Raw genomic sequence first — 58121 nt, 5'->3', positions numbered from 1 at the left:
AAAGAATGACATTTAAATTTGTTTGGTTTTTAAAAACAAGACATACTGTATTACTTACGGTTTTATTCAAATTGCCAAGCTGACCTGGTAGCAACCAAACCAAACAGATGTTCTGTGCGGCATTTCAAATGCCGACGTAAATCCAACATTGCAAGCACTGTCACTAGCTGTCCCGCAGCGAGGAATGTCAGAGTACTTCTGAAACTGAAAAATGTGTCTCCCCTATGGTCTAGCGGTTAGGATTCCTGGCGGCTCCGGTTCGACTCCCGGTATGGGAAGTGCAGCTTTTCTTAATATTACCCTCAGGGGATTAATGAAATACTATTTCATCTTTCAAAATCTATTCAATTCCAGAGAGGCACCCTCCTGTTGTACGCGTTGGTATTATCCTGATATGAAACCCTGTAGTATTCTGTTTTATAAATAAAACAGTCCCCAGGTTACAAACGAGGTCTGTTCCCTAGGTCTATATTTAAGTCCAATTCTTGTGTACTTTGGAAAAATAATAATGTAACACATAATCATTATTATACAGTAATAATAAACATAACTATATTGTACTGTACCTCGAGCCATTATCATAATTCATTTTATTTAGCCTGAAATTTTAATACAGACACCCCTCATTTAACGCCCTACCTGTTTACCGACAGCCCTGACCAGCTCTCCTACCAGTCAGTATTGTTAACTGTCTCATCTGACGTCACCCTTCTCAGTCTCAGTCTGTCTGTTTCCTTCCCGCAGTATTCAGTACATTAGCCCAAGACTACATAGCATCTATAAATTTGTACTTTATTCTGTTTATTACAGTAGGCTATACAGTACACTGTATAAACATTTATTGCACATAACTGGTACGCAAGTACGCATTCACCTTTAAAAGCGAAGCGAATCGATAGTTATAACAGCATTAATGCGAACTAATGAGCATTTGAGCAGTGGCAAGAAATCGTCTATTTCAACATATACGTATATGATTATTCGTACTTCATGTGCTTTTTACGGTTAAATGCGCTGTAATTTCTTGTTATATCACCGCAGATACACATAAAATACGCACAACTTGGGGGCAAATAGCCAAATACAAGAGCAATCGCATCCTATATTGGTTAAAAATGGAACACCGCTTTTTTTCCACGACGCTACCAGCAATGTCAAAGCGGTCCCCCGAAACAAGTAGCGCCCCAGAGAAAAAAGGAATAAACCACACTGTCCGCCTTTTTTAGTGTCGCACCCAGCCACCAACAAAGTTTATTTTTGTATGATTTATTCTTTAAAATATATTTCAGTTTGCCGTCCATTCAAAATGTTATGCCCTGAAGCTGTTTAAGGGGAATCCTCGGGGCATTTTAAGCAAGTACTGTAGAATATTATATTGTGGTAATTATAGATATCGACTTATATAAAAACCACACATATATACTGTGAAAAAATATTTTGACCAGTCCTAAAGCAGAGCATAGACGGATCGATATATTAATGCAATGTAGTGCGAACAAAGAGTTGTTTTCAAGACTTCTTTTTATTACGCATGTTAATACGCGTTTCTGTATCATGTACAGTGGTGCCTGCGGTTCACGAACACAATCCGTTTCAGGAAAGTGGTCGTGAAACAAGGCAATTTTCCCCATAAGAAAGCATTAAAATTCGATTAATTCGTTCACAAGCCTACCAAATATTAATTTTTGTTAATTAATTTTCTTTATATAAATTTCTTTATAATAAAAACTTTAAAGAAAAACAGAAAACAGTGTGGCGACGGGCGGAGACGATGCATCGCGGGAGCAGAGAGAGACATGGAGACTTGTTTGCCGGAGAAATCACTTTCTTTATTAACAGTCCTTAACCATTATTATTTGTTGTTAATGTTAATGGTTGCATTTCCCTGTTGTCGCGCGTGTTTGCTTGTGTCTTATATGTACCCGGTCCGATCCTCGCGTGTATTTAGAGTGTGTGAATCTTCCACCGTGTGTGCATCTTGCAGTTCGGCGTCTGACAACCTTGTGTTTCCCGTCTGTGTATGTGGGTTCGATGCTCGTTGGGTGCCTGTTGCGGTCCTTCTATTTACAGTTGCACGCGGGGAATACTGGGACATGCGCCCCGCCGGTGCTACACTATATAAAAACTGGAATCTGGCCGAGTAATCTTCGTTAACCAAATTTTGTACGCGAACCAATGCATTATTTTAACGAAATTTTTAGTCGTGAACCGAATTGTTCACAGACCACAGCGTTTGTGAACCGCAGGCACCACTGTACTGTATGTCCGCTACATTCGGCTGGCTGACCTACACAACGCTGTTGGCGGCTTCGTCACACAACCCATCCTCAGCACGTGACTCCTACTGCGGTCCAGCCCCGTTGTTCTTCTAGGAGAGAAAGCATCTGCCTTTGACTGAGCCTTAGCCAGCTGATTATTCCCCTCCCAAATAGTAATGAATAGGACAACCTGCTGGGGGAGGGTTGTCCTCAGGTGATATTTCCCATTCGCAATTAGCCCCCTCCCCCCCCCCCCCACACACACACACACACACACACACACACACATACCTGTCCCTAAGTCCACAAGTGGGGCTCTCTCCACTCACGTTACTGAGGGTTTATAAATGAAGGGATGATGAAATGAGGGGACCGTGATGGTGCCCAGTGTCTGTCCACAGCCCACGGGCCAGGGAGGGGCCCTGGGAATGGTTGGTCCATTCTAGCTGGGATTTGTCAGCTATAGCCCAAGGTACAGAAGGGTGATGATAGGGACATTCCTGATGATCTGATCACATTCCCTCCCCAGTGAGAGAGGTGCTGGGGGGTCAGCTTTGGGCCGAAGGTTAAACTCATCTCTGTGCCCTGGGAGCCTCACCTTATCATCAGGGAGAATGATGCAGCAGTACACACAACCACACCCCCCTCCCAGGCCAGGGAGAGTCACTCCACCTCATGAAAATTTCAAAACACACTTAAATTCCCACTGCATGATAGGCTTGGGTATAATCATCCTTGGGCACCATCTATTACAGCTTTTTTTTGGTAGTGATTAGTGGTCATAGTTGACATACCACAGCACAACTACAAAGTGTGTCCCCTGCATTTAACCCATATGTGACACGTTGCAACATAGCAGGGGACAGCTAATTCAGCACCCAACAAGCAGAGCTTTGGGGTAGTACCTTGCTGATCAGGGATTCAAACCAACAATCCTTCACTTATAAGCATGCTTCCCAAACCATTTAGCCACCACAGCCACAAGTACCACACCAGAGCATGCTTTACTCCCAAAGTCCAGTTTGTTTGACAATTGTGATCACTCCATACCATAACTATCTTGTTATAGATGCAGCATAAATAAGTAAAAATCACTGTGATGCCACACAGTGGTAAACACGCCCGTCCCAACTTTTTCGAAATGTGTTGCTGATAAATCTATAGGACATTAATCATGAATTCCTTACTGCTGTGCAATAGCGCTCTGTAAAATGCAAATAAAACAGAATGCAATGATTTGAAAAATCATATAAAACCATATTTAATTTAAAATAGAACAAAGAGAACCCATTGACAACATTTGATGTATCAAGAAACAAAAAATACAAGGGAGACCCCGACCTGTTGAGCAGTTGAAATCCTATATCAGGCAAAAATGGGACAACATTTCACGCTCAAAACCCCAGCAACTGGTCTCCTCAGTTCCCAAACATTTACAGCATGTTGTTAAATGAAGAGGTGATGCCACACAGTTGGAAACACGCCCCTGTCCCAACTTTTTCGAAATGTGTTGCTGGCATCAAATTCAAATAGAGCATATATTTTTCATAAAATAATACAACTTCTCAGTTTCATCATTTGAAATATTGCCTTTTTCAATTAAATATGAGTTTAAGGACACAAGCAGGGGGAATGGCTATGAAAATCATTGCATTCTGCTTTTATTTATATTTTACACAGCGTCCCAACTTTTTTGGAAATGTGGTTGTATGTTTTCTTCAACACAAAAAAGTTGCAAAAAGCATGCTTCGGACAGGATCGTTAAGTGCGATGTGAGTGCAGACCGTTGGGGTGGGGGGCAAATGTGCTCCGGCACGGTACAAGGCAACCAGACCAAGTGTGAGTACACCCTAAACCCTCCCCTTTTAAGTCCACCCTGACCAGCACATAAGATATCTAACTTAGCTTTAGCTAAAGAATGACCACTGGGGTCATCGCATTTAGCTGGATCTGACCATCAGTTACAGAAAACAAACAAATGGAGCCCATCGCTGTCATCAGGTGGAAATTCTGCTCAGTCCTGTGCAAACAAAATAATCTCTAGCTTGGAATCATAACTCATCCTGCTTTCCAGCAACAAACACACATTGAATGTTTAAATTAATTTCGAAGGCCCCTCAGACCTGGTCTCTGAGGTGGGGAGGAGATCCAGTCATATATCTCATCCAAGCATGATGTCTCTGGGGAAGATTCTGGAAGAAGGGAACAGTTGAGTAATACAGCTTAGTGTGAGGAACTCACCCGTCCCACCTTCTCTGGCGCCCCCCCCCCCCCCCCATCGACTCATGGGACTCATCAGTCAAAAAGGCCAGACCAGGCAGGGTGGGGGCCTGGTTTAGTTCAAGACAGAATCAGGAACACATTCCATGAGCCGGGGTCAACACGGAAACAAGGAAAGTCATTCGTCAAACGACTGGCAGGTAGGTTCACCTCTGTGCACATGCACTCCAACACGATTTGTCTGATTTATACATACATGCCAGTATGTCAGCTAGTGACAGGGAATAAAATCAATTACACTCTTTATGAGATATAAATTCCGAAAGAAATCACGCTGATGATCGGTATCACAATATTATTCTTCGGGAAACTCGTCAATTCCACATCAGGGGTGAGCTTGTAAGGCGGTCATTTAGCAAACGGCATTTCAAATATAACATATAAATGGTACCATCAGCAGTGACGAGGTTGTGTTCACAAACATTTCAAAGCAGGGGGGCCTCGGATGTGGGGGGGTACCGTAATTATCACCGTGCCCAGTAAAATGTGAGCAGGACCCTTTCAAAGCATTAAATTCCATTTTCTCTCGAAAACAACGGGAGGCTTCGGCTGGCCGTCCTTCAAAGCGCCGCTCATCGGCAGCAAGTGTGGGGCAGACGGCCCCATTTGGTAGCCATTATGGGAGGGGGGGAAGGAAGCAGTGTAGGAAACACATGTGAGCAATTATACTGCCATCATGCAGAGGGTCTGGAATCACATCCCAGCGAATAGTGGAAAGATTTATGTCGACATCTGAACACGTGTGTGTATGTTTGATGATGGGATTGTATCATAGCATCACAATGTGCTGAGGAAGCTGACTTAACCTCGGCTTCCTGCTAAAACCTTAAATAATGGCTGTGTATTTTGAAAGGTTCAATATTGTTTTAGAGGGGTGCTAAAATTAGGAGAAACACCTGGACCAGATGCATTTAGTCAGAGAGCAGAGGTGCCCCGAGCTACATTGATAATGAATGTCTTCATAAGCAGTGTCATTGGTGCCTAGGAGGACAGGAGGGGATTTACAGGGCTGTTACCCAGACAAATTACACTGTGCCTTGGTTAGATATCTGTTATTTTTACCGTTATTTGCTTTTACCTGTTGGTTAAATCCCATCATTAAAATTTAAATCCAATCTTAAAGACCATATCCCTGAACTAAACCACGTTCAGCAGAGCTATGGCCTTAACACAGACCCTGACTGTGGCTTTAACGTCATTGATCCCCATGATTGTGGCCTTAACACCACCATTCCCTCCACCTGTGTCCTTAACATTATAGTTCACCCCACCTGTCGCCTTAACACAGCCATTCCCCAAGCCTGTGGCCTTAACATAGCCATTCCCCCTGCTTGTGTCCTTAACATCGCCATTCCCCTGCCTGTGGCCTTAACACAGCTGTTCCCTCTGACTGTGGCCTTAACGTCGTCATTCTCCAACCTGTGTGCTTAATGCCACCCCCCCCACACATGTGTCCTTAACATTATGGTTTATCCACCTGTCACCTTAATGCAGCCATTCCCTGCCCGTGACCTTAACACAGCCATTCCCCCAGGCTATAGCCTTAACACCGCAGTTCCCTCTGACTGTGGCCTTAATGCCATCATTCCCCCCATCCTGTGTCCTTAACACTGTGGTTCCCCCACCTGTAGCCTTAATGCAGCCATTCCTCCTGGCTGTGGCCTTAACACAGCTGTTCCCTCTGACTGTGGACTTAACACCATCCTTCCCCTTGACTGTGGCCTTAACGCCGCCGTTCCCCACAACTCTAACTTTAATGCTGCCATTCCTCTTGACTGTGGCCTTAGCATTGTTGTTCCCCCCACCTATGGCCTTAACACTGTGATTCCCCTCACCGGTGTCCTCAACACCTCCACCCCTCCCATCTGTGTCCTTAACACTACGGTTCCCCCAACTTGTTACCTTAACACTGCCATTCCTGCCTGCTGTGGCCTTAACACAGTTGTTCCCTGTGACCATGGCCTTAACGCCATTGTCCCCCTCAACTGTGGCCTGAACAACACCATTCCCCCAACTGTGGCTTTTAAATTGTTGTTCCTAGAGACTATGTTCTTAATATCACCATTCCTCCCAACTGTGGTCTTAATGCTAGTACTTCCCCCAGACAATGACCTTAACATAGTCTTTCCACCGACTGTGGCCTTAACACATTCCAGTCATCCCCCCCACAAGGCTTTGCAACCACCCTGCTCTCTTGCCCAGCATTGATTGGCTGATCGATCTCCAGGCAGTGCAGGGAGGAAAAGCAGCCTCTCCTCAGCTCATAATGTGCTCTGCCTCGCCCCCTAGAGTAAGCTGGTGATCTCACAGGCCCACACAGAATGGTTACCAGCATGCACTTAGAGAACCCTAATTTCCAAACATGAAAAAGCTGTTATGTATCCGGTAGTTAAATGTACCGGATGCATAAATGTGGCAAAACACCCTTTGGAAAATTCAAGGCAAGGGGCTGTTTTTTGGAATTCCAGGTCCAGAACAATTCTCTAGCTAAGATTATGCAGGTATTCAGGTGGGAGCGCTAACTTTCATGAATTGGCATCTAGGCTCTCGGCAACTGCATTTAGTGCAGTGAATTCATTAAAGTGTGTGGGCCAAGCTCTGCGCCGTAACTATCAAAGGAAATTACATACCTTTAATTGGTTATATGCTAAAGACACGCAGCTTGACCCCTGGCCGGAAAGTCCCGGAAAGCTGATGCCATGTTTAGTCTGTGCTGGGAGGGAACGCTTGTGCGGCATGGTGTGGCAACAAAGAGCCGGCTGATCTGTGCATTAACGATGTCCATCGCTCATTTCGCTCTGCGACTGTGACTGAGACTATTGAGTGAGAATGAGGCCCATTTAAATGACGCGTGCTGCTTTGTGGAGGCACCCATATGTTTTTCAGCTGAAGGTGGGATTATCGAGTAACTGCCTGTTTAGCAGTAAAGGGCAATACGTCACTATTCCAGAAGCTTCTCTGAGTAGTTCCTCTCCCAGTCAAACATCATAGCGGTTAAATCAGCCAACATCCTATACAGCCTGCAGCACATGGTTTTATTTTTCTGTTTTTAGCACATGATCTGCTCTAACGATGGAGATGCAAATTCACAGATGGATGTGCTCACATGGGCTGCAGATCATCTCCGTCTTTATGATGCACTCTCCTCACAGCATACAGAGTAATGATACGAGTCTAGAGCTTCAGGGAATCATGAGCTCTCAAGGACTTTAGCTACAAACACATGCATCATGTACCACAAATGGGACAGCAGGTCGGCAGTGAGGCATATTTATAGTATGATTTATTTTTGTTGTGCAGAAAATGTAAAAACACACAATGCCTTTATCACACAACAACATTTAGTTTGAGGTGGCTGTTGAAATTCAGTTTTTCAAGATGTCTCATAGTATCAAAGACGTTTAAGGCCTAACAGTGAGATACACAGAGATTTGTTGTCATACTTCTTCTACCAAACAAGCCCATTGAATATTTTGATAAAAAGGCTTCGGTACAGAAAAAGCCTGATACGGCTCAGATGTGTTATTCTGCAGTCATGCTTGACATGAATTTCATTTTGAAGACCGTCACCCAGCACACAGATCGCAGCCCCTCGCCCTTTTCCCTGTTCTGAGGGCCGTGATCAGATCTAAATAGTGTTCTCTTCATGAGACCCATTAGCGAGAGCCCTGCACTCCCCAGTGACCAGTGAAGTCACTGTTTATACAGATCTCAAATCAGTAAAACGCTCAATATACCGACTCCCACAAATAAACCAATTCGTCAATATGTGAGCGTGTCAGTAGCCTCCCCCCCCACCCCAACCCCGAGCAGCATACGACTGTCTTGGGACCGGTAACATTGACGGCCAGGCATGACGGGGGCCGGGCGATTCAGAACCTCGCAGGCCAGGATGTCAAACAGTATTCGCCCTAACTGGAGCTCAGACCGAACACCGGCAGCCCAGATATGACTGAACTCCCCGCCGTGAACATGATGACCCAAAGCAGAGTTCAGATGTTCCCATAAATAGCAGGAAGACATTCCAAAAGCTCTGAAATTGTTGCAAAATGAGCCGTGGACAGATTTTTTATTTTGTTTTGACAGAAAATCTGGCACCATGGAAAGTTTCAGAGTCATTTTTGTGTTATTGTCTTCCATGCACCATCAACTATATGGCATCAATCATGGCAACAATAAACATTATCCCGCTATCAAGAGCATATGTTTTGTTTGACTACAGTCGGGTGAAAGTGGCGTCTTTTAAAAGAGCCCATTGAGCAGTTTAATCATTCTGAATGTGTGGGTTTGTACCTTCATAAGTACAACTTCCCTTATCCATAACAAGAACTTTTCAGTTAGCGGAAGACAGTATCTCTGGACTGACAACTCGGGCAAAACATGAGAGCACAACTGACAGACAGTAACAGTGATTTTCTGAGGCCAATCCTCTCCAGTCTCTAAATGTGATTTCAGCCTGTGTGTGCATGCAGTTGGTCTCACTGGATTCCTCTGGATTCCTAAATCAAAGGGAAAGCCTTTGGTCTTGCAGTTTTGTATGCTGACCTAACTGCAATGCATTATGGGCTGCATATATTACCACGATCACACATGATGGAGCGACTGAGATGGGGCCAGGGTGTTAAGTGAGTCCTATCATCATTAGGGTTGAGCAATATTCAGTTTTCAGCCCAATCCCAAACTATCCCCTCAACACTCCTCCTTCATTACAAGTTGCACTTAAACTGAATTTTTGCAAGAAAGAATTGAGACAGACTCACCCTCGCCGCGCCTTGTTCAGTCTGCTATTCTATAAAGAGGATGTGCGTTATGGTGCGATGTGACAATATGGCTCCCTGAAGAAGCTGTATTGTTGATTCTTCAATAATATATGAGTTGTTATGAAAATCAAAAAGTGTGTCTGCTGTGAAAAGACAACAGTTACGTGGTCTTATCATACTGAGCAAAGTTTGTAAACGTTTTAAGGATTTATAGATGTACCTTGTGTGACACATTTGCACAGGATATGTACCTTTTCTGTTCTTCATCACTCCTCACGTATCAGTGTGAAAAGGCTAAATAACTGACAAACTACACTGTTACTTTTTAATTTTACTTTATTCACTAACATGCTAAGATATATGAAGAAAAATCTACATAGAATACAGAACCACCAAATAATGCAGACTATCCAAATATATTACATGGGGTCCTCATGGTCTTCAGTGGTGTTCCACACTTCCTCCTCTAGGTGTTGTGGGTCCTGGAAGATGCTCTTGTCCTTCAAGAAGACTTCATCTAAGAAAGCTAACATCTGGTCCTGAGGACACAACACAGCATTTTTACAACCAAATATGAGGACGTACGTACAAACAGAACTTCGCTGTCAGGTGTGGCAGTGTGATCTTACCATGGCTATCTCCTAGTAGTCCACGGGTTGCCCCTCCCAACCAGTGAGTGGGCTGAAAGACTCCAGAACTCTGGAAAAATAGTCCACAAATCCACCGGACTCCTTAAGGAGAAGAGATTTTGAGATTTTATCAAATAACAATAAGTCTGAATCTTGATAAAATTTCATTGTCATTCTGCAACTTGGAGTTACTTACCATTTTCAGGACATTGCAATCCCCCATTAACCTAAACACAATGAACTGCAAAGCAACATCCACAAATCCAAAGTGGCAGATCTAAAAAAATATTGGAACATCCAGTGAGTCATTTTACTACAATTTTTTTACAGGGTCTACAGACAATGACCAAGGCATTAGCTGATGACATTGACTTACCCCTGCCTCGGCCAGTTCCCTCTGCATGATGTCTCTTTTCCCCGGGTCGCCAGGGAAGGCCAGGAACTGGTCAAATGCCCTTTCAAAGTCCTGGATGTCCTTTGTCACAACAAAGAACAGATGAATTGGTTAAAATCAAGACAGGGAATAAGACCATTGTCATTGTAGTTAATGACAGTTACCTTGTTGTTGATCTGGGCCAGTCCACCAAGAATCATTTTACCAGCTGGGATCAGATCTTTCTGGTAAAATCCTCGGCTCATGAGGGTCTGTGGAGAGAAAGCAAAATTTATAAATCTGACACTGAGTAATTGGAACATTACAGTATCATGCAAAATGCTGACTAAGAAGATTTTCCTGATTGTAAAAGCCTGCAACAAACCAAAGATTGATGCGTTAATGTTAACAGTAACTGAGGTGTTAATGTACTCACTGAGAAAGCCTGGCGAAGGGCTGCTAGTTTGAATGAATAATCTTCAACCCCTCATGGTGAAATATGTGCTGCAAAACAACGCAATGTGGAAAAAAATCATATTTTTAAATCGTATAATAATCCTTTTTATTTTTTACAAATTTTATGATTAGTTTCCTACCCCCCCCCCCCCCCCAGAAAGTATGAGAAGACATTGGTACTCACTATAAGTAGGGCATCTCCCTGGCCACAGGTGGCACTTCCTCATCAGCAGCCTGCAACAGGACTCAGTCATCAGGGACTCACTGCAAAAGCCACTGGCGTCACTGTATGATACCAATGTCGTCACTGCAGCCTCCTGCACGTCCTTAAAGACTGAGCCAACCAAGGCACTCAGAATGTCAGTATGGGTGGATGTTCAGGACACTATCAGTATCTTACCTCCTGGTCAGACTGGTGAGGCTCCGTTGGCTGGTTTTGATCCTCGCTGTCTTTCCATTCATACGTCAACAGCAATCCATCCAGCCGCAGGATCATGCTGAAATATTTCCCCAGCCAGACTGTTTGCTGCTTAAAAGGTAACATTGACACCCATGAATGCTGCAGTAGAAGGAGCTGGCCGTCCTACTAAATCCTATGCTCTAGTATACCGCTATTCACCAATGTCTTAAAAGTTACTTTTTGAGCTGTTCAGCATGATGGCAGAATAGAGGAGCACATAACATAATGGAAGAAGTGACTATTTACCAAATGGTCGCTGTATCTGGTGAGCTGGTTAGCGTCCAGAATGCAGAAGGACAAGTACATCAGGACCTTCTGAGCTGCAGACACAAGAAGACAAACACCAAGTTTTCACTTAATCTCAGGAGCTCAGTAAATGCACAGGAAGAACAAACAGTGGTACTATACTTTCTGATACCAACTTGTAATGCTGAAGGCTGCCAAAACTGACATGAACCAAGCACAAGTGAACAATCTGAGCCTAGTAAAAAACCTGTGTGAGCAGCACTGAACCCTCACCTTGAAAGCCTGTGACTGACTGCAGTGTCACGGTGTACAGGGACAAGCCCTTCAGAACAGAAAAAAGATTGTGGTGCTGAGCGAATGGACAGAATAGTTTTAACATCAGTCTTAAAGAGCACAGATGAGACAGCACTCACATCTGGACTCAGCTCAGTTGTTTCTCTGGTATTCTTCACCCAGAAATCAACTTCATTGCCACAAATGCTGGTACAATGTTCTAGCATTAATAACCTAATAAGACACAATAAAACAAAAAAACCTGCTTAGAACTGGGAAAGCCACAATTCAATTTTAATATCACTAGATGACAGGCATATCTCAGTGCAGTGTCTATTATGAGATTTAAAGGAATACTGTACCAGCATGTCAAAGCTCCGTTCATAATGACAGTGGAAGGTCGTGCTCCCCGTTGTTGACGGACATTCGGCAGACTGGATCTGATACTGATCAGTAGATCAAATACTGATATATAATTATAGTAAAAAAATTACAGCATAAATAAATTAAGAAATTAAACATTTTGAACCATGCAGAAGAGGAGAGATGACTGTCTGGCAGATCTTACTTTCACTGCAGCAACGAGTTAACAATCTTCAAAGACAAAACCCAGCTAAAAGTAATATTTTGATGTATTATTTTCCTTCAGCATGGAAAAGCATTAATAGCTAATAAATTAGAGTGTAAGTACTTGTACCTCATCCAAGGTGAGGTCCAGGTCTGCACTGGCCTCAGAGTCCTCTAATGCCACCAGGTGCTTTTGGTCTGAAACAGAATATTTAATGTCAGGACTCTGCTGTCTCCTGGCTTTTCTTACCACTTAGCCTTTAGTATTGCCTAATGACATCAGATGTGATGTCAGTTCATGATGCTGTTGCTAAGTCTCCACAGAAGTGATTTGGGTGTAAGTTTTTGGGACCTAAATAAAATGAAGTTTAACTGAATTGGACAAATACTGCTACTCGAATGTTAGTACGTTGTGTTCCCTGAGATGAAAAATGTACATATATACAGACATATTTAATCATAACACATGAAGATAATTTTAAACTTCCGGGCGTAAGCATTTTCTTATTCTTCCATGTATTTCACACATACTAAGCTGATGGCTGTTGGCACACCTTCCTACAGCTCCGCCCTTCTCCAGAGTCGGCGAGCGAGGTACACTGTCCCGGTGGGCGCAACCACCAGTCCAGCGAGAAGGGTCCAGCTGCAGACGCCTGTAGAGTGGAGCTCCACCGGAAATACGTCACCTCCACAGGAAACACATGGCCTCAACTCTGTGTCACAGCGAATAAACCCTAACCTTAACCCTAACCCTAACCGGAGCTCCACTTTACGTCCTTAAAGATCACGTGTTTCCTGTGGAGGTGACATATTTCCGGTGGAGCTCCACTCTACAGGCGTCTGCAGCTAGACCCTCTTGGAGTCCAGCGGCACACTGTTGCCAACTCCTCAGCAAGGAAAGTAGCTGTTGGTTCTCCGAAATGTTGCTAAATGACGCCATCGCCTCATTTGCATAATGTGCATGTAATTATAATGGACGCTGTAGGAGAGAGGAATAATGTCGTGGGAGAGACAAAAGGTAGTTAAAAAACAGCCTAAATACGTTTAGAACTACAAATGAGCTTCTGTTGATTCTTGTTTTTTTTTTATTTTTTAATATCACAATTCCAACCCTCCTCCTTTATCCGGGCTTGGGACCGGCAAAAGTGACCCCAAAGAGACACTCTGGCGGAGTTACTTATTTTTTACTAAACCAGGGCAGGATCAGTCAGCGGCGGCTTTGCGCATTCGCAATTCATTTGCAGTCCCGACGTGGAGGGGTGAACATCTCCTGCTCTGACTGCAGCTGGGCGGGGCTGCTGCGCGATGACTGTCCGCCTGTGAATGCTTTGGGACGGGAGAGGAGCCTATGGCAGAACCCGCTGCTCAGTGAGAGGAGTAGGAACGATACGTGCTTCCACGTCAGTCTCCAAAAGTCTCCAATAATACTAGAAAAAGTCGTTAGATTTGTCGCTAGTCACTATTTTGAAATCGAGTCACTAGAGGGGTCTAAAAACTCGTTAAATATAGTGACAAAAGTCGCTAAGTTGGCGACACTATTCACACTGTGCTTGAGTGACGTGTATGAGTGACAATGGTGGTGTAGTGGTGATTAACTATTAATCGTATGTCATCTAGCCAATCAGAGATTGTTATGGGCAGGACTTTAAATGAAGCAGCGTGGTTCCTCAGGCACAGAGGGGGAGACGGTAGCAAAGCCGCATTAGCACACTTTGTAGTAATATCGGTTATCAAATAAAACACAGATATCAATAATCGGCAAAATCCTAATATCGGCCACCGATTATCAGCCAGGCCAATAATCAGTCGATTCCTAGTTAGGTGAGTGCAATATGTAAGCTCTGGCATATATGGCTATGGGAGCATAAGTAGGAGGGAGAGGCAGGTCGGAATGCAGACATGGGGAGTCCCTGAATGTCAGTACTCCAATTCCACAAGGGAGTGTGAAGCTAAAGTGACAGCACTGACAGCTCAGCTCATCCAAAGCCAATGGCACCGATCCACCACATGAAGGACAGAGTCAGACGGCACTGACCCAGACATGATGCTTGCAGTAACAAGTAACAGGGCTAAAATGCGCCAAAGCTCTTTGAGAACACGCCTACCTGTAATGTAATATCTGCCTTCCAAACCAAACCATGACCATGGTTTTTTACTAGTCACAATATGAATTGTGGATATCTGAAATGACAATTGTGGATAGGAAGAATGTCATTGTGGATATCTGAAATGCTCTTTTTGACTAGGAAGAACTGAATTACGGATATCTGCAATACATATCTAGTCTAGCGATTAAATGTCAAAATGGCCACTTATACTTTGTAAAGATTTAAAGATATCTTAAATAGAATTGTGACTAGGAGAAATAGTTTTAGATATCTTGAAATACATTTTCTACTAGTAAGAATGTAATTGTGGATATCTGTAATTGCCATTCTGACTAGTAAGAATATCATTTTGACTAGAAGAAATGATATTGTGTATATCTAAAATGTAACTACAGATAGGAGTGTGAATTGATTAAATGTTAAAAGGGCTAGCCATAGATCATTCGCTCTCGCGTGACAGTGGTTTGGTTTTGAAAAGACCGATGTTGCTCAAAAGACGGCAATCTGCAAAACTACGTGGTAAATCGGTTGTTCACCGCGGTTTCAGTATCGCCCTCTAGTGGCAAGGGAAAATCTATTACACTGGGGGCAGCAGTGGGATTTTGTAAACTTGATCTAAATTAACTATATTCATAATGGAACACCCTGGAAATGCTAGTTCTAATCAGGTAGTGGGTGCTCAGGCACCAGCTGAAGGGGGCACTAATAATGGCATTGCCAGTAGCAGTTACAACAGTTACTCATCCCGTGTTTATGCCCGAAACATTTACTGGTCAGGGCCGTGTTTGGTCAGACTGGTCTCAACAGTTTGCATTGGCAGCGGACGTTAATAACTGGAATGACGATCTTACGCTAAAATTTGTCTCTCTTGTTATCTGGGAGAGCTAGGGATGTTTATTGTGGATTGACTGCAGAGGATATGAGCAACTATTTGAATCTAAGAGCAGCCCTAAATTAATGCTTTGATCCCTGTGAAAGTGAAGATTGGAATCGAGCTAGCTTCTCCTCTAGGAGGACGTTACGCACAGAATCGGCGTGAGAATTTGGTAATGTCCTGAGGCGATTAATCTCAAAAGCATATCCATCTGCTAATAGCACCACACAAGATCTGCTGGCATGGGAGTGTTTTGTAGCTCATGTTGGGGTGGGGGAACTGTGCATACAGCTTCGTAGTGCTAAACCAACTACCCTAGAAGCTGCCATAAATTTGGCTTTGCAGTTAGAGCTTATACGAGATTTGGAACAAAGTCAAACAGCAACTGATGCTAAAATAGGTGGGGTATCGAGTAGGTCCCCAGATCCTCAGATGACTATTTTATTACAGACAGTGGAAAGCCTACGCCAAGAGGTGAAAACACTCAAAGTTACTGTTGATAAACTTTCAGCTTCTCAAGCTAGTAACACTCCTGCTGTCAGAGCTCCTAGGGCACCTAGTCAGGCTCCGAAGGAGCGTTCTGAGGCATGCTGGGAATGCAGATTTAATCAATACTTGAAGAAAAACTGCCCCTACTTGGCAGGAAACTCAAGGGAGTGAGTGGTGAGGGCCAATGGCTCACTCCCCCGAGTTACTCATAGGGCCTACATATTAGTGTTTCATGTTAATTTTATGCAGAAAGGGCCGTTAGGCATGCAGCTTTTCGCTGCAACTCCTTACTTAAAGTAGTACGCAGAGGACTGATCGACTGAAGAGTTCGCACACCTGGATTTGAACAAAAACTGCAAACACACCAACCCTTTCTAGATAAGATTGCCTACCCTTCTAATAGCATATGCAGTTAGTGTGTATTGCTTGGTAAAGGATGTTGTGTACCCAGTGGTCATTGTGCCATATGGTACACTTCGCCACAAAGTAAGAAATAGAGAAATAAAAAGAAAAGAATAAAACCCAATAATAATAAATCATGATAGAATGAAACATGGGGGAAGCAGATTATACAACAGGGAATTTAATGGCAAAAAAAAATGGGGAAACTATTGGGGAGGGAAAAAGAAAAGGGCCAGTGGGGGAGAAAGGTGGGGAGGGGCATTAGGGGCCAAACATATTTTCTGTTAACCACTGTCCTACTTAGGGCTTCATGATGCGGTCCATCATCCTCTATGGAGGGAAATCCCGGACATTTTTCAAAAGGAATTGCAAATTGCATTTGCAATTGCATTTTCCATATGTGGACGCATAAAGTGTGACATAATTCAAATGCAATTGCAAATTTTGCATTAACTTTTGCTTTTTCGCTTTCGCGAACGAACACTGACTGCCACATTTCAAATGAAAAAGCAAAGTCCATTTGCAATTGCATTTCCCATGTCTTACAAGGGTCAGGGGTGGGTCTATACTGTGGGGCGTGATTGTATGGGGAGTGACGTCACTCGCAGTCGACGACCAAGAGGGGTGTGGAAGAAATTTAATGACAAAAGTCGTTGATGAAAAAAACACGTTGAATTACACTTATCGAATAATAATAACTTATTGCGCCCCCCAACTAATAGGTTTTTATGTAAGTAATTCGCTAGCTGCATTAATTATCACCAAACTTATCTTGCTAACGTAAGATGCCTGCGGGCAACTACAAGCTGCAAGCTGGCCAGCTAGGTAGTTGGGATGGGATAGTAGTCGACTTGGGGACTGACAGGTCCGTGATGTCGGCGATGACACCAGAAGGGACCTTAATAGCACTTTGAAAGTATGATTATGCCTAATTAATTAAGGAAAAGACGAAAGATGAAACCGGCGTCCTGTTTATGAACATCAATGTATAATATCGTGCTAAACATTTGTTTTCTTACATAATTTATAGTTATAATGCACTATTTATACAAATTACATCAAGTCATGAGTCAGTTGCTGGTGCCCTTATCATTATACATGTTGCCAGCAGCTTTCATAACTGACTGTCGTTATAAATTTATCACGCTGATTTAAACTTTTGGTGTGTAAACCTTGTAGTTGCCTGAAGGCATCTTACGTTAGCAAGATAAGTTTGGTGATAATTAATGCAGCTAGCGAATTACTTACATAAAAAGCTATTAGTTGGGGGGCGCAATAAGTTAACGTAGATAACTATTAGAGGTGTAACGATACACGTATTCGTATTGAACCGTTCGGTACGAGGCTTTCGGTTCGGTACGCATTACAAACCGAATGATTCAGAAAAATACTTTTATCGCTCTGGAGTCGACGGCATCGTCAGCGATGCCGAGTATCTTTGTTGTCTATTTCAGTTCATAACTCGCTGAAATCTTATTATAGAAACATGAAAAAACGCTGACTAAATCCGTAATCGGTCTTCTTTTCAAAACGTCCATTGTCGGAAGTATTAAAGTTTTTTAAATTAGGTGAAATCGGCAAGAAAGTAAACCATGTCATCTTTGTTTTACCTACATCGGGGCGTGTAGTACCGCTCTCACCCGAAGATCGCTATTCACATTCTAAATAGCTGCATTAGCGCGTATTTACGGAGCCCCTAAGGTGACAAGGGAACAGAAAAAAAAACAGCAGAAGAAAAAAAAAAACCGTCATGTTTTGCGTTATAACCCAAAACTTTTGCGATATAACCCAAAACCTTTGCGTTATAACCCAAAACGTTTGCGATATAACCCAAAACCTTTGCGTTATAACCCAAAATCTTTGCGTTATAACCCAAAACTTTTGCGTTATAACCCAAAACTTTTGCGATATAACCCAAAACTTTTCCGTAGTAATGCAACAATAAAATCAGGTGACTAGTGCACTTTTGGTCATTCAAGTGCAACTTCCAAAGCCGCTGTTTGCATAATGTGGTTGATCCCCGCTTCGCTTATTAATCTAATTTAACGGTTAAAAAAATTCAGTTCAGTGTGGTAAGATTTGATTGTTTAATTCATAATTAGTCATTTGTAAAGCAAGCCTTGGTAAAGTACGTTTCAGTAACATTGCTAATTAATGCTAATCTGTTGAGGTTGATTTAAGCCTAAAGAATTGTTCGTTTTTTGTTGTTGTTTCATGTTTATAATGAATTAATATAAATCAAATGCACACTCTTTTCTCACATGAAGTCCATTTATTCTGCATTTTGCATACATCCATCGATAACCATGAAGCTGCCCAGAGTGCAAAAGCTGCTCACAAATTAAAGTTAATTACATCATCCAAGTCAGAGTAGTTTTTCCATTGGAATAATCCCCTTTCACATAAAATCCTATTAATCTGCCTCAGACTTATGTGAACATCATGCATAGATCCGAGAACAAACTGAATGTCCATATATTGTAGACCAAGATCAAAGTAAAATTGGATTAAACGCTCCATGTTTTCCTATCAATTGTGTTTCTTACACTGCCTGATTACTCATATTTCCAGTTCAAAGTCACAACAGTTTTGCCTTATGTCGCAAAAGTTTTGGGTTATAACGCAAAGGTTTTGGGTTATAACACAAAAGTTTTGGGTTATAACGCAAAGGTTTTGGGTAATATCGCAAAAGTTTTGGGTTATAATGCAAAGGTTTTGGGTTATATCGCAAAGGTTTTGGGTTATAATGCAAAAGTTTTGGGTTAAAACGCAAAAAATGACTTCCTTTTTTTTTTTCTTCTGGCATTTTTTTTTCTCCTCCTTTGTCCCCTTAGGGGCTCCGTACGTATTCAAATCGCATTGGCATGGTAATTTTATTAACAGCGCAACGGTGAAACACGATCCAGAAACGTTCCAGTCAGAGCCATAAAAGGGGGGGAGGGACGTGGCCAGGTGACAATGGCTCATTCATACACATGAAAGTTGCTACATATTCAATGAAAGGAGCCAGAAATAGTGACATGAGTTCGGTTTTTCTTATTTATTTATCCAACTGAATGTTGCAAATACACCATTTAGTCATCTTCATGTAGCCAAGACTTTGTTGATCAGATATCTTGGATCAAAATAAACTGCCAGCATTGCTTACTATATGTACTTTTATTATGTGTCTGCAATTATTCCAAGCTGCATTTTGCAATGTCTATACTTTGATGTCAAATTACAAACTTAACACAAATCTGACATATTTACAAAGTACACTAAGATAAAGATGAGTTAAATGCCAAAACAAATATATAAGAAATAATTTATTTGCCATGAATTAAGTTTATGATATTGAATGAAATGTGTGATCATGCCCCAATCAGCGAAAGTGTGTTCCCTACCCCTAGACTCCAGATGGTTATATTTGAAAAAAATAAAAGAGAATAAAGTGTGTAAAATATAATGTTTTCAGTGCTGCTACGCTCAACAAGGCAGCCCAAACGACGTGACAGGCAACGTGTTGACTGCCCCTCCCACCCCCAAACACTACTCCAGTCAGTCAGGCATTTGCTGCACTAGCTCGTTGCAAAATGGCTAGTAACGTTAATGCAATTATCAGACCAGAAATAGAGGATCCTCCTATAACCAACAGGTCTGGAGTTTGGGAGCACTTTGGTTTCCCTGTAAGTTATGAGGGTGATGGCAAGAGAGTGGTGGATAAAATGTGGACACACTCATCTTTCTGGAAAAAAACTTAAAAATTGATTGAAACTGAGTTCCATATAAAAACAAAATTGTTCTTTTCTTTCTATTAGTTTATAACTACTACAAAATTAAATTAATTTTTTTTATCATGAGCTTTTTGGTTTTGGTTATAAAGGAGTTTTGTTTTATTTGCTGCTAAAAAGAAACGTCAGAAGACGGGTGAAGAATAGCTTCATCATTGTTTAAAGTAAAAGAAAAAACAAGATCATACTTTTTTGATGTTTTAATAAATAAAAAAGTGAAAAAAATCAAAGAAATTATCTGCCATTTTTTTTTATTTTTGCTGTATCGGAAACATACCGAACCGTGACACCACTGTGTCGTATTGAACCGAACCGTGATTTTTGTGAACCGTTACACCCCTAATAACTATATCGAAGAGAACTCTATCGGCAGTCTATCGCTCATCCTGCTAGTCCCCGATGTAGAGGGTTGAATTTCGGACCGTATTTTAAACCACTGAAATTGTGGCAGCGTATTTGAAACAGCGAAAATATTGGGACTGAATATTGTAAAGCAGAAATAAGAGGACTGAATGTTACTGCTTGAATAAAACACATGGAATATTTTCAACTGAATTTGTTCTTTTGAAATTTATTTTGAGGCGAAATTAAATGAACTGAATTCATGTGGTTGAATTATAAACATGCACTTTAAAATACGTATGTTTTGGAACTTAATTTTGGATTATTCGATAAGTGTAATTCAACGTGTTTTTTTCATCAACGACTTTTGTCATTAAATTACTTCCACACCCCTCTTGGTCGTCGACTGCGTCACTCCCCATACAATCACGCCCCACAGTATAGACCCACCCCTGACCCTTGTAAGACATGGGAAATGCAATTGCAAATGGACTTAGCTTTTTCATTTGAAACGTGGCAGTCAGTGTTCGTTCGCGAAAGCGAAAAAGCAAACGGTAATGCAAAATTTGCAATTGCATTTGAATTATGTCACACTTTATGCGTCCACATATGGAAAATGCAATTGCAAATGCAATTTGCAATTCCTTTCGAAAAATGTCCAGGATTTTCCTCCTTAATCCTCAACCACTATTTGCATTAAAGCACAAGGACGAGGGGTTGGACTTTGGGAGGCATGTAGGCCTGATATCCAGGCCTATTGCTCACAATAAAAACAAAAAAAGGAGGTGAAGGGATGGGGGTCACGGCAGCATGATCACTCAGGGTCTGTTAAAGGAAAATAGAAGCAGTCATTGGGCAACCAGCACATTGTATAATGCTAATAAGTAGTAATATGAACTTACTGTCAGAGGTTGGGTGGTGCAGTGTGATGCTGGTTCTGCTGACCTGTTGGGCCAGTAAGACAAATTTCTCCCTCCGGTAGGCCATCACCTCCTAATGGTGTCTTTCCTTCTGTTCCCTCAGGGCTGCCAGTTCCTCCCTGATGTCCCTCAGAATAGATATTTTCTCACTCTCGGACCTGAGAGTGAGAATGTGGTTATTACCTAAATTTTCCTCATTTATACAACAACCATCTGAGTTAACAGCAAAATTAGGAATGAGAACGTAATTAGATATACATCCTTTTCATGCTAAGCCTTTACAACATACACATGGCGAACACCAAATGAACTCACCGGGGAAAAGAAAACAATATCCCCGTCCGACTTCCTACCCATACTATGCTTAGTGCTTATAAAAAAAGAAAAAGTTCCCTATTAAACCTTTTTGAGCTACTTATTAATCTTCACATTAGCTAAACCTCACTATAACGCTCGGCGGCTCGCGGTCTCACGTTTCCTTCTTCTTTCCTGCTCGCTCGTAACCGCAAACTACCCTCCTCCCACAGAATGACACACTGCCATCTACCGGACAGGAAGATTTGAACAAACCTAAAAGTAACATAGAATTCAGATACAAAGCCAACATGAATTAACCATTTGAGTGGGTTACATCAATATTTACTGTGTTTTAGTGTCTTTAAAATATATATATATGTGAAATATCTGGGAAAACGAAAAGGGTTGTCACCATCTGCAAATATTTTACAAAAATGCAATGACAAACCTTCACAGTCCAGAAGATAATCTGACCAAAATCCAAGTATTTTGCCTTCTTTCTGCCGCCTGTTGCTTCCCGCTGGACTGAGGTCTGGCCTGAACATGCTTTCCAAATCTGCAGCAATCAGCTTCTTAGCAGAGTGGCACAAGACAGGGACTAACACACTTGAATGCTGTTGCAGCACGGTCAAAAACTGCAAAAACTGTGTTTAATAGGTATTTTGTTCAAAAGCAATACTAGAATTGCTATTCCACTGTGTACCGCCAGAGGGGGCTATAGTCTAACGGAACATTAGTTGAAGTTTGGCGGGATTTTCTATAGACAAAGAAACCCCTGGAATCCAAACACCGCTGATGTCTCCCGTCTGTTCTTTTAATTCTAAAACAGGTTAGTACAGTAAATAACTACTGTTTCATGTTTCAGATGTTACAAACAGGTGTTTAACTGTGTGATCGAAATAGTAAAGTAGTGCAAGATTCTACTAGCGTAAGTAAACCGAACATTAATGTGGTTCGTGAAAAGGGCGCCTGTGCTAGTCATCTTTTTTTATTATTATTATTAACATGTGAAATTTTTAATTGTTTCTTTATGCTCCCTGGTATCTTGTCCTGGCATTTATTCAACGGTTGATTAGAAGTTATTTTCACTGTTAGACTGAACCGGAATGTGAAAATATTTGTTATTGTACGATGTTTCTCGCACTATGTCGGCTATTTCCAGGCCACAGTTAAGCACGGACCTACATGTTATTCCTGCATTTGTTAAGGCAGTAAATTAAATGGACAGCTTTATAGTTTTTTTGCTCTGAGTGAATTGAGATTTATATAACAGATATTGTTAAATGATAGGATGTATAGAGTACGTCTGTAACAATTCATCGAGTAACTCGAATAATTCGATTACAAAAAAATCCTCGATGCAAATTCTTTGCTTCGGTGCTTCGTGTAATCCGCACGGCTATGTACCGCTTAGTGATCAGCGTGTTTCACACGGAGGATTATTACTGTCGCACAGTGTGCTTACGCTGCATTACGTGTAGCAGGTTTGATTCGTTGGCGCGTTGGAGGAAGACAAAGGAAATTGTGAGGAAAGTCTGAGAGAAAGAAGAAAAATGTCTAAATTTTGGGACCATTTCAAACAGAAGAAAAGCGAAAATACTGTACAGCGTGTCCATTGTAAAAAAGAATTAGCTTACCACAATAGCACAACGTCAATGATTCAACATCTCAACAGAAAGCACCCAGTCTATGCATCCATTCCACAGAGCGGAGCCAGTACAAGGTAAGCGCGAGCGTTTCACTCACATTTACGGTTAAACGAAGACCTGCGATAGAAACGTATTCATGGGCATATGTGTGAATAAAAAAGTATACCAAGATTCAGCCCAAGCAGCCCCTATTTTTCTTCAACAAAAACACTGATAATACAACAGCAGTGAAAATGATGCTGTCGTAGTTTAATTAACATGGAGCTGGGGCCTGTCTATACACTAACAGCAAAGAGACGGTTCCGTTACACGGGTGGAGTGAAGGAAAACAACAGCAGTGCTTGTAATCGCTACTAAAGCTGTACTGGTAAAGAGCTGGCGAGGAGTCCTTAATCAAACCAGCTGTTCAACAAGCTGAAAGGTGAAGAAAAACAATGCTTTCAGCTGCTCATATTCACCACCGTTCTACAGCAGCAATGCTACAGTTAAAATAGAAGCCTATACAAGTTAAAATAGAAGCTCTTTGTATGCAGATAGACTGTTAGCTTAGTTTGACACAATATTTAAATTTGGCAACTTGCAGCAGGCTGACAGCAGCCGTCACACTTTGTCGCAGTGATACCTGCAGCATGCAGGAGTGAGTCTAAAGGGGAGCATGGGGTGTACTCAACTAGATCCATTTCAAGGCTTTAGTAATATTAGTGTGCAGATTTAGATTAATATGAATAATATTACATAATTATAATGTTATAAATATTATATTAAAATTACCCACCGCTCCTCCCCCAACAGCCTTGGGTCAGTAAAACTCTGAGACACTGAATTATCCAACTGCCACATGCTCCTTTAAAGGCTTACACACACACACTCACTCTGTAGCACACTTAAACACACACACACTGTCACTCACCTTCACTTACACACACACACTCATTCTGTAACACACTTAAACACACACACACTGTCACTCACATTCACTTACACACACATGAACATACACACACCATTCCTACCTCATCCAGGAGATACAATCCAGTCAGAACTTTTTTTTTATGCCTCCTATAAATGTACAAGAATACAGAGAGTAAAGGCCATTTTAATTTATGCCTTAGTTTAGGATATATATATATATATATTAGGGCTGGACAATAATTCGATATCAATATATATCGCGATAGAATTTTTTTCAATAACGGTGATACGATTTTTAAACACATTTCCGATATTTCGATATACATTTGAATATACCAAATGTATAGAGGGAACCGCCAAATTCCCCTTTGTCTTAGCATTTTCTCATCGGTTATGTCGATTCTTTTATGTCTCCGAACCCTAATATCTTGAGCACAAAAGAGGGCCAAAATCGCCACTTAACATCGGTTATCTCCATCCCCGTGACGATTCGCCGGCTTTTAAAAATGTATCACAAGTGCTAAACAGCGCGTATTCAAATCGCATTTGCATGGTAATTTGCTGAACACTGCAGCTGTGAAACGCGATCCAGGTAAAACTTTTTTAGACAGCATAAATAATATTGAAGCATTTGTTTTCAAGCAGACTGTTAAAGGCAAAAGCAACAAAGCATTTTAGACTTTGTAAAGAAACCATAGTATCCGCGTGTATGATACTTTTCAGAGCTGTGTCAGAGGGAAATGACTCGTGAATTTAATTTTGACACTGGTTAGCTTTTTGTAAAAACGAACTACAGTACACCCCGCAGGTTTTTTGTGATTTTGTGAGCGATCTTTGTATTTTCAATGTTAGAGAATATAATTAAAGGTTTGTATCTAGAAACAACGGTGGTTTTTATTGTATACTGGTAAATCTCTGCTGTTAGTTGGTGCACATATGCCTTTTGTTAAGCAATATGTATGTCGGGGCCGGCTCTACACTGGGGCAAGAGGGGGCAACGCCCCCTTAAGCAAACGTCCTGCCCCCTTAAATCAAACTTTTAGAAGTTGAGGAAGAAAATAATAATTACCCACAAACTGAATATGGACAAGATTTACTACAGTAGCTGAAAAATCCATTGAAAAAGGCACAAACGAGATAATAAGTTTCACTTCTTGTTCGCTCTTTCCCTCCGCGTTCTGTTTGTGCACGGGCTCACACGGCACTCGGCAGAGATCCCCCACTCACCCTCCCCCCAGCTAAACATCCAATCACTGTTAGTATGCAAATGAGCCAGTTTCTCAGTAGGCAGGGCAGAGCGAAATGAGCTGCGCGATTGCGGGAGGTTTAGAGGAAGCAGCAATCTCTCTCGTCAAAATCATCATTTTGTCTATTTGGGGGGGGGGTCTTGATCGGGGGGTACTGTACCCCCCGATCAAGAACCCCACAAATAGACAAAAATAGCAGTTTGGGGGGGGGAGAGGTCTTAACAATTTTCTTTTTTTTTTTTTTAAAGAAAGATAACCTCACTTTGTAGGAAAATTTTATGTAAAACGATTTCAGACACCCCTAGTGTGGACCGTACCATTTTAACCACCTCGGTGCTAGAAGCAGCTTAGCCAGTCGGTTACGTCATTCATTCTCATTGAGCGACTTGTTCGTTGTGATTTCAAGATTCTTTATTCGTCACATACATAGTTATAACAAGTACAACATGTAGTGAAATGAACCCTGACCGATCCTATTTTTCAGTTTTATATTTCAAGACTCGGTGAATTGATTTTTTCTTTTTCATAACTTAGCCTACCCTTTTTAGTTTTGGTAATATTGGCAATAGTGAAAAGTGTTTTGTTGGGTTCAAATATGTTTGATATAGGCCATCCAATTAAGGTAAACATCATGTTTTTACTTGTTTTAATCTGATGAGGAATATTTTATTTTATTTTTTGTTGTTTTACTTTTCAGTTTTCCCCCTGAGGGATTGCCACCTTACTGTGGTTAGGGGCTTTGCGTGCCTCAGTGACCCTAAGAGCTACACCAGCAGAAGCTTAGCCTTCAGGTGGGACACCCAAGTTGGACAGGTCTTAGGGCAGAGGCCTGACAAAGTGCAATTCAATTACATGACAAAAACAGTTATCCAGAGCACCACCCCACCCCTTTCCCGCCTTTGTCGCCACCATGTGCCCCCTTCACATTTCTGTCTGCCCCCTCATATATGCATGTCTAGAACCGGCCCTGATGTATGTACATATTTATAGCATGCCGATCGCGTCAAACAAATTGCGGCAATGCCAAAAACACCAAAAACCCGTGCATGTACATCCTCAGTTATTAACGCACATAAATAAATTTCAAGCACATGTTAATATATTGCTGCCATATTGGTTTTCGGTTATCTCGATCATCGGTTATCTCGACACTTTTTGGCAACCCCCTAGGCCGGCGACATAACCGGGTTTGACTGTATATGAATAATCAGCCTGTTCTAGTTTAAATGGAAATATATTATTGTTAATAAGCTGAGTCTGAGAGTTTTATTTATCTGATAGTTTATTTCACATTTCTTGTTTGTAAAGGCTAAATACAAATAAAAAGTGAACCTTATTTTTTTTAGTACTGTTTTTATTTAAAAAAAAAAAATGATATAATTTTAATAGGAGGAGACTGGAGGTATTATAGACTTTGCAAATTCAGTTTGCAGACATCCATTGTGTGTGTCCTCGGCAGTTTTTTCCTGAGGCTTTTTAATATTGTCCATATCGATATCGGAATTATATCGTATCGACCAAAATTAAGAAATATATCGTGATATACATTTTTGCCATATCGTCCAGTCCTAGGATAGCACAGTTGCAGACACTTCACTATTAACTTTAAATAGCATGAATTTATATTTCTTTACCACATGCCTATCCCGAACATGGCCTTTTAATTCAGTATTATCATTAGTTTGCCTATTAGATGCTGCAGTCAGAGTAAGTTCGGGTTCAGAATCAAAACGGGTACAGTATTGAATCAATTTGGGTATAAGTTTGCTTTTCAAACGTTCAGCGACATTTTTTTTTATCAATCAAAGAATCAATTGTTGCATTTATTTGTTTAATCTATAAGTCCAGGACAGTGTTCACATCTGTTCTTGCAGTAAGCCTTATTAAAGAGAATTACATGGCTTTCTTATGTGTAATTTTCATTCTCTATCAAAAGGCAATTATCTTTTACTAAAAACCTTTGTGGGGATCGCCTATGGAAGTAAATTAATGACAAAAGTCATTGATGAAAAAAACATCAACGTTTTCAGTTGAAATGTTTAAATGTATGCACATATTACATTACAGTCCCCAAAAATTCAAAGCGTCATTAATGTAATGCGTTTTTATTCGATAAGTGTAATTCAACGTGTGTTTTTTTTCATCAATGACTTTTGTCATTAATTTACTTCCATAATCGCCGGTGTTATGCCGAAAAAGGCATCCCTGCTGTAGAATGCATGCCTGTCTTGGGAGCACGCACCACTGAAAACAGTGAAAGGAAAGCTCTCTTTTGTAACTTGTAAACTCATAAAATGTATGTAACACATCATATGATATTGTATTTTGTTAAAATACAGATATATAACATAAAACAAATAAAACAGGTCGCTGATCTGAAAACGGTTTGTTACGTAATAGGCTGTCACGTGCCTGTTAATATCGATTCAAAAGTTCAAAACAGCAGACATGAACGTGGCAATATAAGGCTTGTTACATTATAAGTGTGTATCAGATGCACAGTAACACTTTTGTTCTTTTCACTAAAAAAAATAATTTGTTGCTCAATCTTTATTAATAGCAAGGTGTAAAGACAATTTCCCCATGGGGATCAATAAAATATCTATTATTATTATGTAATTGATGATGGGAGCTGCCGAAATGCAAAATCCAAGGGGATGCCTTTTTCAGCAACCACCTGCCGGAAGTGGCATCCCCTGGTTAATCTAAATCTACTTCAGCTGCACTGCTGAAAATTGCACAGGTTAGTTAACACTCTCTCAAATACAAACTAGCTTGTTACACACTTACTGTAAGCTAACAAGATAAACCGTTCATACTCACTTAAACGTACAAATTATACCATTTTTAAACAAAACACAAAGACAATTATTATTTTATCATTTCTCATACTTATGGACAAATCTCGTCCAAAGCAACAACATTTTAAGGTCCATATCAGCTTAGAACAATAATACTTCGGCATTACGTTCAGCCATCTTGGATTTTTTTTTTTTTTTTTTTGATTGCTCTATTTTTCTTTTTCCAACGAAACCAAAACAATATTACAAAGCAGCCACTAGAGGAAGCTTTAGGGCAGTTTACGAAACTGTATAATCTAGCGTAACTTATAAAAGGCAGAACACTCCCCGCCTGGTACAATACAATTGTGCCACTACAAACCAACTTTTCTATGAAACATTTTGAACAGGTTACGGCTATAACATTTTTATCACTTGATAAAAGCAAAACCATATCAGCGATGGGTCTCAAAAACACTTTTTCATTTCCATCTTTCACGGTTTTTACTTCTGCTTTTCGAACCTTATTGTCCTTACTCTGAAATGTTCTTACAACCTTTCCCATGGACCAGTCATTTCTGTGTGCGAGAGCATCTTTCAATAACACAACATCACCAACTTTTATGTTCGGTTTATCACCAGTCCATTTTCTCCTTTGTTGTAGTTTTGAAAGATATTCACTTTTCCACTGTTTCCAAAATGAGTCTGCCAATCACTGTACTTGCTTCCATTGCTTTGAGTAGAGTTCTGGAGGTGCAAAGCTTCCTGTTGGTGCAGATAATGCATTGACCTTTTGGGTGAGGAGCATTGCTGGAGTAAGAAGGTTTGATTTGCCTGGATCGGTTGAGACTGGTACAAGTGGTCTTGCATTCATTATGGCCATTACTTCTGCCATGAATGTACTTAACACTTCATGTGTGAGTTGGACATGCACGGCTTTCAACAGAATACCATCTAGGATGCGCCTCGCAACTCCAATAAGTCTTTCCCACGATCCACCCGTGTGTGAGGAGTGTGGGGAATTGAACAGCCACGTGCATCCTTTCTCCTGTAGGTAAGAGTTCAGTTCTGTGTATTTGTGATCAATTTGCAACTCCTTGCATGCTCCCATAAAATTTGTTCCTCTATCAGAGCAGAGTATTTGAGCAGGTCCACGGATGCAGAAAAATCTCCTTAGCGCATTGATGAAGCTAGATGTTGACATTAGTCCTCTGGTGCGACGTGGAATCTTGTGGAGATGGAATCTCTCTTCTGTCGTCTGGAATCATGTCACATTCATTCAGGTTTGGGAGTGGGAGCTTTACCATCCATTGACTCGATCATGAAGTTTAATGTTGTTCTGCCGACATTATCTGAAAGTCCTGAGCATGTTCTGAGCTTGTAAGTGCCTGAGCGTGTCTTAATATAAAAGAGCTTGGTTTCAGAGAAAGAAAATAAAGCTGCTAGAATGGCCCAGTCAATCACAAGACTTGAATCCAGTTGAAAATCTATGGAAAGAACCAAAGATCAGAGTTCATAGGAGAGGCCCTATAAACATCAAGATTTGAAGACAGTTTGTGTGGAAGAATAGGCCAAAATCACACTTGAGCAATGCATGCAACTAGTTTCTCTATACAGGAGGCGTCTTAAAGCTGTCATTACCAACAAAGGCTTTTCTACTAAGTATTAAATAAGTTTCAGTAAGCGTGTTCAATACTTATTCCCTGTGTCATTTCACTTTATTTCACATAACTTAATCTATGCACTTATTTGTTTTGATTTCTTTGTATGTGTGGATTACTTGGGTTGTTACCGACATCTGGTGTAAATTTCATGTCAATAGATCCTTTAGAAATATATTTACTGAGAAAAATGTTGACGCGTTCAATACTTATTTTCAGCAGTTGCATTTTCCACCACTTCAGGGGACCCATAACATTCCTCGAGTCTTTGCCACACAAGGTTGAGAGCTGCAGCTGGATTAAAGACATGGACTGAGCGGATTCTTTTGGTCTGCTGACCAGACTCAGCTCCAAGCCATTTGATCATTAAATCTAGCTCTTCTTGAGCTGTAACATGCAAGTCTTTAATAGCATTTTGAAATGACACTTTCCACGCATAGTAGTTCTCTGGGTGGTCGTCAAGAGTCCTATACTGAACATTTCTCTCCGTGTCAGGTACTCTGTAATATCCTGGACACCCTGTGTCTCTGTTGACATTTGAAGAGTGTTGAATGGATGAAGTTTGGGGGAATTCAGTCTCTCTCTCTCTCTGCTGTGGTTGGAGCTCCACTTTAACATTAGCCTTTTGAGCACTGTGTGAGCTGTCATTGTCTATCTCTGCATTCATAGCCTTTTCACATTGTTCACGTGCAGCTTTGTGACAGGCGAGTGGATCTACTTTTAATGTGAATCCTTCAAGGAAAATATCTGAGTGTTTTTGTACGTACTCTGCTGTGCGTTTTGGACTGGCGGGTGGTCCCACCAACGGAAAGCTCAGATCACTTTTTGAGAGTCCCTCCTTTTCATAAACTGCAACTTCTACAACTGCAACAGTCTTTTGACAACTCAAAATATGTAAATTAGCCTCAAGTTCAGTTTTTTGTTTCATTATAGCTGCTTCTCTTTCTGAGTATGCCAGCTGTGCACGTGCAGTCTCAGCTTTTGCTCGTGCTTTAAGTGTTGCAGAACTTGTGGATGAACACTTGAATGTACGAGTCTATAGACTCGGCCTGTGTGTCTGCGTTGCTTGCATTATCATTGTTCTCCATGTCGTCTTCGTTGCGTACTTGTACTGTTTCTCTTTGGTCTGGTGTTTCTTCCTCTTCTGGAAGATCTGGTAGATATCGCTTTCCTGACCGTAGGCTCATAGTTGGTGCGCTTAATATCAGAGGTGTGACTAGAACATCATGTGTGGGTGGGCATTTGGCTTGGCTGGGGGGGCAAAAAATATCCATCCATCCCCATTTTTGTAGGGGGGTCAAATAATAATAACTTCATTTTATATAACATATAAAAGCAAAAATTATGGCATAAATCATAACCCATTGTTCAATAAAAAATTAACAGAGACCATGGAACTTTTATTATTTTTGTGATTGTGTAATCGAATAACTTAAGGAAAAGTCCCTCCTCCCCACCTTCGTGATTGTGACCATGTAGAGCCAGTCCATTGACTGCAAGGAACTGAACGGCCTCCCCAATGCTTTTCACATAATATCTATTCTTTTCTATCTGGGTTGTACCCAGTGCTTGAAGTGGGAAAAAATTAGTGCAGGAACTCTAATTTTCCAACATTTGACATTTGTTGGGGAAGATGGTGGCGCAGGAGGTAGTGCTATCGTTCAGCAACTGGAGGGTTGCAGGTTCAAGCCCTGGTTCCTTCTGACCCCATCAAAGTGTCCTTGAGCAAGACACTGAACCCCAAATTGCTCCCGGTGTGCAGGTTGGCGCCTTGCATGGCAGCCTCCGCCACTGGTGTGTGAATGTGAGTGTGGATGGGTGAATGTGAGGCATGTATTGTAAAGCGCTTTGAGTACTCATAAGAGTAGAAAAGCGCTATATAAATGCAGTCCATTTACCATTTGAAAAAAAAATCAAGTCTTTAGGAGGTGTTGGTTCAAAAACTATTTTAATTCAATCATTCTTCCAAGCAATAACCTATAGGCATAGGCTACTTTTTTCTAATTCACAAATGGAATACTGAAAAACCATTAAAACAACATGTAGTCTTTTATCGGTCTTGTGATATTGTCTATTCTCGGGCCACTGTCGCTGCGTCGGATCAGTTTCAGTAAGTACCGGACACAGAAAAAAGTGGCGGAACCCAAAAGACGAAAATACAGAAGTTCCGGAACTGCGTTCCGGCCCACTTCAAGCACTGGTTGTACCCAGTAGTTGAACTATGCTTTCACCCGTCTCTGCCCGGCGCCGATAACAGCCAGACATGGCTCTGACGTGCAGGATACTAGATGCGTGTTTTTGGAAGCCACCGTCTCTTTCTAGAGCTTTTTTCCAATTAGTGTAGCCATGTTTGGTGAATATGTCCTCGCGGTCCGAATTGGAAACACTAAATTTGCGGCAGGCAAACCAAAAGCTGGCATCACGGACAACAGAATATTCAAGCCATGATCGAGACTGATACCAGCTTGCACTAAAACAGGGGTGTCCAATCTTATCCGCAAAGGGCCGGGGTGTATGCAGGTTTTTGGGATAACCTGTAGGTCAGCTGTTCAAACCCAGGTGTGAGGACACTTCAGCCAATCAGTCCTCTAATTAGTAATCTAATTAGGGAGTTGCAGCGAAAACCCGCATACACACCGGCCCTTTGCGGATAAGATTGGACACCCCTGCACTAAAACATCCGAGTGTCTTTCCGAATGCGCGCTTGGGATAATGAATTAAAATTGGCTGGGATGGGCTATCCATATTTAAATCAGGCAGACCGGACTGTATATTTTGTTGAAGGCAGAGGTTTGGAGTAGCCGACGGGCGCAGAGCTGGAGGATTGTGTAGGAGTTTCAGTTCCCGACGTGGGTGCGCTATGCTCCGTGTTGGTAGCAGCGGTGCTGGGCTCAACCGTGGAGCCAGCAGCTTGCGGAGGGACAGAGGTTGAAGGTACGGACTTTTTAATAAGCCACCTAAGCATAGCTTTTGCTATTACCAACCAGAATATAAAAGAAGAATGGAGCGTATACGCTGTTTTAATTAAAGATTGCGGTCAACAGTTTCAAAACGTGCTGCAAAATGCGTAGCGAAGTGAACCGTGAGCAGCACATGCATGTCTAGTGGAGGAGGCATTGACGGATACGCCCCTAATTCAAACGGGCCAATTGGAAAGCAACTCAGTTTTGAAAATCAAATGTTTTCATTGGACAGACAGAGTATTTCGCAGGGTGGGCACGGCTTGTCTCTGGGGGGGCAGTGCCCACCCCAGCCTCCCCGTGGTCACGCCTCCGCTTAATATATCTCCCCGTGGTTGTGCCTGCTGCACAAATGTCCTTTTACTGTGCTGTCCTCACGCTGAGTTCCCTAGTTTTCACCAGCTAGACAGTGTGATGACGATGCTCAAATAACCAGACTTATTTTCCTTTTTTGTGCTGATTTATTGAAGAATGGCCTCTGACCATTGCCTTCTCTTTGACCATAGTAAAACTGAAAACATACACTCACCTAAAGGATTATTAGGAACACCATACTAATACGGTGTTTGACCCCCTTTCGCCTTCAGAGCTGCCTTAATTCTACGTGGCATTGATTCAACAAGGTGCTGAAAGCATTCTTTAGAAATGTTGGCCCATATTGATAGGATAGCATCTTGCAGTTGATGGAGATTTGTGGGATGCACATCCAGGGCACGAAGCTCCCGTTCCACCACATCCCAAAGATGCTTTATTGGGTTGAGATCTGGTGACTGTGGGGGCCATTTTAGTACAGTGAACTCATTGTCATGTTCAAGAAACCAATTCGAAATGATTCGAGCTTTGTGACATGGTGCATTATCCTGCTGGAAGTAGACATCAGAGGATGGGTACATGGTAATCATAAAGGGATGGACAATGCTCAGGTAGGCCGTGGCATTTAAACGATGCCCAATTGGCACTAAGGGGCCTAAAGTGTGCCAAGAAAACATCCCCCACACCATTACACCACCACCACCATCCTGCACAGTGGTAACAAGGCATGATGGATCCATGTTCTCATTCTGTTTACGCCAAATTCTGACTCTACCATTTGAATGTCTCAACAGAAATCGAGACTCATCAGACCAGGCAACATTTTTCCAGTCTTCAACTGTCCAATTTTGGTGAGCTCGTGCAAATTGTAGCCTCTTTTTCCTATTTGTAGTGGAGATGAGTGGTACCCGGTGGGGTCTTCTGCTGTTGTAGCCCATCCGCCTCAAGGTTGTGCGTGTTGTGGCTTAACAAATGCTTTGCTGCATACCTCGGTTGTAACGAGTGGTTATTTCAGTCAAAGTTGCTCTTCTATCAGCTTGAATCAGTCGGCCCATTCTCCTCTGACCTCTAGCATCAACAAGGCATTTTCGCCCACAGGACTGCCGCATACTGGATGTTTTTCCCTTTGCACACCATTCCTTGTAAACCCTAGAAATGGTTGTGCGTGAAAATCCCAGTAACTGAGCAGATTGTGAAATACTCAGACCGGCCCGTCTGGCACCAACAACCATGCCACGCTCAAAATTGCTTAAATCACCTTTCTTTCCCATTCTGACATTCAGTTTGGAGTTCAGGAGATTGTCTTGACCAGGACCACACCCCTAAATGCATTGAAGCAACTGCCATGTGATTGGTTGATTAGATAATTGCATTAATGAGAAATTGAACAGGTGTTCCTAATAATCCTTTAGGTGAGTGTACACAATATTGCATTAGCTAACTAATATCGCAAACTAGCTTGTTACACGCTTACTGCAAGCTAACAAGATAAACCGTTCATACTCACTTAAACGTACAAATTATACCATTTTTAAACAAAACAAAAAGACTATTATTATTTTATCATCTCTCATACTTACGGACAAATCTCGTCCAAAGCAACAATATTTTAAAGTTCATATCAGCAATAATACTTCGGCATTACGTTCAGCCATCTTGGATTTTTTTTTGCTTCCTCTATTTTTCTTTTTCCTACGGAGCCCGCAGCGTCACCTGCAGGAGAAAAAAAAACAATCCGTGGCGACGGATTTGCAATTCGTTCCCTCAGTTTATAAACCGTACCCACGAATTCTTAAACTGTTCCCTCGGTTTAACAAATCGTGCCCACGGATTAATAAACCGTACCCACGAATTTCCAATCCGTGCGCTCAAATTTTGTAAACCGAACGTTCGGTTTTTGAATCCGTACCCACAGATTCATAATCCGTGCGCACGCTTTCGCAATCTGTTCCCACGGGACTGTAAACTGTAGCCTACTCATTGGATTCATTTTAGAACAATAGCAAACTCCCAGGTACGTGTTAATGAATCTAATTGTATATTGTTTTATTGTGTATTATTAAGTGGAAAACATCACATTGTTTTAACTGTATGCTTACAGTGATTCTAGCGGGTACATGGTGGAATACAGAAATTTAATAAGAATGATGTGTGTCAAAATCTTGTTTATTTGTCATGATCTTAGCTCTTTATTATTATATGACAAACAGTTTATACTAATTGCTTTGTTTCTCTTTGTAAGGATAAAAGTTTATTCGAAATGCCTAAATGTAATAATAAAAATAGTAATAATTAAATAACAACCACAACAATAATACAAATAATAGTATTTATTATTATTTTTATCAACATTATTATTTTTTTTATAATTCTAAGTGAGTGCACTTAAGACAGTATGTTTTTCATAAAATAATTCATGAATGCTTTATTTTAGATAACCTATTAAATAACCTTGACTCTCTCTCTCTCTGTCTGTCTACCCTTAGGCTTCCATCCACTTTAAGCTCACATCATTTATTCCTTACCCTATAGGATGGATAGATTTGGACTAATTCAACATTACTTTGACCTGGGTCTAAAGTATGAAGAAATCCCATGGACCTCTTCAAACAGTCCCATTTGGAAACTTCGTTCAGTTTTCTGGGCATTTGTGTTTCCACTGAGTTTTTCTGAACGATTATCACAATGCTTCCTCTTTCTGTCCCGTTTTCCTTGCAATTTTGACATGAGGTTTTCTGTGGCTTTAGATACTGCGGTGTTATCTTGTAATGCAGCTACTTCTCTTTTGGAGTACTGTCTAATCGCTATCCGGTCTCCAAATCTTGGGACGTATGCCAGTAGATGTTCATCTGACATACTGTTGATTGCATAGCAGTCAATCTAAAAGAAAAGTGGAAAAAATGTAAAAGACAATCTGTTTTGACTAACCTTTTAATTAAATAAAATTAAATGTACTACTCATTTTATTGTCCCTTTCATTAGCCTATTTTTTTACCAACAGCAATTTCACTTTGATTCATTTTGTTTTAAGCTTTCTTATGGATATTATCATAAATTATTAAACTATATTTTCTGCCACTAAAACATTTTTCTGAATGTATTTACTATATGTGAAGCTGAACTGTCTTGTGTAAGTAGATGATCTTTAATCACAAGAAATGAGTAGCATGGGTATATTTGAAGCAATAGCCAACTATACATTGTATGCAGGGGCGGATTAACGCACAGGCTAGATATGGCTTAAGCCTAGGGGCCCCGCGTGTGCCAGCCTGCAAGTTCAGGAGATTGTCTTGATCAGGACCACACCCCTAAATGCATTGAAGCAACTGCCATGTGATTGGTTGATTAGATAATTGCATTAATGAGAAATTGAACAGGTGTTCCTAATAATCCTTTAGGTGAGTGTATATACTCAATTGAAATTTAATTACGTCAAACTAAAACTACGTCAGTCTAATCCAACAATCCTGCAATAAATCCTTAATGAAGGTGTTAATATTCTTTTTGTTGATTCAATGATCATTGAATCAACACCTTATTATGATCTTATTATGGCTGTAGTTTGCTCTACTGTTAAACTGACAGGTGATTCTGTTTTGTCTATCTAGTTTATATCAGCCACACAAACTACAGCCGCCAAAATTATGAGTTGACAAGGTCTGAGCAAAAACTGATTATTCTGACTTTCATGAAGGGGTATTTATTGCAAGACTGCTGGATTAGACTAACTAAATTTTAACTAGGTGCAGCTAGTAAACTGACAACTGAGTGTATACAACTTAAAACACTGGAGGAGTACATATTAAATGATCTCCTCGGGAGTCTATTGACGCATCGGTGCCTCAAGGATCACGCGCCTGCCGCCATCTAGTGGCCAAATTATAGTATACATCATGAAAGTAAAATCTGTTATATTGTTATTTGAGTTTTCCTTTAGTCTGGGTCACTGTTCTGGTGCCTGAATTGTGTTGTAAAAGAGGCGCACATAGTTTAATTTTTGCTTGTTTTAGAATATATTTTATTTCTAGTATAATATCATTTACTAAGATTAGGGTTAGGGTTATGGGCGACCCTAACCTACTAAATCATGTTTATTGAACGTGTTTGTGGTTTTCACCATGAAAAATACACCTTTTTACTATTCTGACTTTATTTTGCTTGTGTTGTATGGGTCCAATGTGTTGATACAGTATGTCAAAATTAGACTTAATTATTAATAATTACGGCAAATTCACATATCTGGTTGTGCTGAAAAAAATGATAACCAGACACTGGCATGGAAAGTTTTTGCAAGTTTTTATGTTGAAATGTCAAGGAAAAAACAAAACTAGTAAAATACCATAGACTTCTAAGTGTTAAGTAACTGCTTCTCCTTAATGTTAGGCCTCTGATGTCATAGCAGTTCAGACGGCTGTCCTGCACTGTCTTTCAATTCTTCTCGGCGATGATGGCAGCGATTTCTTCAAAGTGTGTTTTGTAAGTATTGCAGCTATTATATAGCAGGGATTTATCAAGTGACGCTTTTTGCGTTGGAAATTTTCACCTTATTGTCTCAACCCTCCTCTATGTTTGCAGGAATCAGATGTCACTGCAGATCATACACAGGTTCCTGTTGGGGTATTGACAGTTATACCCGACAACAGCAAGCAGCCGGGCCCAAATGCCCTGCACCCCCAACCATCAGGCACTGATATAATACTGGAAGGTGGTAACATCATAATGGGCGGTATTGAAAACCAACGCGCAATTTTGTCCCGGCCACTGCAATGGACTCTGTGGTCTCCTCCGGTGCTACAGTCTGAGAACGATGCTGGCCGCATGGTAGGCCAATTGGTTATCTCACTGTTCTTGATTGTTATGCTGTTCCCTTTTTCTCATTTCTATTTGCCTTTGGGACTATATCTATATGAGCCACTTTAAAGGGGTAAATGTTATTACTGTGTTGTCTTCATATTTTTCTTATATCACGAACTCTTAGGGGCACTTGTCTTAGATGTTGCTGTGGAGCAATCTGAATGTCTCTGGTATTTCTTGGTTGGCAGGGCGCTTCAGCCGGGGGGTGGGAGGGTTTTTTCTTTCTTTTTTCTTGCTTTGTCAGAGTGATGTTTGGTTTTTCATATTGCATGGTCACTTTTATTTTCTTTTTATTTACAGCTGTTAGACATTCCATACTACACTGTGTGTGCATGTACTGATCTATCTGTTTACGTAAACAATGCCACAACTCCCTACTCAGCCAGACAATACCCTTGACAGTTACCTGGAGGGAGCCAGCATTGCCAATCAAAGAATTGAATATTGGTGGGGATTTCTTCGCAACCAGTGCGTAGAGTTTTGGTTATGCTTGTTTGCAGACCTTAGAGACAATGGATTCTTTGATGGCGGGCTTCTGGATAAAAACCTCCTCCAGTTCTGTTGCATGGGACTTATCCAGGTCAGTTCATGAATTACAATGTTTTCATATAGTGTTGTATGTGTGTATGTTTGTGAGAAACAAGGGGTAAGAGCAGGAACAGACAAGAAGGAGAAACAAAGGATAGAGAAAAAGAAGAGGGGATGGGAAATTACACAGGAGAGAATGAGGCAGAGAGGGGGTAGGGAATAAAGTTAAAGAATATGGTGTGTAGATGTCATATGATGTGGTATCAAAAAGTTGAGACTAGCTCTGTCTACAAGAAAGTAGATCTGGGCGATATGGCCTAAAAATATTCACAATAAATAATAATAATTTTCACAATAAATCCGATTTTCAATTTTAATCGATTTTCCCCTCCCCTACTCAAAATCAAACTACAGATGACAAATAAATGGTTCAAAACAAGTTTTAACTTTATTTTGGTTTTGTTTTTTTTCTTTAGAGTTAAAGTGCAATCTGACAAGCCAAAAAGATGTGCATAAGTGAGATGGCAGCCCACGCCGTTGTAAACACTTTTAGAAACTTGTACAAACTTTTAGCATGTTAATGAATCCCGGCTTTTCGACAGTATGTATGGGCACCATGTCTTTTGCAATATACATCGCGACAGCGTTTATTGCCTTCCACTGTGACCCATTCTTATCATATGGCACACAGTTCGAAAAAGTGTCAGGGACGGTTGCTTGCTTAACTTTGGATGTTGTGCTGGTGCTGTGGGTATTTTCATTTCGCTGAGAGCTGTACTTCTCCCACTCCGCTTTGTGCCTCTGCTTTAGGTGCTGGAATAAATTTGTCGTCCTGCTTCCTTTGGTTGCAACAGTTTTTAAACAGACTTTGCAACGAGGACTTGTTTGGTCTGTGTCTGACAGCACAAAACCGAACCACTGCCATGTTGTTTGTGAATCCGCTACAGTATTTGGGTGCGCCGCGCTAATTTACCCATGAACAACGGTGTGTCGCATTAGTTCCACTTTTGGCGCTCGCGTGTAAAATAAGTAATAAAAACACATCGTCCTGAACTGTAAATTCAAATTAATCGATAATATCGTTTTATCGGCCACCTCTACAAGAAAGTACTTTATTTATCTATGTTTACACGCTATCAGCTTCAAAATAGTCCCCTTGTACAGCAATACATCTGTCGGTGTGTCACAAAACTAGCCTTGAAACTTTTTGATACCACCTCGTATTGTAATGCTCTTGTTAGGTTCATACATAATTTGGGATTATTAGTTGCCTGCGTAAATCTGTGTGTATATTCTTTTTATCAGGATGAGCTGGATGACACTGCACAAGTTTGGAATGCACACACCATCAGGCCATCCAAAAACATGAATGTCCCCAGCGGTCGGCCTAATGTGATGTATGCTATGCCTGAACTGTACAGGACAAGAGATTTCCTAAACCAGGGTGAAGATGACCATGTTCAACTGTGCAAAAATGAATGTGTCTTTCGGTCAACCATACCCTGCGATTCAGATATAAATGAATTATGCAATATTACTATGGCAGAGTCCCACCTGTATCTACCAAATGATCCATATCAAGCTGTATACTTGTCCGTTGGCAGTCTGCTCCCAAAGTCTCAAAAAGTATCCTTTGTTTTTTGGTTCTTGGTTGCATTTGGAAATGAAGATGCTGCAGTAAATAAAAACAAAACCTGTTAGTACTAATTTAAATTAATGGTAGTGAGAAAAACATATTCTGCATTTACTATTAAAGGTTGTGCATAACATACATATGGGTGAAACACCAAAAGCTTAGTAAGGATAAAAAACCATATTTATTGTGAAATAAATGGAACATTAAATGGATCTAACCACACACGAATAACATAGTCCTGAAAAATAATTGCATCTTAGAGAAGAGATTGCACATGCAAAAAGTTGTTGAGAAGCCCTGGAGTGATTGCTGGCACAAAATGCAACTGTTTGTACAAAGTACATGTGGATTAAGTTATTACCTAAAGTTGATTCCATCTCTACCCATGTTTCTCCATCATCATAGTTAGTTATAAAAAAAAAACACCTTAGTGATACAGCTTGGACACATCCTCAGTGATGAACCCAGGGTCACCGGGTGTTTCGGGTCTTAGATCATCAGACACCCTCACCTGAGCGACCCAGCCGGGGATGATCAGACCCCGACTTGTGTCCAAGCAGCGCACTAAGCCATACGTTGCCCCTTTTGATCCACAGCCACCTAGAGGCTTTCTCCGTTGCCTCACAGATGTTTCTGGTGGCTTTCCTTTCTTGAGCACCTCTGATTCCAAGCAACCTGAGTGATCGGTGCAGGCTCTGTCCTGGGAATCCTCTGCAGCCAACCTCAATTGGCTCACAGCGGGCCCTCCACCCCTTCCGCCTGCACTCCTCCACCAGTTCCAGATACTTCGCCTTTTTCCGCTCAAAAGCTTCCTCAATCCTGTCTTCCCAGGGGACTGTGAGTTCCAGTAGCACCACTTGCTTTGTACTCTCTGATGTTAGGACCATGTCTGGCCTGAGTGTTGTGCTGATGATGTGGTCTGGAAACTTCAGTTGCCTCCCCAGGTCCACCTTCAGCTGCCAGTCACCTGCTGTGGATAGCAGACCAGCTGGGACCTTTGGCTGTGACTGAGGCTTCTCCCCGGCCCTGACGAAAACAATATTTGGCCTTGCTATGGGCTGGCGCTTGCTTTGCTGGGTTCCGGCACAGACGGTGTCAGCTACTGCCTTCAGCACCTGGTCATGGCGCCATCGGTACCTCCCCTCTCCCAGTGCTTTCGGGCAGCAGCTCAAGATGTGCTCCAGCGACCCTCTTGCAGGGCACAGAGGACAAGATGGTGCTTCCGCTAGCCCCCAGCAATGCAGATTGGCTGGGCTCGGTAGGACATCATACACTGACTGGATCAGAAACTTGAGTCTTGCTGGCTCTGAATTCCAAAGTTCTGACCAGGTGATTTTCCGAGTCTGTGCATGTTCCCAATTTATCCAAGCTCCCTGCTGACGCATAGCCGCCGTTTTACTGCGCCGCTCCTCTTCCACCTCTGCTCGGACCTCGCCCTGAATCATCTGCCGTCTGTCCCTCCCCTGCGCTTTGTCATAGCGCGGCGTTTTATGGCAGCCGAGTCCTGCTCGCCCAACCGCCACAGACCCTACTAGCACACCATGCCGCAATCTTGCTGGACTGCCTCCTGCGCCCTCCACTTCCTTCCAGTCCTGACCTCTATGCCTGCAGAGGAGACTCTGGTGTCGGATGAGTCTCTGTACAGTAACACCTCCCTGGCTCTTGTTACTTTGAATTCCTCTGTGAGGCCTGAGAACGGGAGCTGGAGCTTGTTGGTATGCCCATACAGGGCTATGCAGCTCAGGCTCTTCGGCAGGCCCAGCCACCTCCGCAGGAACTGGCTGATTTTCCTCTCCAGGGTCTCCACCGTTGTTATTGGGACCTGGTACATCAACAGTGGCCACAAAAGCCTTGGCAAAATGCCATGCTGATATATCCAGGCTTTAAATTTCCCGGGGAGGCCTGCCCTGTCCACTGCTGCAAGCCAGGTTTCCAGCTCTGCGTGCATGGCCTGGATTGCTACTGTGTCTCTCAAAGTCACATGAAAGCGCTTCCCCAAGCTCTTCACCGGCTTCTCCGTTAATGATGGTATTTGGAGACCGTTCATGTGGAAGCGGAATTTGTCCTCAACTCTCCCCTTCCTCAACACAAGGCACCGGCATTTAGCTGGCTTAAATGTAATTCTCGCCCAAGATGTTAGCCTTTCCAGACCTTTAAGGAGCCAGCGACACCCTGGCACTGATGTTGCTGTGACTGTTAGGTCATCCATAAAGGCTCTGATTGGCGGTTGGCGAGTGCCAGATCTGGAGAGAGGCCCTCTGCATTCCACTTCTGCCGCCTTGACAAACATGGTCATCGCTAGGGCAAACAGCGTCACTGATATGGTGCAACCAGTGATGATGCCTTTTTCTAGACGGTGCCATGCTGATGTTATAGATCCAGATGTGAATCTCATACTAAAACTACTATAATAGTCCTGTATGAGATCTGTGATCTTCTGCGGAACATGGTGCATCGTCAAGGCTTTTGTCACCAGCTTGTGGGGAATTGATCCGTAGGCATTTGCCAGGTCCAGCCAGATGACTGACAAATCTCCTCGGTTCTCTCTGGCCTCTCGGATCAGCTGAGTGACCACTCCAGTGTGTTCAATGCAGCCTGGGAAGCCTGGAACTCCTCCCTTCTGCACGCTGGTGTCAATGTAGGAATTCCTCAGGAGGAAATCGGTCATGCGATTGGCAAGGATCTTGAAGAAGATCTTGCCCTCTACGCTAAGCAGTGAGATGGTACGAAACTGCGTGATGTCACTTGCGTTTTCCTACTTTGGTATCCACACACCTTCGGCATGCCTCCACTGCTTAGCTACCCTGCCTCTTCGCCATACTACCCTGATGACTCTCCACAGCCACTGTAGAAGTCTTGGGCAGTGCTTGTACACTTTGTATGGCACGCCGCTCGGCCCTGGTGCTGCACTAGTCCTTGCAGCCCTGACCGTGTTCTTGACCTCTGCCAGCGTTGGCTCTTTGGTGTTGAACTGACTGGATGGTAGTGGTGGTGAAATTAGTTCTCTGCAGGGGCCCAGGTCTTCCTCCCTCTGCCGGTCGCTGTATGTTTCAGAGAGATGGCGGTTGATGTCGTCTTCTGGGCACATGAGGGTCCCACTCTGCTTCTGCCCTAGCAGCTTCTTCGTAAACCCAAAAGGATTAGCTATGAAGGCAGTGCGCTTGCGGGCCCTCTCTCTACCCTTCCTCCTGTGCCACTCAGCGCGACGTAGAGAGATGAGCTTTTTCCTGAGGATGTCCCGGAGCTCAGCCAGGGCGGGCTTTTCTTCCTCGCTCGCCTTCTTAAAACGTTGTTTCAGGGACTTCAAGTCTCTCCTGAGTGCAATGATCTTGTTCTCTCGCCTGTTAGGTCTAGCTGAGGTCTTGGCCTTTGGCTGCTTCATACCAAACCGCTCAGCACCGATGCAGATGATTAAGGTGCACATCGTTTGGAGCTGCTGGTCCACATTCCCTTTCGATGATGCTTCCAAGACACCATCTACATCTTCGTCGAACTGGCGCCACACAGTCTCCTTGTGTGCTGCTGGCCACAAGACCCTGCGATGTTCGGATGGATTGTTAGGTGGAGCACGCTGAGCTTGGAGGTTCTGAACACTGTGAGTTGACTCCGGGTCCTGCTCCTCCTCCGTCTCACCAGGGGCCATGCTTTGCACTGCCTCTGTGCGTTGTCCAGCTTGCTCCCTCCTCATACAGCCCATCTTCGTCTGATGGATCTTAAGACCTTTCAGGTTCTTGCAGCTTTTGCCACAAACTTTATTTATTATAAACGCTTCTAATATCAAAAACCTGTTCACTGCTTCCACTGTCAGATGTATGTCTGTGCTCCACTGGATCTGTGATCAAATGTTCTGCACCAGTTTGACTCAACTGTGGATCCACTTCCTCTGTTGTACTGACAGATGAATCCTTAGATAAGAAATCTTCACTGTATTCAGTCGCTACAGATGATGACTCATCTGTTGAAGGTGCTTCTTCTTTTGTGCAAATGTAAAATCTAAGCATTTTCAGTTTGGTTTTTCATAAAGTCTGCCAACAGTGTCATCCATAGTAATCTGGTTTTAAAACGAGATATCCATGTAATTCTACATCCTCAGCAAGATGGGTTACCCCATGAACATTGTAACTAACAAATTCAGCACCATACAATTCAATGAAATGTGTTACAAAAGACACAAGTAGTGTGTGTGCAAAGTCATGAAGAGCTACAGACAATGAAGGACTTGCAAGAATGAAAATGGCAACAGATAACAACATGAAGTTGTTATAAACTGAAGTTGACAACACATTGCGGAGAAACACTGGTCCGGTATACAGTAAGAAATGTGGCAGCTCTGTGGCCTTCCACCTCGGCCTTTCTGAAAGCCCCCTTGGTTTACGAGCAAAATCAATGGGAATGAAATATCTTGAGCCTATGAGTTCACTAGAGATTTGATCCGTTTGATGAGACGACAAGGGCCCTGATGTAAACCACAAATCCAAGTTTTCACACTACCCCAAGACAGACAAGATGCATATATTCATGCCACAAATACGCCATAAAGAACGATACTATGATTAGTTAAGGGGACCGGATCATGATCACTGATTATTCTACTCCTACTCATATCCTGAGAAGCTTGATAAATACTGTCCCTGAACTGGAACAGACTGAGAAGTCCAACAGAACATCCAACACATCCATAAAGATACTCTCAGGCTGTGTGGCTTCGTGCTTTTCCTCATAGCCATGTCACAGGCTGCCCTGATGCTAACATCACCGCTCAGCCTGTCTTTGTATGATACTGGGGAAAAATAAGCGACAGCAAGTCTATGGAGCTCTAATAGCTAGCAATAAGAAATCAGAAATTTGCAGTTTTCTATCAGCTAAAATGAACTTTTCGGTGTTCGCTTGCTAGTGACGTATTGAATTATCCCCGTTCAGGATATTAACGTTAGCTAACATTATAAAATCCATATTTTTCTTAACGCTTCATCCTACTAACCTTAGCTAACATAAGCAGATACATACACTTGTAGTTGCTTTTGTATGAGGAAGCGTATAGCTTAAACCCCTTATCCATTTTGGTGGCAGGAGTTTTAGATGTCAACCTGCATCTGCGATAGACACTGGTTACACCCATGTTTGGAAGCTCATGAAAGCATCTCAAGTAAAACAGCGCTATATTCAACTTAGCTCGTACAGCCGACCTGAACTGGAAGCAACGTGACCTGTTTTACAGAATAAGGAAGTCTGTTGTGCCTAAACCCCATACCAGTTATACTAGACTAGACCAGTGGTTCCCAAACAGGGGGGGGCCCGCCCCCTACAGGGGGCACAGAGGTATTGCAGAGGGGCACACCAATGGGATAGCCTACGCTCCACTTGAGCACCGCTAGCAAAAACATGGATAAGTTTGTGGATTCAGCCAAGTCTCCAGCAGAGGCCGACTCTTCATCAGCTGCAGGTTCAAGCTCCAAAGCAAAGAAGAGAGAACATGATGAGTCATATCTGGGCCTTGGTTCCACAGCGACGATGGTGGGTAACGAGGAGAGACCACAGTGTGTTGTGTGTCTGAAAATACTTGCTGCTGACAGTCTGAAGCCGAACAAATTAAGATGTAATTTGGAGACAACACACCCTAAGCATAAAGATAAGCCAGTTGATTTCTTTAAAGGAAAACTCACAAACCGCTGTGCACAATAAAGTATCATTACTGAAGCTGTATATTTGCATAAAAACGCTCAACTAGCATCATATAAAGTTCCCTACCAAGTTGCTCAGTGTCAAAAACCGCACACAATAGCTGAGGAATTAATACTTCCCTCCACTATCGATATGGTTGCAACTATGACTGAAGAAGCAACAGCCAGCAAGTTAAAAAGGCAATTCCGTTAACAAACAATACGATCGCGAGGGGCATTCATGACATGTCAGACAACATAGAGGAGCAGCTGACTGACAAGGTGCGGGTCAGCCGCCACTTCGCACTGCATGTGGATGAAGCGACTGACAGTAACAGACTTTTTTGATAACGTACGTCAGATATATCGATGCTGAGGATTTCAAGGAGGATTTGCTGTTCTGTAAGCAGATTACTGGCAGAGCCACTGCAGAAGAAATTTTTTAAATCATTGACACGTATGAGAGAGGCTGATCTGAAATGGAAGGACTGTCGGGGATCGGCACAGACGGGGCTCAGGCTATGGCTGGGAAACGGGGTGGGCTGTAAGCGCTTGTGAAGCACGACTCTCCCAGTGTGCAGTGGACACACTGTATGATCTATGGAGAAGCTGGCGTTTGAACAGCTGAGTCCCGAGCTGAACGATGTAATGACGGATGTCATCGCTGCAGTAAACAACATTAAAACACGCCCCATCAAAGCCCCGATTTTTTTCTCCCCTGTGTGAGGAAATGGGCTCCAACCACACAGATGTTTTGTTTCACAGTGAGGCTCATTGGCTGTCAGGTGGGAAAGTTTTAAATAATTTTTTTGAGCTCCGAGATGAGATCAGCACTTTCATGGAGGAAGAGGATCACGAGTTTGCCAATACGTTTTAAAATGACAAATTCCTCCTGAAAGTTGCATACCTGGGTGACATGTTTCAGAAACTCAATGAACTAAATCTGCAGATGCAAGGCACCACCACACACCTTCCACATCTGGCAGATAAAATCACATCAGTCTGGAGAAAACTGGAGATGTGAGAGCAGCAAGTTACTGAGGGAAATATAGACTCATTTGGGAACCTGAAAACATTCATTAAGCTCAACAAGCTTCAGAACACAATTATCCCATGCATGAAAGCTCACCTCTCCGCCCTACAAAAATATTGCCAGAAGTATTTCCCAATGACAGGATCCGAGACCCCTTCAGTGCTACACCACATGAGGATTTCAGCACTGCAGAGGAGGAACAGTTCATTGATGTCACCTCAGATTCATCAATGCAGTTTAAGTCTAAAACACTGGCTGCATTTTGGATTGGAGTGGAGAAGGATTACCCAGTGCTAGGAGGGAAAGCTGTGGGCACACTCCTTCCTTTTGCTACATCCTACCTATGTGAGGTAGGTTATTCTGCTGTAGCGTATATTAAGACAAAATACAGATCAAAGCTGGACATTGAAAAGGAACTAAGAGTGGCTGTTTCCCAGCTGCAACCCCAAATTGAGAAGTTTTGCAGCACAAAGCAAGCCCACACCAGCCACTGAAAAGTGTGAGACTTGAGATGATCCAATTTTAAGTTTTTATCTGACTGGGAAATGGTTAATTTTCCCAACCATTTTTGTGGAGACAGTTGTTTATTCTTCAGTGTGCTCTTTATTTCTCCCACTGTGGTGAAATTGCACCATTTGTAATTGCATTTGTTTCGCTAAAATAGAAAATGGAGTTTCAAATAAAGTTTGAATCTGAACTTGTGTAGTTTGAATGGGGGGGGGGGGTCAATAATGTTCATATCTAGAAAAAGGGGGCCCTGCAGAGAAAGTTTGGGAACCACTGGACTAGACAATATTATATTAGACAATGGCATGGATAATGATGCAGCTGTAGATCTAGACTCTACATCTTCCTTGGGCTAAACGATAAGGTTTCAAGGGACAATTAATAAGACATTCCACTTCTAAGACGTTCAATTACATCGACATTTCTGAGTAAACTCATAATCTATGTGCTATATCTACTGCATCGTGGGCTTCAGTATAAGACTATGATAGCCAAAATAAATACTAAAATAACGAATATTGAATATATAATCGATAATTATATTAGTTTTATTATTTTTCATAATAGCAAATTAAATATAAATTTAAAAGCGTTTTATTCAGAGCAACAGTGTTTTTTTGGATTGCGGGTAAGCTTCATGTTCAGCCATGTCTTTGGCATGGAGCTGGGTAATCTCAACATAAAAGATCACGTGATTAGGGTGACCAGATAATCCATGTCAGGGAGGACACTCTGGACTAGGACAGGAATTGTAACTTACCATTTCAATGAAAAGGACCTGGATTTGACTTGAGCACTGAGTTCTTGCTGTGTGCTGATTGGTCAGTCTCCTACAGTATAATCATGCATGTGTCACTAAGGCTAATGTGAAACAGCTGGATGCGTCTTTCAGTCAAGGAAACAAACCAGTCAAAGCACAAGAAGAGCTGAACTATTTAGCCAAGCACAGGAGCCTTTCAGTTGGAAAGTACAGTAGTTTGTTAAACCCGAAGCAGCTCAAAGTGTCCTCCCTGACATGGATTATCTGGTCATCCAACACGTGATCATATTACGGTAATGTAGTTCAGTGCATGCCTTAGCCGTCAAACCGTCAGAAATATTCTTGCCATTATATTTTTTACACAGTTTCTATTACACTATCCATCCATTTTCTGAAACCATCCATCCATCCATCCATCCATCATCTGCCGCTTGTCCGGGGTTCGGGTCGCGGGGGCAGCAGCTTCAGGAGAGGCACCCAGACCTCCCTCTCCCCAGCTACCTCTACCAGCTCCTCGGGGGGGACACCGAGGCGTTCCCAGGCCAGCCGAGAGATATAATCCCTCCAGCGAGTCCTGGGCCTGCCCCGGGGCCTCCTCCCTGTAGGACAAGCACGGAAAACCTCTCCGGGTAGCCGCCCAGGAGGCATCCGCACCAGATGTCCAAACCACCTCAACTGGCTCCTTTCGACGTGAAGAAGCAGCGGTTCTACTCTGAGGCCCTCCCGGATATCCGAACTTCTCACCCTATCCCTAAGGGAAAGCCCAGACACCCTGTGGAGAAACCTCATTCCTTCCACATCTGGCAGATAAAATCACATCAGTCTGGAGAAAACTGGAGATGTGAGAGCAGCAAGTTACTGAGGGAAATATAGACTCATTTGGGAACCTGAAAACATTCATTAAGCTCAACAAGCTTCAGAACACAATTATCCCATGCATGAAAGCTCACCTCTCCGCCCTACAAAAATATTGCCAGAAGTATTTCCCAATGACAGGATCCGAGACCCCTTCAGTGCTACACCACATGAGGATTTCAGCACTGCAGAGGAGGAACAGTTCATTGATGTCACCTCAGATTCATCAATGCAGTTTAAGTCTAAAACACTGGCTGCATTTTGGATTGGAGTGGAGAAGGATTACCCAGTGCTAGGAGGGAAAGCTGTGGGCACACTCCTTCCTTTTGCTACATCCTACCTATGTGAGGTAGGTTATTCTGCTGTAGCGTATATTAAGACAAAATACAGATCAAAGCTGGACATTGAAAAGGAACTAAGAGTGGCTGTTTCCCAGCTGCAACCCCAAATTGAGAAGTTTTGCAGCACAAAGCAAGCCCACACCAGCCACTGAAAAGTGTGAGACTTGAGATGATCCAATTTTAAGTTTTTATCTGACTGGGAAATGGTTAATTTTCCCAACCATTTTTGTGGAGACAGTTGTTTATTCTTCAGTGTGCTCTTTATTTCTCCCACTGTGGTGAAATTGCACCATTTGTAATTGCATTTGTTTCGCTAAAATAGAAAATGGAGTTTCAAATAAAGTTTGAATCTGAACTTGTGTAGTTTGAATGGGGGGGGGGGTCAATAATGTTCATATCTAGAAAAAGGGGGCCCTGCAGAGAAAGTTTGGGAACCACTGGACTAGACAATATTATATTAGACAATGGCATGGATAATGATGCCGCTGTAGATCTAGACTCTACATCTTCCTTGGGCTAAACGATAAGGTTTCAAGGGACAATTAATAAGACATTCCACTTCTAAGACGTTCAATTACATCGACATTTCTGAGTAAACTCATAATCTATGTGCTATATCTACTGCATCGTGGGCTTCAGTATAAGACTATGATAGCCAAAATAAATACTAAAATAACGAATATTGAATATATAATCGATAATTATATTAGTTTTATTATTTTTCATAATAGCAAATTAAATATAAATTTAAAAGCGTTTTATTCAGAGCAACAGTGTTTTTTTGGATTGCGGGTAAGCTTCATGTTCAGCCATGTCTTTGGCATGGAGCTGGGTAATCTCAACATAAAAGATCACGTGATTAGGGTGACCAGATAATCCATGTCAGGGAGGACACTCTGGACTAGGACAGGAATTGTAACTTACCATTTCAATGAAAAGGACCTGGATTTGACTTGAGCACTGAGTTCTTGCTGTGTGCTGATTGGTCAGTCTCCTACAGTATAATCATGCATGTGTCACTAAGGCTAATGTGAAACAGCTGGATGCGTCTTTCAGTCAAGGAAACAAACCAGTCAAAGCACAAGAAGAGCTGAACTATTTAGCCAAGCACAGGAGCCTTTCAGTTGGAAAGTACAGTAGTTTGTTAAACCCGAAGCAGCTCAAAGTGTCCTCCCTGACATGGATTATCTGGTCATCCAACACGTGATCATATTACGGTAATGTAGTTCAGTGCATTCCTTAGCCGTCAAACCGTCAGAAATATTCTTGCCATTATATTTTTTACACAGTTTCTATTACACTATCCATCCATTTTCTGAAACCATCCATCCATCCATCATCTGCCGCTTGTCCGGGGTTCGGGTCGCGGGGGCAGCAGCTTCAGGAGAGGCACCCAGACCTCCCTCTCCCCAGCTACCTCTACCAGCTCCTCGGGGGGGACACCGAGGCGTTCCCAGGCCAGCCGAGAGATATAATCCCTCCAGCGAGTCCTGGGCCTGCCCCGGGGCCTCCTCCCTGTAGGACAAGCACGGAAAACCTCTCCGGGTAGCCGCCCAGGAGGCATCCGCACCAGATGTCCAAACCACCTCAACTGGCTCCTTTCGACGTGAAGAAGCAGCGGTTCTACTCTGAGGCCCTCCCGGATATCCGAACTTCTCACCCTATCCCTAAGGGAAAGCCCAGACACCCTGCGGAGAAACCTCATTCCTTCCACATCTGGCAGATAAAATCACATCAGTCTGGAGAAAACTGGAGATGTGAGAGCAGCAAGTTACTGAGGGAAATATAGACTCATTTGGGAACCTGAAAACATTCATTAAGCTCAACAAGCTTCAGAACACAATTATCCCATGCATGAAAGCTCACCTCTCCGCCCTACAAAAATATTGCCAGAAGTATTTCCCAATGACAGGATCCGAGACCCCTTCAGTGCTACACCACATGAGGATTTCAGCACTGCAGAGGAGGAACAGTTCATTGATGTCACCTCAGATTCATCAATGCAGTTTAAGTCTAAAACACTGGCTGCATTTTGGATTGGAGTGGAGAAGGATTACCCAGTGCTAGGAGGGAAAGCTGTGGGCACACTCCTTCCTTTTGCTACATCCTACCTATGTGAGGTAGGTTATTCTGCTGTAGCGTATATTAAGACAAAATACAGATCAAAGCTGGACATTGAAAAGGAACTAAGAGTGGCTGTTTCCCAGCTGCAACCCCAAATTGAGAAGTTTTGCAGCACAAAGCAAGCCCACACCAGCCACTGAAAAGTGTGAGACTTGAGATGATCCAATTTTAAGTTTTTATCTGACTGGGAAATGGTTAATTTTCCCAACCATTTTTGTGGAGACAGTTGTTTATTCTTCAGTGTGCTCTTTATTTCTCCCACTGTGGTGAAATTGCACCATTTGTAATTGCATTTGTTTCGCTAAAATAGAAAATGGAGTTTCAAATAAAGTTTGAATCTGAACTTGTGTAGTTTGAATGGGGGGGGGGGGTCAATAATGTTCATATCTAGAAAAAGGGGGCCCTGCAGAGAAAGTTTGGGAACCACTGGACTAGACAATATTATATTAGACAATGGCATGGATAATGATGCAGCTGTAGATCTAGACTCTACATCTTCCTTGGGCTAAACGATAAGGTTTCAAGGGACAATTAATAAGACATTCCACTTCTAAGACGTTCAATTACATCGACATTTCTGAGTAAACTCATAATCTATGTGCTATATCTACTGCATCGTGGGCTTCAGTATAAGACTATGATAGCCAAAATAAATACTAAAATAACGAATATTGAATATATAATCGATAATTATATTAGTTTTATTATTTTTCATAATAGCAAATTAAATATAAATTTAAAAGCGTTTTATTCAGAGCAACAGTGTTTTTTTGGATTGCGGGTAAGCTTCATGTTCAGCCATGTCTTTGGCATGGAGCTGGGTAATCTCAACATAAAAGATCACGTGATTAGGGTGACCAGATAATCCATGTCAGGGAGGACACTCTGGACTAGGACAGGAATTGTAACTTACCATTTCAATGAAAAGGACCTGGATTTGACTTGAGCACTGAGTTCTTGCTGTGTGCTGATTGGTCAGTCTCCTACAGTATAATCATGCATGTGTCACTAAGGCTAATGTGAAACAGCTGGATGCGTCTTTCAGTCAAGGAAACAAACCAGTCAAAGCACAAGAAGAGCTGAACTATTTAGCCAAGCACAGGAGCCTTTCAGTTGGAAAGTACAGTAGTTTGTTAAACCCGAAGCAGCTCAAAGTGTCCTCCCTGACATGGATTATCTGGTCATCCAACACGTGATCATATTACGGTAATGTAGTTCAGTGCATTCCTTAGCCGTCAAACCGTCAGAAATATTCTTGCCATTATATTTTTTACACAGTTTCTATTACACTATCCATCCATTTTCTGAAACCATCCATCCATCCATCCATCATCTGCCGCTTGTCCGGGGTTCGGGTCGCGGGGGCAGCAGCTTCAGGAGAGGCACCCAGACCTCCCTCTCCCCAGCTACCTCTACCAGCTCCTCGGGGGGGACACCGAGGCGTTCCCAGGCCAGCCGAGAGATATAATCCCTCCAGCGAGTCCTGGGCCTGCCCCGGGGCCTCCTCCCTGTAGGACAAGCACGGAAAACCTCTCCGGGTAGCCGCCCAGGAGGCATCCGCACCAGATGTCCAAACCACCTCAACTGGCTCCTTTCGACGTGAAGAAGCAGCGGTTCTACTCTGAGGCCCTCCCGGATATCCGAACTTCTCACCCTATCCCTAAGGGAAAGCCCAGACACCCTGCGGAGAAACCTCATTCCTTCCACATCTGGCAGATAAAATCACATCAGTCTGGAGAAAACTGGAGATGTGAGAGCAGCAAGTTACTGAGGGAAATATAGACTCATTTGGGAACCTGAAAACATTCATTAAGCTCAACAAGCTTCAGAACACAATTATCCCATGCATGAAAGCTCACCTCTCCGCCCTACAAAAATATTGCCAGAAGTATTTCCCAATGACAGGATCCGAGACCCCTTCAGTGCTACACCACATGAGGATTTCAGCACTGCAGAGGAGGAACAGTTCATTGATGTCACCTCAGATTCATCAATGCAGTTTAAGTCTAAAACACTGGCTGCATTTTGGATTGGAGTGGAGAAGGATTACCCAGTGCTAGGAGGGAAAGCTGTGGGCACACTCCTTCCTTTTGCTACATCCTACCTATGTGAGGTAGGTTATTCTGCTGTAGCGTATATTAAGACAAAATACAGATCAAAGCTGGACATTGAAAAGGAACTAAGAGTGGCTGTTTCCCAGCTGCAACCCCAAATTGAGAAGTTTTGCAGCACAAAGCAAGCCCACACCAGCCACTGAAAAGTGTGAGACTTGAGATGATCCAATTTTAAGTTTTTATCTGACTGGGAAATGGTTAATTTTCCCAACCATTTTTGTGGAGACAGTTGTTTATTCTTCAGTGTGCTCTTTATTTCTCCCACTGTGGTGAAATTGCACCATTTGTAATTGCATTTGTTTCGCTAAAATAGAAAATGGAGTTTCAAATAAAGTTTGAATCTGAACTTGTGTAGTTTGAATGGGGGGGGGGGGTCAATAATGTTCATATCTAGAAAAAGGGGGCCCTGCAGAGAAAGTTTGGGAACCACTGGACTAGACAATATTATATTAGACAATGGCATGGATAATGATGCAGCTGTAGATCTAGACTCTACATCTTCCTTGGGCTAAACGATAAGGTTTCAAGGGACAATTAATAAGACATTCCACTTCTAAGACGTTCAATTACATCGACATTTCTGAGTAAACTCATAATCTATGTGCTATATCTACTGCATCGTGGGCTTCAGTATAAGACTATGATAGCCAAAATAAATACTAAAATAACGAATATTGAATATATAATCGATAATTATATTAGTTTTATTATTTTTCATAATAGCAAATTAAATATAAATTTAAAAGCGTTTTATTCAGAGCAACAGTGTTTTTTTGGATTGCGGGTAAGCTTCATGTTCAGCCATGTCTTTGGCATGGAGCTGGGTAATCTCAACATAAAAGATCACGTGATTAGGGTGACCAGATAATCCATGTCAGGGAGGACACTCTGGACTAGGACAGGAATTGTAACTTACCATTTCAATGAAAAGGACCTGGATTTGACTTGAGCACTGAGTTCTTGCTGTGTGCTGATTGGTCAGTCTCCTACAGTATAATCATGCATGTGTCACTAAGGCTAATGTGAAACAGCTGGATGCGTCTTTCAGTCAAGGAAACAAACCAGTCAAAGCACAAGAAGAGCTGAACTATTTAGCCAAGCACAGGAGCCTTTCAGTTGGAAAGTACAGTAGTTTGTTAAACCCGAAGCAGCTCAAAGTGTCCTCCCTGACATGGATTATCTGGTCATCCAACACGTGATCATATTACGGTAATGTAGTTCAGTGCATTCCTTAGCCGTCAAACCGTCAGAAATATTCTTGCCATTATATTTTTTACACAGTTTCTATTACACTATCCATCCATTTTCTGAAACCATCCATCCATCCATCCATCATCTGCCGCTTGTCCGGGGTTCGGGTCGCGGGGGCAGCAGCTTCAGGAGAGGCACCCAGACCTCCCTCTCCCCAGCTACCTCTACCAGCTCCTCGGGGGGGACACCGAGGCGTTCCCAGGCCAGCCGAGAGATATAATCCCTCCAGCGAGTCCTGGGCCTGCCCCGGGGCCTCCTCCCTGTAGGACAAGCACGGAAAACCTCTCCGGGTAGCCGCCCAGGAGGCATCCGCACCAGATGTCCAAACCACCTCAACTGGCTCCTTTCGACGTGAAGAAGCAGCGGTTCTACTCTGAGGCCCTCCCGGATATCCGAACTTCTCACCCTATCCCTAAGGGAAAGCCCAGACACCCTGCGGAGAAACCTCATTTCGGCCGCCTGTATTCGCGATCTCATTCTTTCGGTCATTACCCATAGCTCATGACCATAGGTGAGGGTAGGGACAAAGATGGACCAATAGATCGAGAGCTTTGCTTTTTGGCTCAGTTCTTTCTTAGCCACGACGGACCGGTTAAGCGCCTGCAAAACTGTAGACGCCGCTCCGATTCGTCTATCCAGCTCCCGATCTCGCCTACCCTCACTCGTGAACAAGACCCCGAGATACTTAAACTCCTCCACTTGAGGCAGTACGTCTTCCCCGACCCGAAGAGGGCAAACCACCCGTTTCCGGCTGAGAACCATGGTCTCGGACTTGGAGGTGCTAATCCTCATCCCTGCCGCTTCGCACTCGGCTGCGAACCGCCCCAGTGCATGCTGGAGATCCCCAGCAGATGAAGCCAACAGGACGACATCATCTGCAAAAAGCAGCGAGGCAATCCTGAGGCCACCAAACTGGACACCCTCAACACCCTGGGTGCGCCTAGAAACCCTGTCCATAAATATTATAAACAGGACCGATGACAAAGGGCAGCCCTGGCGGAGCCCAACCCGCACCGGGAACACGTCCGACTTATTACCGGCAATGCGGACCAAGCTTCTGCTCCGTTCGTACAGGGACCGAATCACCCACAATAGCGGACCCCGGACCCCATACTCTCGAAGCACCCCCCACAGGGCACCTCGGGGGACCCGGTCGTAAGCCTTTTCCAAATCCACAAAACACATGTAGACTGGATAGGCAAACTCCCAGGCCCCCTCCAGTACCCTTGCAAGGGTATAAAGCTGGTCCAGTGTTCCATGGCCAGGACGAAAACCGCATTGTTCTTCCTGAATCCGAGATTCGACTATCGATCTCACCCAGTGGCGGTTCTAGGATTTTTCTGTAGCAGGGGCCATTAAGGGGCCACATGTTACATCCAGGGGCCAAGTACAGGGTACATTCAAGCACACAAAATAATTTATTCAGTACGGTGCAAATACATTTCGGCAGTCATTCCTTTTTCAAACGCTCTAATAAAAAATTATGAGCCAGTAAAGTTCTTAATGATTTTTTTCATTTATTTATACTGTGTCCTTTAGGACACAATGCATAAATCACACACACACACACTAAAGTACATCACAGCGATTAATTAATCAAATACAATACAATTTACAGTGTGGATATATTTATACCTCCCAGCTTAAACATCTCATACAGTACACTCTAATAAGGTAAAGTGCAGCAGAGCACAGCAAATTCAGAACAAACAAAAGAGGTATTTTAACATGTACGTATGTTACCATAATCTTTCCAAATACAATACAATTTACAGTGTGGATATATTCACCTAAACATTTGTTTCTTATTTAAAGTTTCACTGCATTTTTACGTGAATACAGATGTTGCGGGAAAAGGGGAAACTCCTTTTCCTCGATTTACTGAAGCCTATAATGTAAACGCATTTTGCAGCTGCACAGCTAGCAGTGAGTGTCTGGCTCACTCATTGGCTGTGCTGTGGCAACTGCACATCCAATGGCGCGGGCGCAAAGGGGGCACGGCCTTAGCCCATATTATTCTTTTACTGTCTATGATATTAGTCCCCGAAAAATGCCATTTTAGCAGGTTTAACGACTGAAGCGACAACTTGCCAGGTTACTATAGTGCGGCCGGCTACGCAATACTTGTTCCCTACTCAGGGAACTGAGGTTACGATAGTAACCGAGGAGGTCCCTTTCGAACGGCCACTTCGTATTGCGTAGTTAAAAGTTACGCAGTGGGGACGCCATGCAAAACGCCGCGCTATAAGTAAGTGGTTGCCTTCTGCAGCTCAGGACCCCTCAACTCAGGATTTACACACAGTTCTACAGTATAAATCACTACACCTGCAGTTAATATTTACATAGTTCAAGTAGAAAAATTGTCCATAGGTTGTTTTAAAAGTTAATTTGATGAAAATTTGATTAGACCAAAATAAAAAAGCTTTATGCATTTTGTTTGTGATTTGTGTCGTACGACTATTGTGCATCTGACATAAAACTATTATGGTAAATGTGATGTCCTAATTATAAAATATAAAAATCGCAAATTTTTTCACAAATTTCTGGAAATTACCACCACAAAATCAGTCATTTTGATTGCAAAAATCACACAAAAAAATGGTGAAATCCTGGAGGGACTGGTTTGATAAAGTTAACTACAGAATCTTTGCTAGCGCTATCTTAGCAAAAACATGTTAACATTGCTTACAAGTTTATTGGTTTACTTCGACAGTGTTTCCAGTGCTCCTTCCACAATTTAGTTAACAAACCTAAAATAAGTGAGAGCAGCAGCTAAATATCCTTTCATATTTTGACAAACAACACGAGGATTTGTGACTCACCAAGAATTGTCTTCAAGTTGTAAGTAATGTTAGATGGATTCTTTCTCCCGCCTACTGTCATAACGTCAGAGAATGTTCTGGTATCACTCAAGCCAAAGCCGCAAAGATAATATAAAGCCAAGACCTCTGCTTCTTCTCCCAAGTTGCATCGACACATTACTGCCGCCAATTGTTTGGGAGTGGAATTGCATCTGTAATCGTTGTGAAGAATTCTCCGGTTGCTCTTCTCGTCGACGATTGATGGAAGGGGGGCCAATCAGGGGCCAATCAGATTTCAGAAGGGGCCAGGGCCCCTATGGCCCCGCCTCTAGAACCGCCCCTGATCTCACCCTCCTCTCCAGTACCCCGGAATAGACTTTCCCAGGAAGGCTGAGAAGTGTGATCCCCCTGTAGTTGGAACACACCCTCCGGTCCCCTTTCTTAAATAAGGGGACCACCACCCCGGTCTGCCAATCCAGCGGCACTGTCCCTGACCTCCACGCACTGTTGAGAAGGCGTGTCAGCCACGACAGCCCCACAACATCCAGAGCCTTCAGGTACTCCGGGCGGATCTCGTCCACCCCCGGGGCCCGGCCACCACGGAGTTGTTTAACCACCCTGGCCACCTC

The 58121-nt window shown here is 42.5% G+C and overlaps 1 protein-coding gene, 1 long non-coding RNA gene and 1 pseudogene across 7 annotated transcripts; 1 reads left to right on the top strand and 2 right to left on the bottom strand.

Annotated features, from left to right (window-relative positions):
• The first annotated feature begins 22282 nt into the window (after window positions 1–22282).
• LOC111844115 (uncharacterized) lies at window positions 22283–39967 on the top strand. 3 transcript variants are annotated; one of them, XR_011982996.1, is made up of 5 exons: window positions 22283–22336; window positions 37412–37504; window positions 37604–37849; window positions 38383–38462; window positions 39716–39967. It is a non-coding gene; the product is annotated as an uncharacterized lncRNA (long non-coding RNA). The 3 variants fall into 3 exon arrangements; XR_011982995.1 differs by lacking the exon at window positions 22283–22336 and adding an exon at window positions 22998–23230; XR_002838306.2 differs by lacking the exon at window positions 22283–22336 and having other exon boundaries at window positions 35870–37504.
• LOC140578723 (uncharacterized) lies at window positions 26580–29299 on the bottom strand (annotated as a pseudogene).
• LOC140578724 (uncharacterized) lies at window positions 26580–57592 on the bottom strand. 4 transcript variants are annotated; one of them, XM_072700576.1, is made up of 4 exons: window positions 40558–44766; window positions 39965–40082; window positions 34609–34741; window positions 26580–29582 (listed from the first exon to the last, which is right to left on the bottom strand). In XM_072700576.1, the coding sequence occupies exons 1-2, from the start codon at window positions 41489–41491 to the stop codon at window positions 40030–40032; spliced, it is 987 nt and encodes a 328-aa protein (XP_072556677.1). In that variant the 5' UTR covers window positions 41492–44766; the 3' UTR covers window positions 26580–29582; window positions 34609–34741; window positions 39965–40029. The 4 variants fall into 3 exon arrangements, 2 of the variants coding, with proteins under 2 accessions (XP_072556677.1, XP_072556678.1); XR_011982994.1 differs by lacking the exons at window positions 26580–29582; window positions 40558–44766 and adding an exon at window positions 57514–57592 and having other exon boundaries at window positions 34348–34741; XR_011982993.1 differs by lacking the exons at window positions 26580–29582; window positions 34609–34741; window positions 40558–44766 and adding exons at window positions 35366–35908; window positions 57514–57592.
• Between the last annotated feature and the right edge of the window lie 529 nt (window positions 57593–58121).

Source organism: Paramormyrops kingsleyae, chromosome 16 (assembly GCF_048594095.1).
Source record: "Paramormyrops kingsleyae isolate MSU_618 chromosome 16, PKINGS_0.4, whole genome shotgun sequence".
Classification (NCBI taxonomy): domain Eukaryota; kingdom Metazoa; phylum Chordata; class Actinopteri; order Osteoglossiformes; family Mormyridae; genus Paramormyrops; species Paramormyrops kingsleyae.
The sequence above is the reverse complement of the archived record's forward strand: the minus strand, read 5'-3'. Positions and strand labels throughout refer to the sequence as shown.

Bases quoted from the DNA above. Each gene is read 5' to 3' on its own strand.
- LOC140578724 (XM_072700576.1), bottom strand. From the start codon at position 41,491: ATGATTCAGGGCGAGGTCCGAGCAGAGGTGGAAGAGGAGCGGCGCAGT. The intron at 40,083-40,557 runs GTGAGGGTGTCT...TATTTACTGCAG, and splicing joins TCCCCGGCTGGGTCGCTCAG to CATCTTCATTTCCAAATGCA.